This window comes from Procambarus clarkii, chromosome 94 (genome assembly GCF_040958095.1).
Source record: "Procambarus clarkii isolate CNS0578487 chromosome 94, FALCON_Pclarkii_2.0, whole genome shotgun sequence".
NCBI lineage: Eukaryota > Metazoa > Arthropoda > Malacostraca > Decapoda > Cambaridae > Procambarus > Procambarus clarkii.
The window spans coordinates 11,571,938-11,635,476 of NC_091243.1; the positions used below are offsets into that span (position 1 = coordinate 11,571,938).

Sequence of the window (63,539 nt, forward strand, 5' to 3'; positions counted from 1 at the left end):
CGCCGGCGAGAAACAATGGGCAGTGTTTCTTTCACCCTATGCCCCTGTTACCTAGCAGTAAAATAGGTACCTGGGTGTTAGTCAGCTGTCACGGGCTGCTTTCTGGGGGTGGAGGCCTGGTCGAGGGGACACTAAAGCCCCGAAATAATCTCAAGATAACCTAAAGAAGATCCCTCATCTGATACTTTTGATATCTTTTGCCTTGTGCATTCCTGTTCATATATTGAGCGATATGTTAGTGCCCTCTGATTATTCCGCACATTTGATGCCACAGCCTTCCTGGCTTGGTGCCTTCTTTGATAATTACTTACTTTACTCTATTTCCTCCAGATTAACAAGAGAACGTGATATTTACTATTCTTAAGATATCACTTTGGCTGGTAGGACCCTCTATCCTCCATAGTTCTTGCTGGTGCCAAATGCTCCTGTCAGGAATACATCCCCTCTGCAACAGGGGCTGGAAATATGAACTCAGTTCCTCAAAGTGCAGTAGTGAGGTGTTCCATTGTGCCTCCTCACATGTTGCCAACCTATCCCACAAACATTGTTAATCATGCATAATCTACATTATAACAGGTTAAAGCAACAAACTAGTCAGTCTCAATTTTATTGATACAAAGAAATATCTTGGTCATAAAAATTGGGGGTGGTGGGAGGGGAGAAAAAATTAATAAAAAAAACAAATCCCCAGGAAGGTAAGTAACCAATTTCGGCTGCCCGTCAATGTCTGAATCAAGTACTATACCTAAACTGCAGCATAACTACACCTTCACTTGTTCCTTTATAGTACTCTCTTTAAATCTGATACAAACCTCATTCACATAGTAAAAGTCCTTCAAAATTGTCTTCACAAAATTAGTTACCACTGCATTTGGCTTTAAATTATATTTAACTACTATAAAAATGTTTTGAAGGATAATGAGCATCTCTGCAAACATCATCCTCAAGCACTTAATCAAGGGGACAGTTAGTAAGGTCGAGACCTTCCTGGGCCACGGTCACTGCAAAGAAAACAAAATACCATAAATATACAATATAAAAGTTTTCATTAACTTGACAAATTTAAGTAATAATATAAACGGCTCACCATTCTTAATCCTTTTTTACAAAGTCAGACCTCCATTTGTCCTATTAGCAATGTTTTAGTGTGCAAATCCTTATACTTACAAACAAGACTTAGCTAATTTCATTACTTTGCTAAGCATCAATATTAAAAATAATCAAGAGCAGCAATTAATTTACTTGGAGGAAAATACTTTAACAGATGAAGTGGATTTCAGCAGAGGAAAGTAAGTATCCATGAATGGGAGAAAGCTTTATATACAAACATTATAATACTAACCCCTTCATAGGGCCACCAGAATCACGGTCTCCGTCACGATCACCATAGCCTCCACGACCTCTGAAACCACCTCGTCCTCCTCGGTCACCACCACGACCTCTAAATCCCCCACGGTCACCACGACCGCGGAATCCGCCTCTGAATCCACCTCCACCACCACTACCTCCATCTGAAATCATTAAAAAAAATTTCTCAGATTACTAAAATATTAATAAACCACACGTATAATTCTTCATATTTCATGTTTACCAAATATATGATCCAATTCATCCTTTTTTAGGTTAACATTTTGCTAGGCAGGGATGCAATAGATTATGAAGCAAGACTTAAGAGCAAGAACTTTCAGAAAATTTGTATAAGACTGACCATCATCACCACCTACTCCAGCAGGCTTTGGTTCATTACACCGATTACAGCTATTACGCCAGGCGAAGTTGTTATTGCCACAACTTGGTACTGGACATCTCCAATCACCTGCACGTCCTGCCATACCAATGGTTAAAATTAATAAAGGTATGATTAACTAATTAAAGAAAACTTTGAAAAAACTAGGTTTAATATATTAAATGTTTACGTAACACACCTCGACCACCGCTAGGAGGACCATCACGATCTCCGCCACGATCTCCACCGCCACGACCTGGGGGCCCACCTCTGCGATCAAAGCCTCTATCACTTCCACCGCCACGTCCCCTGCTACCTCCACCGCCACCACCACCGCGGTCTCCACTTTCACCACCAAAACCACCTCGTCCACGTTCATAACTGCTCTTTGGTCTCTCTGCCATTTGAACCTGTTAAAAATACAAGAACAATTGTTAGAAAAAACTCAGAATTTTCAGCAATATTTTCTGTCGTACTTTTATTGTAAACCAACAGATCACCACTTCAGGATAAAAAAAAAAAGTATTGAAAATCCACATTTACAGTATGGTTGTGGGTGACCTCACCCACCCACAATTTCATATCCAAACTACAGTATTTGTCAACTGGGGAATGGCCAGGGAATCAGTAGAATAAAAAAAAATAAAAACACCAAGGAGCTCCAGGAATTTCCAATGGCCTAACCACCGTAGAACAGATTGATTACTGCAAGTGGTGTCCCAGGAAATGAGGACAATGAATTTGAAAAATTCACTATGAATTTGAAGAAAAAATTTGGTAAAAACGGCAAACAAAGAAATCAAAGATTGCCACCAACATGAGAAAGGCCAAAACAAGAGTGATTTTAGTGTCTAGAGGAAAATATTTACACAAGGTTTGCACAACACGTAGGCAAAAATAGAGAACATTGTAAAATATGTGCACAGTCATTTGAAGAGCAGTAATGAAAATTTGAGTGGGAAGGTTAATAGCTCTTTAAGGTCAAATGAAGATATTATGCAAGAACAAGGAACACTGGAAAGTGAGTCCTGGAGGAGGAAGTATTAAAAATACATTTTGAAGAATTTAAATATAGATATTGGGGAATATAATAAGTTAGGCAAGGAAATTCAACAACAAAATTACAGAGCTTTTGTTACAGATGGTGGTGGTTACACAGGGAATAGAAAAGTGCAAGGAGGACAATGCACAAGTAGCCAGACAGAAAAGAACTAGAAGTGGTGGTCAAGGAAACCAGAAGAGCTCCCTAAAAAAAAAAACAAAAAAAAAACCGTTGTTCCTGTGAAAAGGAACTGGCCTCAAACCCAAAAACGAAGGTAAAAGGTTGATTGAACTCCCTAATAACTTACAGGAGAAATTGGTGGGTAAGAAAAAATGATTAATCCTTAGGGATTACACTAAATGGAACTAAATAGATGGAAGTATTCAGGAATGTTAGGAAATTACAAAGTGAAGAGGATGTGAAATTCTAGTCATAAAAAATCTTTCAAAGGAACAACCAGTTAAGGGAAAATACCTAAATGAGAGTAGGAATGAGAAGAGTGACTCCAACTGTAAATAAAATCTTGGCCTGGAGACTAGATAAGGGATAAAATTCAAGAGGTTGAAAATGAGGGAACAAAATTAAAAGGAAATGCGTGAAACACTAAAACTGTTCTAAAGTGTATTTGTGCAATATAAAGTTTTCAGAGAACCAGACAAATTTTGGAGAACAGCAGCACACTGTTTCCTGTTAAATGGAAAAAAAAAAACCACAGGGAAAAAATGTTCAAGGAGCCAAGTGGAAACAAAGCAGTTAAACCAAATGAATTTTCAAAGATTTTCAAAGTACCAACAGATCCCCTTTGACATGTATAATCAAATTCACATGGAAGGACATTTGCCCCCCCCCCTTTCACATAATTCCATCCAAATTTTTCTCAACAAAACAGCTTCATTTGTCAAACATTCTACAAACCCTTCTATCTTATCTTATTACCCTAGCCTGTAATTACCAACTCATAAATAAGATGACCAAACCACACATCAGAAAATTAAGAAATGACAACGTTTCAGTCCGTCCTGGACCATTTCTTCACTTTCTGATGTATATTTTGATCATATCTTTCAGCCACCTCATTGTGATTCATCAATAACTTGTGGATAAGACTTGTGGGATTATCTTTTTTTTAAGCAATGTAGGAAGACTTAATTCATCCACCTATCTTTCCAACTGTATCCTAACACACTAGTCAGCTGACCATCGAGTTGATACTATTCTATATGTGAGAGACCAACTTAGTGGTTTATTATAGTGCACAAAAATGTAGTTATATATAACGGTACTTTTGCTGTTAAGAAACTTTTGCGACTAAGGTGCGCATCATATTGAGTATAGCGATGTTCAACATTTAATTATGCAAGTTTATCAAATTACACTATTGTTATCAGGTTGCTGATAATAGCAACAATGCCTAGAATTAGTGACACGCTTAGTATATCCTGACTGATTTTACGTCGATTGCCTTAGTGCGCGCGCCCTTCATACCAACAAGAAATATGCGGTCTTCAATTTCATTCCCACGCCCACTCAAACAGCTTAGTGATTCACAATCATGCATGAAGATGTTATAAATAATAGAATGTTTTGACCTAAACAAACAAGACAGCATGCACTTCAGCTACATGAATATATTTGATCATTTTGATGTTCCACACATTTTATTATGTACACTTCTCAAAGGGCAGACAATGAATAATATTACCGAGAAAAACAAATATTGTGACATTGCAAGACTTCGCAGGCTTCACCATAGCCAGAGTTAGCCAGCATACAATTACTGTATTATTATTTTCTGTGATCAGGGAATGCATTTTATAATATTAGATGAGGGAAAAACATTCTTGTGCACCTGGGGGGGGGGGTTATTAGTTATAAACATGCATGCAACAGAGGGCAAGTCAAGATTTATGTAGTCAAATTTCTACCGCCTCTCTTCAATACTGTTTATTTTAAAACTTATGTAGTTAATTTCATTACATAGAAAAAGTCAACTATTTGAAGTCATGGCTGGAAAATTTAGACACCTTCCATATATATATTAAGAACTCCTATCCCCTGCAATTATGAAGTTTGCAACTAAAATTATTGGAGTTGCAACGATGAAAAATATAATACTACATGTACAGTACTTAGGTCCCTAGATAAAGTGATTTATTAAATAATGTTACATAATTGCAATTATGAAGCTTTCAGTGGTATAGTTTGCAACTAAGGCCACTGGAGATTATACACTGGCATCAGGGCATGGCATATTATTGTGACATTCTTTGTTACAGTAGCTATTCTTATTTGACTTATCACTCAGGAATATCGAACACCTTTTAAAATGTAATCTAAAATCTGCTACACATGAAGGGCTACATGGCCCAATAACAAATCTTTCTTGCACTACCACCATAAGATTGTATTTTCGCGCTAATACTCAAAAGGCATTCTCCAGACGCCAAAGATCTTGGAACAAGGAAAAAAAGCAATTGAGAAAAAATTTGCAAAGTATCTCTGAAGGGGGGGGGATATATATACCCAGCAAGGGTCATCTTTAATCTATTAAAACAAATTTACACTTGCTAATTGGAAATGAAGAGCATTATTTCATTACCTTGACAGTGCGTCCCATGAATAATTTTCCATCAAACCACTGTATGGCAGATTTAGCAGTAAAGGGATCATCAAATGTGACTGTGCACTCTCCCTTCATGCGTCCTGTAGCTTTGTCCTTGTACATCCAAATCTTAGGTCGCTGCGTTCTCTTGTCCATCTAAAAAAATAATCCTATACAATAACATATAAACATTCAATCAACTGACTTTCAAACATCATGGACACTGATATAAAACATTTCTTTCAAGCTGCTATTTTTCTAAACTGATAACCCAATTCTATTTCACTTAAGTCTTATTCAAATTTTTATACAAAACTTACTTTAATTATGCCAATAGATCCAAAATGGTCTTTAATTTCATCTTCTGTTGCAGTTGCAGGCATTCCAGAGACAAATATGGTATCCTCTTGCATAACCAAATCTGACTGAATCTCCACGGAAACGATCACCGCCGCCGCTGCCGCCACCACGGCTATCGCCATCAAACCGGCTCCCCCCGTAGCTCCCACTGCCATCTTCTGCACACCAATGGAGAGTTGAATTAACAGACTGTCAAACTTGAAATGGGGAAGGAATGTGTTCATGCTGGTCAATGGCAGTTAATGAGGGCACAATCTGAATGTTATACAATACTTTCAAGATGCTTCAAGTCTAGATTTAATTATTTTCCATTGCCCTATGTCCAGAACCTTTCATTGACAAACATGCACTATCAATTCTATTATGAAAAAATTAAATGCAGAGATTATGAAAACTTAACTGTCTGCAAGTGCAAATAAGTGACATTAATTCAACACTAGTATTAGTCTCGATATTTGTATACAAGTACTGTACTAAATTTGCACATTAATGTCAAGTTAAGTTTGCTTAACTACTAAAAAACCAAGTACCACTGCCCACCTATGAGGGTTTTCCTACTTTCAAAAGTATATCAAATTTGGATGGTATTCATGACCTAAACCCGTATACAAACACCGAATCACAACATATATGCGTACTGTATACCAAACTCTGAACGTATACCAGGTGAACAGTAGCACACAACTAAGGCTCGAGGCAGATCCCACATGTCAACTCTCATCACCCACCCACCTCAAGTCAACACCTACTATAGCACTGATTATTATTAATTCCTTTTTTGTTAGGCTTATGGCTAGTTACAGCTTTCACCCTTCCCAGCAAATTTAATCATTACACCATTTGTGATGAAGGTACCGAAGTCATACTGCAAAACTTACTCATACCCATTCCATGCATCACACAGGACACCCAATATTACCAATGAATGGCTTCATAATTGGGCAAAGGTAAGTGCTGTTCAAAGACCATATTAACTGCAATGGCACAAACTGACAAAAAAAATTTGATGGCTTCACACTTCAATGAGAGAACTTCAGCATACCGTTTTATGTTTAGCCGTCTTAAATGTACCCCAGTAATAAACCATTTACTGAATTTCTAATATACAGTATACCATTTTGTGTATACCAGAATTTATCGTAACACCGAAATGAGCTTTTGACATTTCATCCTGATGCACCTTTAAATGTACCATCATTAAAACAAAAAATTAACCCATCATTAAATAAACATTGTCTTGTTCTTGCCAACTTCACTAATACCAATTCCATTTAACTGTACCTCAGCCTTTATTACGCACACTATTACAATAGGCTCAAATGTACCACATGGTCTAAAGAGGGGTACACATTGATTACGTCCCAAATATAACAAAATGGATTGTGATAATCTAATTGTACACTTGAAGCCTAAAAACATAAATGCTTATCCTCAATCATGAGATTAATATTAATCAGTAAAATCAACATTTGATGATCAAAATATTCAGGATATACCTCTATACGATTGAGGATATGCAATTACAGACAGACCACACCATAGTCTCAACTGAACCAATATTTCATTGTTTATAGTGATCATGCAAAAAATTAAAAAATGTAACAAGGCCCACTTTGAGACCACAGTGCATTCTTTAGGCAAAGATAACACATCAACCAGCATCACAAATGATGCTAGAAAATGAGACATCTTGTGCCTAAGGTGGCCTGCATTTGCAAAACTGACGAAAAACCACAAGCACCTACAGGTGCCGTTACCTTTGTTATAACCTCTCCCTTGATCCCGCCTGTAAGAAGACACTTTTGAGATCAGCAGCTCTGTTGGCACGAAGTTGTCATTTTGTCGAGCAGTCAAACAGTTAGGCAGTCAGTGTCAGGTCAATGATATAAGAGTTGAAACCAGAATAACAAGCATTCCAATGCATACATGGTTAATGCATTCATGCAACTGTATGTCTTGTTAAACTGGAAAATGAAGAGGGCATGATCATTCATGTGTGATTTCACATGAAGACCAGACTGTCACCTGGCAGTACATTATCTTGAGCTGAAAGTCTAATAATGTCAGCTTGATTTACAGGCGAGCAGACATCAAGGGAAGGTTGTTGGGTGTCCTCAACAGGATTACGTGGGTTTCTTCCTTCTACCCTCTGCCTGGCCACACCACGGTGTTACTCATCAACTCAAAGACCACACATTTTTTCTTCTTCACCGACCTCTACTTAGTACACTCAATTTAAAATGGCGCGTTACACGAAATCAACTTCGAGTTTACACTTGCAATCGTTTTAAAATATATACCCTGCCTAAAATTTCCTTGAACATAGAAATGTTCCTCTATAGTTGTAATGACTCCATACCAAAGTCAAGTATTAACTCTGATGTATGATATTTATTACACCCATGACAAGCATCAACTTTGACATTTTTGTTTACACCAAAGCCAGAATTCAACTTTATCAAACATGTGGAGCAAATTATCAAGTTTTACAATATGTAATCTTTTATATCTTTACTATACACACTCCACAATACCATTTCTGGCCACTTTCTTCACATAATTAAAATATCTTCATTTGATATGTGTACCACTTGTGAAATAAAACATTTTATATATACCAACTCTTCATTTCTCGTCAGTTCCCATTGTTACATTGGGATACCAATAACCTGTCAGGAAAACTAAAAATATATTAAAATATCTGGAAATTGCACAAACTTCTAAAGAAAAAATGTATACCACATATGCAACCCTTTGACTTTTCTAAAGTTCCAACATCTCCTTTAGTGACCACTACAAAATTCATCTTGACCTTTATTTTAAATACACACCATACCAATTTCATATGCACTTAAGACAGTACTCCAGGTTTCATCCCCAACAAGATTTCACAGTGCAACCATCATTATGTTAACTCCTCAGTTGAACTCTGAATTCTAATAACAAAACTATTTAGACTATCAACACCCTCTAAGTGGCCTAGTGGTGGTTCAACTTACCTATGAGTGGGGGCCGACAGCTGGTTCTTGGGATGCCCGTGCATGCCACCAAAGCCTGGAGGGGCAGACTGGGGGGGAGGAGCCATGCCTAGACCACCTTGAAAAGTTCAGCAGTCTGCATTAGTACACACAGTAATGCTGGCCCACAACCACAGGGCTCAACCTTTTGAGTGACTAGCAACTTCGTCTTAACGGCCTCATTGACAGAATCCAAAACCAAACAATGAAACAGCTGCATGGATGGACAGATTGTACCATTTATATTAATATTTTTATTAGTTTTAATACAATCTTCCAAACAATGAACAAAGCAAGATTTAATGTATTGCCTGATAAGATACACATGCAACATGTGACTGGCAGCAGTTTTTTATTAAATTTAGGATACTTCATAACAAATCTCATTGCTAGCAGTACCTTTTCAAATGTTCCATGTGCCCATTTGTCTACTAATGATGATTTTTGTCAACTGAGAGGAATGAATATCATACATATACTAAGGTCCATAATGATGTCATGTCAGGTATCAGTCTAGTCAGTGCCAGATTCCTGAAAAGTATTAAAGAGGAAAAACAAGAAAAAATAAATATAAAAGACTTACTGTTAAATCCACCACCTTGGCCACCATAATTTCCATTTGATGGTGGTGGTGGTGCACCGTAGTTAGGACCCTGGGGTCCCCCATAATTTCCACCTGATGGAGGACCCCCATAGTTTCCCTGTGGTGGTGGGCCTCCATAGTTTCCTTGGGGCTGAAGGGCTGAGTAGCTAGCATTGGGCTGACTACCATAGGTACTGGCTTGTTGTCCACCATAGGTGCTGGCTGGTGGTTGACCATAGCTCCCAGATTGGTAGCTACTATTCTGTTCATACCCTTGTGACTGTCCACCATAACTGCTGTATCCTCCACTGCCTGCTGCAGGCTGAACTGGCGGCTGTGTCTGCTGCTGCATCCCATATCCACTGTATGAGCTCCCATGGCCACCTGGTAGTAGTATCTTAACCTCAGTCATTCTTTCCCCTCTTCTATGCAAATCTCATCACTTATTCACTCCTACTTCATGAGGACCACATATTTATACCTTATGCACAGTACTGAGGAATCTGAGAGACACTTGTCCCACAGCATTATTCTGATAATCATGATCTGAAACAGGAAAAGAAAATGCATGGGGTCTAAGACACATGCAAATTACTCACCCTGTGGTGGGGGAGCACCATAAGAAGGTGGTGCTGCATAAGGAGCCGGGCTCTGTGAGTAACCCTGAGGCGGTGGTGCAGAATATCCACCATACTGCGGTTGTGTGTATGAAGAAGCTGGAGGAGGAGCAGCTCCTGAAGCATTGCTATAACCTCCATAGCTGCTTGCACCACCACTACTACCGCCACCACCCCCACTCGCATATCCTCCACTATAACTATATTCTGGAAGATCAGTTGTTTCTGTCAGGGAGTTTCAGAAGGATAGTTAAAAATATCTGAAATCTACAATTGGGCTTATTAAAATCTATGGGTATAAAACTGACTAACTAGTAGAGATGTTACACAAAAATGGAATACAGTAATTTGAAAATTGTTTATTTAAATGTTAGTAAAGAATGTTTGAATGGATGAAATCTAGGTGTTGTGAAATTAAACAAGGATTGTGTGAAAAAGCCTTAAGACAGCATGAAAGTTTTTGTGAAGAATCTGGATGCGTGAAGAGGTTTTTGGGTGTAGAGATAGGGAAGAAATTATGTAAAAAGTTAGATAATATGGGAGAAGATGTAAAAGCAGTATAACAAAAATACAGGGAGTAATGCTTGTAGGGCTAGATTATATAGTGATGTGCAAATTAAAAAAAGTTGGTGGTCATTTCCAAATAATGAAGCAAGTACTTTAAGACCAAAGGTAAATTTATATATAAATTAGATAAAATATGTCTAAATCCCTTTGGGTGTAACACCTATTGTTTAGCTCAGAAAAGAAGGCAGCTAAACACAAATATTGAAAATTACATTACTTATTACAAATATTATTCCCAGCTGTAAAGTTAACATATGTAAAAGAATAAAATGTTAATGTCTAAGATAACATGGTTGAACATAAAACTACCTTGTGCAAGTTCACAAGACAAATACAACCTATAATCATAAGCAGGCTTTGTGTAAGGGAAAGTAGTGTATTTAATTTTTTGGTTTACTCTATTAAAATTTCTTATTAGATGTGCTATTTCCAAAGATACCATGGAACAATTACTAATTTTATGGTACAGCTTAAAATCAAAGAATAGTTTAAGTACCTTTGCTCTAGTAACAATCAAACCCAATTTTACTTAAAATAATTTGGTTAATATTTCCAAACACTGATTTTCGTTTTTTCCAATTTTATCTATTTACATTTTAACTTCATATTTACTATTATTATTACAGTATTGGGAAAAGTGAAATGATTCTTGATCAATATAAAAATGTAAATAGAAAAGTCAAGTCTTTCCCACTTTTAACCCTTAAACTACATAGCCTATAATATTTATGCACTCTTGTAAAAAAAAAAAAAAAAAAAGTTTGAAAAATGATCCCCTTTGACATTGTTAATTGTAATTCTGTGCTTTGTTCCACGAAACATAGAATTACACGTAAAAAGTCCATAACTATTGTTGTATCGCTGTAGTGGTCCGCAGAAGTTGCATTTTTCAGCAATAAGGCAACGTGCTGCACAGAAATAAAACTGCTCTATGAGAGTACACTAAAAAAAACAGTGAGACAGTCTCTCCTTTTTACATGATCACGTGTTGTATTGAGGTGTCAATAGCGGTACAGTACCTGCTTACAATTTGACCTTACTATTATTGATTCAAATCAACCACCTCTTATTTACATCTACCCAAACATTCAAATATATATCTAACTTGTTTTAATGACAAATCAATCCCACAACCCAGTGAACACAAGAATAAAGGTACCGGCAGAGCGCATATTGCCATGTAATGTTCTTTAGCTTTATCTTGCCCTACTTAAGCACCATTTAAATTATGCATTTTTTTCTATACTATAGGATGGACACCTTCACTAGTACATACATAGAATGATGACAACCCTAATCCTAAGATTTTGAACCCTACCATAAAAAGAAAAAAATTACTCCGGAAAGATCAATAGTATGGGGGATATAGATAAGTGGGATGATTTAGATAGTCTAAATAACTCAAAAGAAACTGGAAGATCGACTATGGTAACTACCACTTCGTAAACAGCTAATTTAGGGTGAAAATTACTGGGTAACAATACATGTGGGATAATTAAATCACTTCAAAATATAAATCGTCACCGACAAAAGTGGATCGCAACATCATTCACCGGGGCATTAGGAGGTTGTCTTGAGATGATCAGCAATTGCAATCAGGAGCCTCGAACCATCAACCCCAAGCACGGTAGGCATTCATGGCTGGCAACTCATAACTCGGGCATGGCTCACCTAGTTCCTCCATACTCCACTACAGAATGGACCATTCACTTTTTTGGCATTTGGGTAGCAGTTGGAGCCTTTGGCATCCTTCCTTACTGTGGCTAGCTCGGTGGCTCAGCTCATACGAGCGACTCCCAGTAAGGTAACAATACCCAAACAAGTTTTTAAGTGGCTTTAAATAGGTGTCGCTTAATATGGGCCAATATACCTTCTGCAGACACCTATATCCTTATAGTCTTATATCACCCCAGCCTTACAATACATACTATCTTATTCAATAAAAAAAAACACCGTTTATATTAATTCAACATCACACCACCACCACCAAGGGGAAGGTCAGACCACTCGCTAAGGGGGGGAGGGGAGGTTAACAAAGCTGGCTTTCCAATTTTTTAAAATTTAAAGTATTTAAAGCTCACATTAAGAATGTTAAGCGCAGGAGACCTCAGACACCAGCACCTCAATACTAATTCTCAGAACTTCACATATTAAGCAAAAAAATGGCAAAAGAAATTTAACATTTGGAATTAGAACTAAACATGTCAAGTTTTAAAAACAGTGTATATAGAGGACTAGCTACAGGGTGAAGCATATAGGAGCACGAGGAGCGGCTGAGGCCACAAAATGGCCACCACATCACCCCCGAGGCCGCCGCCAACCTTCTCACTCACACACAAAACATCAACCAACGCTTAACTACTTACGTGTATCGGCCATGATGGCGATCCCTGTGCGGTGGCTCACTAGATCAAATGATACTCGGGCGTGATAAAGATGCTGAGACGCCAAGAGGAGGACAAATGGCTTAAAATTCGCCTGGGAAGGTGTCCCAGGAGCGGCGCGGGGTTGTGAGGGGCGACGCCGACGCTGATTGGTGGAGCGGCGGCGGTGCTGCGCTCGACCCCCGCCCAGGGATACTCTCTATAACATTATCAATACTACTCGTCTAATCCCTTTTTATCCCTTTTTCATCCCATTTTTGGCCTACTCCAATACATATTACATCATGAATTAAAAAGAGTATATTTGTTAAGTTATTTCATAGCATAGGAAGTACAATAATATAATCAAATGATGTTCTTGACATATTGCATTGCTCCTTGTGTGAAGAATGCATATTTATACAGTATATATATGTGTGTACTTATTTTATATAAGCAAATTATATACAAACTAATTTCATTATATTCATAATTGTGGATTTACATATGCCATCTTAAAAATTCCTTTCCTTGCATGTTTTGTATATATAAATAAAAAAATAAAAATTAAGCATATGAAAGGAACTGAATTTTCAAGATACATTTTTAATTAGTATATATAAATAAAAAAATAAGAGTTCTTACATTCTTCTACAGCCACTAGTACCCATAGCGTTTCGGGCCTTAATCCTAATTTTCCCAGGATATGGCATACCAAATCGAAGCTTAGGTATACAGAGGAATGTGCTGCAACCCTATTCTATATGAAAGATCTACACTTCTATAAAGTGTAGATCAAAATCTAGCTACAAGTTCATCTAATATTCGCATCTCACAGGATGGTTGGAGCGAGACATGAACCCAGCGATAGGTGACTTAAATGGGGATTTCGATGTGGATTCAATATATAACTTATTTAAGAATATTCTAAACAAAGCACAGGAACGTAGTATACCATACAAATTGAATAGATCGTATACTAATGACCCAAAGTGGATAACAAAGAATTTGAAGAACCTTATAGGTAAAAAGAGAGCTTGGTACAAAAGGATTAAAAATGGGGAGGTCACTTTAGAACAGGAATTCGTACAACTGGTTAGAAATGTTAAAAAAGAGATAAGGAAAGCAAAAAGAAACTATGAAGTTCGCATAGCAGGGCAAGCAAAGACAAATCCTAAAGGGTTTTTTCAGTTATATCGTACTAAGACTAGGGAAAGGATAGGTCCATTAAAAACTGAGACAGGTCAAATAACAGATAGTGATGAAGAGATGAGTAGTATTTTTAATAAATTTTTTGTATCTGTATTTACTAAAGAGGAACTTAACAATATGCCTTCAGCCGAACAAGTCTATGTGGGTGGGGACGAGGACAGGTTGACGAGTTTAGCAGTTACCAGGGAGGATGTTCTTAAACAAATAGTAAAACTCAAACCAAACAAATCCCCAGGGCCGGATGAAGTGTTTGCTAGGGTGCTTAAAGAATGCAAAGAGGAGCTTTGTGACCCACTGTCAACCATATTTAATAAATCAATAGAGTCAGGCAGAGTGCCAGAGTTTTGGAAAGTTGCTAATGTGATACCAGTTTTTAAGAAAGGAGATAGATCACTTGCGTCTAACTATCGACCAATTAGCCTAACGTCTATTGTGGGAAAGTTACTCGAATCTATAATAGCAAATAAAATTCGTCTTCATCTTGAAAAACATAAATTAATAATTGAGTCGCAACATGGTTTTATAAATGGCCGTTCATGTTTAACAAATTTGTTATCTTTTTATTCTAGCATTGTTGAGGCAGTTGATAGTGGTAAGGATTGCGATGTTGTATACCTTGACTTTAGCAAAGCTTTTGATACAGTGCCACATGAAAGACTGATTAAAAAAATAGAGTCTCATGGTATTGGGGGTGCTATATTAAACTGGATTAGGGCATGGCTATACCAAAGGAAACAGAGAGTTAGTATAAATGGAATCAAGTCAGAGTGGGAAAATGTTGTAAGTGGAGTGCCTCAAGGCTCTGTCCTGGGACCTCTGTTGTTTATAATATATATAAATGATTTAGATTCAGGTTTGAGTAGCAACATTTGCAAATTTGCCGATGATACGAAAATCGGTAGGGAAATTAATTCGGAGGAGGACTCACTATCACTTCAAGTTGATCTAGATAGGGTTTTGAAATGGTCAAAGGATTGGCAGATGCAGTTTAATGCTGATAAATGTAAAGTTCTGAGGTTAGGTAATGATGATAGAGTTACAAGATACGAGCTAGATGGTGTTGTGATTGCGAAGTCGGATTGCGAAAGGGATCTGGGAGTTATGATTAGTAAGAATTTAAAACAAAAGGATCAATGCATAAATGTTCGTAATAAGGCAAATCGGACACTTGGATTTATTAATCGCAGCGTTAGTAACAAGACACCTGGTGTGGTTCTCAAGCTATATCTTGCTCTAGTTAGGCCCCATTTAGATTATGCAGTTCAGTTTTGGTCGCCATATTATAGAATGGATATAAATTCACTTGAACGTGTCCAGCGTAGGATGACTAAGTTAATTCCCCAAATTAGAAATCTTTCATATGAAGAAAGATTAACAAAGCTTAAGTTGCATTCACTGGAAAGGCGAAGAGTTAGGGGTGACATGATAGAGGTTTACAAGTGGATGAATGGACATAACCGGGGGGATATTAATAGGGTATTAAAAGTATCAACACAGGACAGAACACGAAACAATGGATATAAATTGAATAAGTTTAGATTTAGGAAAGTCTTGGGTAAATACTGGTTCAGTAACAGGGTTGTTGATTTGTGGAACCAATTGCCGCGTAACATTGTGGAGGTGGGGTCCCTCGATTGTTTCAAGCACGGGTTGGACAAGTATATGAGTGGGATTGGGTGGTTATAGAATAGGAGCTGCCTCGTATGGGCCAATAGGCCTTCTGCAGTTACCTTTGTTCTTATGTTCTTATGTTCTTATGGTTAGGCATTCATGGAATCAGGGGAGAAAATTCCTGCCTCAATACAAATAACATATTAACTCTGACTAAACCGCAACTTTCGATTTCCGCAAGTTCAAGTTTAAGTATATTTATTGAGAAAAGACAGAAATACATCTCAAAGGGATAGAGTAGCTTAGGCTATTTCTAACCCTCCTCTACTACAAGTCCCTCATGGGGCGCACAAATTCAATGGGTACAAATACACAAATTACAATACAAGAATCCCATTTAACATTCCAGGTTAATATAGTAAGCACAGCATATAAGTGTTACACTCTTGGGGCAAAATTCTTGTGGCTCCTAAGTATTCTGTCTATCATACCATTATCACTCATCTAAACAATTTGATGTGGTACACTACTTATTTCCTTATTTCTATAGTTATCAATAAGTTGACACTCTAATACATAAGTTCACTGACATCAACACCGTATTGCCAGATATATTTGTATCCTAATCTTAATTTCATGTAAATTGAATCTTTCCAAGTAGACTTTCCTCTACCATAAGTGGACCCACCACAGCCCGGACCAACCGGGCTGTGGTGGGTATGTAGCCTGCGGGCCGCTCCAAGCAACAGCCTGGTGGACCAAACTCTCACAAGTCGAGCCTGGCCTCGGGCCGGGCTTGGGGAGTAGAAGAACTCCCAGAACCCCATCAACCAGGTATCATCAACCAGGTAAGTGGAGGACGAATTTGTATTTATTATTGCATAATTCTTAAGAATTCACCTAGGTGTGCTTGCGGGGGTTGAGCTCTACTCTTTCGGCCCGCCTCTCAACTGTTACTACAATTTTTTCCAGTATCTCTTAGGCAGAGCAATACATTCTGGAAAACATACTTTATAACATTAGAACATAAGATACTCATATATGCCCTCTTCTTATACTTTATCATACATTGTTCATTACTTCCCACCTTTTGAACTGAGAGGATTAATTCATTAGCTCCCCCACCTCTCATTATTCTAATGGCAGAGGCTACATTTATCTCTGAAATTCTATCCCCAATACTCTGCAGATTCAACTCCATCCTCATTATCTCAATCACAGCATTTCTTGGGCATCCTAAGATAATTCTCATGGCTTCATTTTGTACCTTCTCCAACTTGCCCATCCTACCTTTACCAAAACAAGAAATGACAGGTGCACCATAATCAATAAGAGATCTGACAGTACTCAGTTGTATCATTCGTAGCACAGGGGGACTCCCACTCCTTTTCCACAGCATGCCAAGGCCTACAGAGGTTGTAATCTCTTCCGACATTGACCCAACAGTCTGTTCATCTCAGCTTCCAAACTTTAGGTACATTCAAACTTAGTTTTGTCTTCATTAACCACCAGTCCCATGTGGTGGCACAGATTTCCGAAATTATCCAACACCGTTTGAACCTTTGAAATATCTTTGCCCTGAAACAAGATATCATCGGCATATACGATCAAACTTGAACGACACAGACAAGTTAGCTAAAACTGTATGTGATGAGCCTGAAATTGAGTTGGATATGGGCATTCCAATCTCTGCTGTAAAAGCCGCAATATTTCAGGAAATTACGGAAGACAGAAGAGCAGTTACTGACACTCAAAGGCCAAAAAGCACGAGTATAAAGAGCTATGACATGTTTAGAACCGAGAATTATATGTACTGGCAGCATAAACCATCCACCAGTGTGACATTGTAATTTCCAGAATTAGGCTTGGATATTGATATCTATGGCAGGTGGCTGCAGATAATGAATTCCCCAATGGTGAACATTCACAACGTAAACTATGTGAACAAGAGCTGGGACATACTCTCCAAAACTATATCTGTGATTGCCCTGTTATAAGTGACTTCCGACCTAATGGTATGAGGTACTTTGAGCTCTGTAATTACTTCATACACTCAGGAATATTGGAATATATTCTTATACTGTACCCAGATTTTGCTAGTAGAGGTTAATAAATCAACCTTACATTTCATCTCTCGACTTTTAGTCAGAGGATTGATTTGTTTTTGTATTGAGGCTGCTATTTTCTCCCCTGATTCCATGTACGACTAACCATCCTGTGAGATGGGAATATTACATGAACTTACAGCTAGTTTTTTCATCTACAGTGTAATATTTCATATAGAATAGGGTAGCAACACATTGCTGTGTATACTGAAGCTTGTTAATTTAAAAAAATAAATTAAAAGAATTATTATTATTAAAAAGAATTTACACTTTTGGGGCAAAGTGTTTGAACCTCTTAAGAATTCTCTCCGTCATAACATTATCACACATTCCAAACAATTTGACGTGGTACACTATTTATTTCTTTATTTTTATTGGAATCAAGCAATTTACATATCATATGGTATAGGGTGCATAATAAATTAACTAAACTAACTCTTATACTGTACAGTGATTTAACATGCAAGCATACTGCATAATTTACATTCCTTATCTTTTTCATTGACATCAGCACTATATTGCTATCAATATTTATACCATAATCTTAAGATCATGTACAAAGTCCTTTCAAATAGACTTTCCCCTTCCATATACGTGAAGGACAAGGACGAGTTCGTGTTTATTATATATTGCATAATGCTAAAGTAGGTAATTATCAAAAGAAGGCACCATGCATAATGTTTAAGTAGGTTATTGGTGTCCACCATTAACATTCTCTTAGATTTTTTTATATACTCTTGGATCAGCTTAATTCTTGTCTTTATTTGTGTCTTATTTGACATTGTTTATACTACCATTGCCAAGAGCTTTGTCCGTAGCCCTCTTTGCTATCTCATCAGCTGCCGCATTAAACAATATTCCCACATGCGATGGGATTCACATAAATCTTACTTTACATAAATTGTTTTGTTTCTTAATGTTCTCTCTATACTTATCCACAATATGCTAATATATTGGTCTGCTGCTATTTAATGACCCCAATTCCTCTACTATCAATAAAGACACATGCATCTTTATCACTCTTTATTACTTCCTTTAAGCCCACTAATGTTCAGCCTGCATTGAAGACACATTGTGGTAAGACACTCGCCCGGCGTTTCGTGAGCATTTGGCCTGGGTTTGTATTGACCAGGCACCAATTCTTAACTGTAGCATCAATTCACCCAGCAGTGAATGGGGTACCCAGTTAAATGATTTGGCGGGTTGTATTCCGGGGAAAAATTAGGATCAAGGGCCTGCCCGAAATGCTATTCGTGCTAGTGACCTTACAAGAATGTAAGAACTGTTGTATATATAAATAAGTAAAATAAAATAAAATAAAAAAATTCATCAGCTTCCCCACCTCTCATTAATTTAATTGCTGAAGGTACATTTCTCTCAAATTCTATCCCTAATATTATAAGTTCAATTACATTCTCATTATCTTTGTTAAATCAACATTTGTTACATCAGTTTACATTTGTCTAAATGTAACAGTCTAAATTTTGAATGTACAGTACCTTAATTTCCCCATAAGATTAAAAGAACTAAATTCCCCATAAGATTAAAAGAATTAACAGATGATTGCTACTTGCATGAGATAACTTATGATATTAGGCCAATGAGAATGAGCTGCCTAAAGCTACATAGATACAGCATTTTCTACAAGCAATATAAAGTGAAACATTTGTATTTTATCAAGTTAATAATGCAGTGGAAAAAAGGGGATTCAAAAATATAAATGAAAATATGAAAGTAAAGATGCTCCCAAAGTTAGTTTTCTTTAATAATTTTAATGGTGTCAAAATTTATTACAGTATATAAACAATACATGTGAGATGATAAGACTAAGTCACTTGTTCTGTTAATTGTGTCCGTTTGTGCTTCATTTTTTTATTTTTCAACTTTCGTCTGTGATTATTCACTCTTGCCTGAGCCTTTTTCTGTTTTTTAGCATCTCTAGCTTGCTTTAACTTCATCAAGCTGCTTTTCTTCATCACTTGAAAGGTGCTCTTTTTGAGAGAGCGATACAGGTCTTTCTGACTGTGAATGCCAAGCTCATCTAATTTTTCTTTATCTATTTCATCGTCATCCTCATTCCCAGAATCTTCCTTAACTATACTTTTGGTAGATGCCATTTTTGGGTGTGCATTTCCAAGTCCCATCTGTAATCAAAAGAGTTTGTTGTTTTAGTTGTAAGATGAAGTAATTATCACAAGAAAGTGCTTAGCCATTACAGCGATATAACTCTTGGAAGAGATGAGGATAAGGATTTAGGATAGGACAGAGGGAAGGAATGGTGCCCAACCACTTGGACGGATGCAGATTGAATGCCAACCTGCAAGACAGTACAGTCGCTGTACTGTACAGTCCAAGTGGTTGGGTGAAGTGATTATGTATACAGTTTGGAGAATTGAAGAATGTTAAATGGCAACAATATCGAGATGAATAAATAGACAATACAGCACTTAAAATTCTCAACTCCTGAAATATTTTTCATATGAAGGAACCCTTATCCTGTGTAATAAATATATATTTTATATTTTTTTTAAATATATATATAGTACAGTATATAAACACAAATACCTGTACTTGCCTGATTGGTTCCAATGTGATGCTGAGAGGAGATCAAGTCAATTCCAGATATTTCAACTGTAGCAGACCCACAGTCGGTAACAGTTACATTAATATTTTCCACATTATCTTCCTCGTCATCATTGTCACTTTCTGGCATTTCTTGATTGTTGTATATCATTTTCTTGATCAATTGAACTCGCTGAAAAATAAGTGTACAGTGTGGTACTTAATTAATTTACCTTATTTACTACTTATACACTGTACAGTACTTTGGTTATCTTTCTGACTTGTTGCATACAGTATTTTTAAAGCAGTAATTTGCATGTCTATTATTAAAAGTGAATTATTCACACAGAATAGCAAGAGCAAATGTATTCTCAGGAATATTCTATAGAATTTTTTAAACTGTACACAACATAATATGTTTGATATTTGTTTATAATCTGACTAGCAAGTAGATTATACATTAGACTATTGCAATAATTCAGATAAAATTTGATAACAAATAATTAAGATTACTTTCAATGAGAGTGATGTGACCTAGAATTGCTATTCACTTGTCACACTAATCAGATGAGGGATATCGACTCCCAATTTCTGACTTGGTATTGGAAGCAATGTTTAACACTGCTACATTAACGAAATACTCTGTACAAAAGAACACAAGTGTTTACTCTAAACAAAATCAAGTTTCAAATGTAATGAGTAGCCTTTTCTGGTGGGCCCCCAGTAGCTCCCTGAGTTTAGCTCTGTTACCACGAAGGATCAGAACTATGGACCTCTCTATAAAGTGAGGGGAGCTTAGGGATTAGAGATTGACTCAAAACCAGCTAAAGCCCACCAGAAAGCATAGGCATTACAAAACAAGAATCTGTTTGAAGTAAATTCGTTGCCCTATGGTACACAAGACAAATGATTGTTGTCATAGAGTAAATATCTTAATAGTGATGCACCTAGGCCAGCCTGGTCTTTCACTTTGGAGCTGGCTGTGTAAAACCCCACAGGGAAGAAGGGAACAGGATGCAAAGGAACCTCTCAGTAGCTCCCTGAACTTTCTCAAAACAGTACCTTGACAGAGAAAGCCACCTATTCTGGAAAACACAAAATGTGGACGGGGCTTAACCATGGAAGAACAGGAGAGGGCCAAGTGCAAAGAATGGCAGCTACAAGCCAAACATCCAGAGCAACATAAATGAAGTGAGGCTAACGGATATCAGCAAGGAATGAGAAACAAAAGCAGAAAGACTGTAAGAACCCCGAGCCCAAATAATAGCCACAGGAAGACTGGCAAAGAAAGCCTTCAAAGCCGCAAACAGTTGTACAGTACATCCATAGAGTAGGAATAAACAGCTGACTGAACCAAACCAAAATTTTTCAAAACCTGGGAAAGACAGGGCTTTAGATCAAGGTATATTAGAAACAGGGACAATAAACAGAGCCATGACCCCAACAGCACAATGTTCTCACAAAAAACATATTGCAGCCACATATGTTGAGGTACTGTATTGGCACTAGGTGGACAAGTGAGCATTAAGTCTGGCTAAGACCCTCAGGTGACCTGACCTGTGCTGCCATCTGGTGTCAGTCGAGGACATCATGATTAGAGTACTACAAAGTTACATGAATAGCAAATTAGGAAAACTGACTTACATCTTTTCTTATATTCTTCATTTCATTTTTAAGATCTTCTTCAATCTGTTTGTGGGCCTTTTCACGTCTCTCTCGCTTCCTTTTCTGAAATCCTGTGAGATATTCCCTGAAATAAATAAAAATGCTTTAGTAGAATAATTAAGGAATATGGTAAAGTTATGAAATATTCTCCAAAACAAAGTACTGTATTGTGAAAGTGAGGAAAATGAATTAAATATAGTACGCTTGAGCTGTAAGATAACAAATGACAAACATACAGTATTCCCAGACTGGCATTTTTTAGAATATGTAGAGAGAGGTGCAAGGCATTCAGGGTAAAAATGATATCAGTGTGTTTAAAACAGGTAGCATACTGAGTAGTGTTTCACTGAGTAGATTTTACTAATCTATTTCTGTAGAATCAGTATCAGCAAGATTTCAGCTGATACCATTAGATGATGTCTGACACTCTCCCACCCTTTTCACTGGAACTCAATCTTTCATCTGATTTATAACCAGGTCCCCATTACTGCTGAGTGTACATGGGTGAACAGTTACGGACTGGTGACCAATCATCTATCCCTTCCCAGACAGATGCATTATGAAGCAAGACTAGGGGAATTAAATCTCATCTAACTGAAAGACAAAGTTAGGAAAGACATGATTACAGGGGTAGAGGACATTATTTGGAATGTGTGATACATGAACAAGGGAAAACAAAGGTACAGAGCTACAGACACATGGAAATACTGCTGTGAGGCATCCCCAGATACTACCTTCTACAGAAGACACACTGCAATATTATTTATCAGCATCAGGTGATCCCATATGATATACTGTATATATATATAAATTATAGTAGTTACAGTACTGAATTGCCAGGGGGGAGGGGGGGGGGGTGAATGGTAACCTGGCAGACCAGGTTTGAATCCTTGAGGGGTCATTGAGTTGACAGTTGGACATGAGCAAACAAAAAGCAATCCAGAAACCTGCAAAAACCCAGCCCCTCTCTAACAGGCCAAAAACAACCCTTTCTATGCCAGACAAACCAGGGAAAAATAAAAAATCTATCAACTTCTCTGTGACCCAGAAAATATATCAGCATCGTTTGAATTCAGATAATTAAAGAGTGCCTTATATCAATATCAGTAACCAACAGCCAACAATTTTAACACATTGCTGAGGACCTCCAAGTAGAGCAGGAAGCAGAGGTCAACGCCCAGATTGGTACAACGCCTGGAGCACATTGTCTTGGGTCATAAGGAAAGCTACTGATTTTCTGGCATTTGCTGGCTTAATCTTCGAGTGTTGAACAGCGGTTCAGAGATGGTTTAGCTGAGAGGTGCCAGGATTTGACAAGTTTTACAAGTTCCTGTGTGTTTACCAGACCACACACTAGAAGGTGAAGGGACGACGACGTTTCGGTCCGTCCTGGACCATTCTCAAGTCGATTGTTCACATTCTCACAATTGACTTGAGAATGGTCCAGGACGGACAGAAACGTCATCGTCCCTTCACCTTCTAGTGTGTGGTCTGGTTAACATACTTTAGCCACGTTATTGTGACTTATTGCCTGCAAGCTCCTGTGTACCTTCTGGAAGTAAAAGGCAATTGGCTTTTGCTGTGCTATGGTAGCTATCCTGTGGGTTGTGTGGGTGACTGACACATGCCATACTGTGGATGGTCCGGTGGTGCCAGGTGTGCCACACAGCTTGGCAGTCTAGTTTTGCCGAATGGCAGTATTGTTATTTTGGGGGGACACTGACTCCAGTTTGCTCTCCTTACTGAAGACCAGTTCAGCAAGATGCACATGGCTAATTCTGTCGCTGCCCTAATCTGTAAGTTATTTCTATGGCTGTACACCTGTTTACTCCAGCCGTAACTAATGATTTCTATAAATCACTGATAAATAAAGTCTAAATCTAAATATAAATGCAGATTATACAATATATAATTATAATGATGTACAAACGTACAAACTGAGCTATTTGCCATACAACAGGCATTCGCATATGTGATTGCGCAAAACACTCAAAATGCAATCATACACACAGAATCAAAAGCTGCACTTCAAATACTAGGACAAAAACAGTGGAAAGATAATGTGGAAATAATTACCACCATTTTGTATCTTGGAGCAGTCGCTAAAGGCAAAGGACTCCACATAACTTTAAACTGGATCCCATCCCATATTGGAATCCCATTAAATGAAAAAGCTGATGAAATTGCTAAATTGGCAACTCGTTATCCAGTGATACATAAAACAATTCAACCCAGCCTAGAGAACATAAAAAACATCATCACCAAAATACTCTCACATCTCAACAAAGCCTACCTGCACCAGAGAATAGCTGAAGGTTCGCCATCTGCAACATGGTATCTTCTGGCAACCAAATTAGAAAGGTTAAATATCCCAAAAGGAATCCACAGGGAAATAGCAGTTAGGTTATATAGACTACGTCTAGGTTACAGATGCAACTGGGAGATTGGTGAACCCCGACAGAGAGTGCATCTTCTGCCAAACTGTCACAGAAAAGCCATTACTTCACTATCTTCTGGAATGTGAAGCAACCAGTGACCTTAGAAGAGCTTTAAGAGTTCCTGAATCATGCAGTGGCCACCCTGAAGCCATCAACACAGCCACTCTCCTGGTCAACAAAGGTGTCCAGCAGCTGGACACCCTCATAAAGACTGTGAAGCAGTATCCTCCCCCGCGATAACAGCTTGATGGTTAAATGCAAACTCAGAATACTGAGAAAAAAAAAATTGTACCACTTACGGGCTATTCATGCCCGTGCCACCTCTTGAGTGGCTTAATCTTCATCAATCAATCAATCTCCTCATAACTCTTATGGGCTATTCATACCCGTGCCACCTTTTGGGTGGCTTAATCTTCATCAATCAATCAATCTCCTCATCCGGACTAGAGGAAGAAAGGTGGCACAAAATCCTTACAGCATGTGAAGAAGTCTCTGACACTAATGCCCCCTTCACACTGGATGAGCTCAATCGGGCTAAGAAAAACTCCAAAGATACATCCCCTGGAGCCGACAAAATAACCTATAAAATGATTAGAAACCTCGGCCCAGAGGGAGACGCTGCATACCTAAGGTTAATTAATTTAGCCTGGACTTCTCAAACTAGACCTTCTGCTTGGAATAGAGCAGACATAGTGCCGATCCCAAAACCCAAAGATCCAGCTAATCCCAGGCCCATCTCTCTCCAAAGCTGTGCAGCCAAGACGGCTGACAGAATGGCACTCAACAGACTGGAGTGGAAAATGCCTAAACTGCACCATGATATGTATGCCTATAGAAGAGGGGTTGGCACAGTGGAATGTATTATAACTCTGTTAGCCCACTTGAATGACAGACCAGGAATGCTGATATTCCTGGACCTCGAAAAAGCCTTTGAACTGGCTAGCGCCCCAGCTATTCTCTGCTGCCTCATTGACAAAGAGGTCAAAGGCAACCTGCTCTCCTGGACCAAAAACTGTCTCATAAACAGAGAAGCAAGAGTAAAACTTCATGGCACAGTCTCTGAGTACAAAAGACATGAAAATGGTACACCGCAAGGAGGTATTCTTAGCCCTCTTCTCTTCAACTGTTTAATGGAAAGAATAATGAGGTTGAAACTCCCACATCACTGCAGGCTGCTAAACTACGCGGACGACTTTGTCATCATCATAAAAGGAAGGGATGCGGCGCGCCTTGCACCCAAATGCTTAGACTGCATCAGTAAAGAGGCAAAACAGATTGGGATCAAACTCAACCCCTCAAAGTCAAAGGCCATGCCCATAAAAATAGCGAAGCCCAACATCCAACTCACAGTACAGGGTCAACCAATAGAATGGGTCGACACCTATCAGTATCTAGGAATCATCCTGGACACACACATGAATTTTAATGCTGAGGTCACATACTTGAGAGAGCGAACTGCGGCCCGGACGGCAATCCTCAGGTCGCTAACCTCCCTTTCTGGAGGAGCCAATCTGCAAGTCCTTCGCACATACTATGTACAGGCAGTCAGATCAGTGATCGATTATGCCGCACCTGCACTCACAAATCTATCACACCAACAGTGGAAAAAGCTTGAAGTTGCCCAAAACAATGCTATGAGAGCTGCACTGGGAGCCCCCATGTGGACGAGGCTTGAAACTCTTAGACTGGAGACGGGTTTGCCCTCTCTACAAGAAAGAATATCACAAAGGACAGCTACAATTATCAGTAAGATAATTATTTCTTCTGATCCAATCCCAGTACGGCAGGCCTTGGTGGTTGGACTAGGCCAAAACAATGGAAACTCTTGGGTTGCAAGAGCAGGAAAAGTCATAAACAGACTACATTTAAAAAACATGATTCTTGATAGAGAGGGTGATCATCCACACCCAAATTACACTCCTTCCGCCCCGTGGGAAGAGCCTACTTTCAAAATAGTAATAGAAAGTCTCCCAATGAAAAAGGCTGCCTATGATCCGACAATCCTAAGGCGCATAATAGAAGAGCAAATGTATAGCATAGCAGTAGCAGGAGCCACCCACATCTTCACAGACGGATCGGTGGACACAGAAAATGAGAGTGCTGGCGCTGCTCTTTGCACGACCAGCGTTCAGGCATATTGGAGACTGGGAGGACTAGTATCATCAACCCAAACTGAGCTGTTCGCCATACAACAGGCATTCGCATATGTGATTGCACAAAACACTCAAAATGCAATCATACACACAGACTCAAAAGCTGCACTTCAAATACTAGGACAAAAACAGTGGAAAGATAATGTGGAAATAATTACCACCATTTTGTATCAAGGAGCAGTCGCTAAAGGCAAAGGCCTCAACATAACTTTAAACTGGATCCCATCCCATATTGGAATCCCATTAAATGAAAAAGCTGATGAAATTGCTAAATTGGCAACTCGTCATCCAGTGATACATAAAACAATTCAACCCAGCCTAGAGAACATAAAAAACATCATCACCAAAAAACTCTCACATCTCAACAAAGCCTACCTACACCAGAGAATAGCTGAAGGTTCGCCATCTGCAACATGGTATCTTCAGGCAACCAAATTAGAAAGGTTAAATATCCCAAAAGGAATCCACAGGGAAATAGCAGTTAGGCTATATAGACTACGTCTAGGTTACAGATGCAACTGGGAGATTGGTGAAACCCGACAGAGAGAGTGCATCTTCTGCCAAACTGTCACAGAAAAGCCATTACTTCACTATCTTCTGGAATGTGAAGCAACCAATGACCTTAGAAGAGCTTTAAGAGTTCCTGAATCATGCAGTGGCCACCCTGAAGCCATCAACACAGCCACTCTCCTGGTCAACAAAGGTGTCCAGCAGCTGGACACCCTCATAAAGACTGTGAAGCAGTATCCTCCCCCACGATAACAGCTTGATGGTTAAATGCAACCTCAGAACACTGGGAAAAAAAAAAATTAATTAATAATTACGGGAGACATCTCCCGTCACGCAGGGTGCAGTCGCACCTCCACAAATCTCCAGTATCAGCTCTTGATACTGGTAATGGCTCAAAAGGGCCACCACTTACGGGCTATTCATGCCCGTGCCACCTTTTGAGTGGCTTAATCTTTATCATCAATCTCCTCATCACAATCGACTTGAGAATGGTCCAGGACGGACCGAAACGTCGTCGTCGTCCCTTCAACTTTTAGTGTGTGGTCTGGTCAACAAAGTTCCAAGTAGCACGGGCTATGGTGAGCCCGTAGTGGACTTACCTGGCACAGGAGCGGTGCTGTGTGGCGTTTAACTAGCTTTGTGGCTGAACCAGAAATCCCCACAGCAATTTGACCACAACAAAACAAATAAGACAGTAACTTTTTGTAAGTACATAAGTGGAGGGTGCAGGAAGCCTCGAGTGTGTCAGCCTGGCTCTACCAACCTCCTGTCTTCTATATCAAACTTGATGTGTAACTTGTTTTTCCTGTTCTGAGGTTGCAGTTGCTTTGTTTTATTGGATTTAGGCTTCCACTTCTTTTTATTGGGAAATGTTTTGGTGTTGACGTGGGTCTTCATGATGGCTGGCTGGCTCACACACACACCCTCATGGTCCCTCTACCCTACTCTCATCTCCATCACTTGCTGCGATATTTTAATCTTATAAACTCAACAAAACTAATTTAATAAATATAATTAAACTCGGGGTTAGTATTAAGGGCAGTATATTTCATGTATTATATATATATAATCCCTACTTGAGCTAAGTCACACTTCAAAATATATACATGATTTGATTATTTTATTGGCAGTATGGATTTTAATTTGACTTAAGTGGAATTGTTGATTGAATTACAAGAGAGAGAAGTGTGTGGTAGAGGTGTGACTGAGGAGGGAGAGTAAGGAGAGGAGGCGACCAGTGTTGTGGGAGAGGGCCACCACCGACGCCGACTCCTCCACAGTGCATTCACTCGGCGGGTTTTATGTCACATTCTCCGCCACGGACGCACTAGGTACGACTTGATGCCCCAAACTCTACCACGGAAAGGTTGTGGGCGTGGGCGTGGGTAGAGGGATGTGTTGTGTGTGTAGGGGCGTGGGCGTGGGCGTAGAGGACAAGCCAGGCCGTCGGGGGGGCCATAGGACACGAGTCTTGGGGCAAGGAAGGAAGGATCTTGCCCCCTTCCTTCCCTGGGGCAAGATCTTTCCCCTTCTACCTTGGGCTGGATGGTAGAGTGACGGTCTCGCTTCATGCAGGTCGGCGTTCAATCCCAGACCGTCCAAGTGGTTGGTCACCATTCCTTTTCTTATCCTGACCCCTTCCCATATAGTCGTAATGGCTTGGCACTTTCCCCCAGAAAATTACCTTACCTCCCCTTCTACCTATTTCTGGGTCTTAATTCCTGGCTCCAGGGGACGATTGGCCCACCAAGACGTGCCAAGGTGCCCCTTGGGTACGACTCGCGTCACCTGGTAGACTGGTATATGAGCATCTACCTCTGGTAGATATGGTGACGGTGACAGGTAGATTGTTAGTCTACGTCAAGAGTCTGTCCAGGCTAAGTTAGGATAATTTAGCTAAAAGTGTTTCTGTCGAAACGTCAGGTAAGTGAACTTATTGTAGGCTGTTGGTGTATGGTTTTGATTAGTCTTTCAACGTAAAATACAAATTGATATCCAAATTAAAATAAAAAAAAAATTCAAATGTTTATTCAGGTAAAGTACATACATACAAGAGGTGATACAAAAATTGATAGATTTATACATAGAGGTAGTACATACAATGCCTAAAGCCACTATTATGCAGAGCGTTTCGGGCAGAGTACACTAAATACTAGTGTACAAATAGTACACTAGTAAACCAAGAGACTTATTTACATGTACCCAAGAGGGTATTTACATGTACCTAATATGTGCGTTCCCATGGCAGTACATAGGGAGCCCTTCCTGGAGTTAGGCAACTGTTATGAGGTTTTATTCTGGGGAGGAAGGTTTTACAAGGGTTCATCCCTACCTCACCAAGTTAATATCTTTTTATTCAAACACATTTGAGGCAGTTAACAATAGGAAATTGGAGTATGAATGAACCTCAACTAGGCCTTCAATAGGCCTTTAATACAATTCTGTATGAGGCTGCATAGTAAGGTAGAAGTGAATGGCATCGGACGAAACTCGCTGAACTGGATCAAATCATAATAACTTTAAGACAGGAAACAAGGTTGACTCCAGACTATGTACCTCCTTAAAAGTTCCTCTGTAACAAGGGGCAAATACGTACACATGTATATACAAATAAACATACATAAACTGTATACATACATATACTGTATACATATATACATACATGCACAATTAGGTGAGTATACATATATATATACATACCCACTACTGCATATTAGTTTTATATATATGTATTTTTTTGTTTACAGTGACCAGGCAAGATGTCTATGTCAGGTGCAGAGTACCTGGCTTCCATCTATGGCACAGAAAAGGATAAAGTAAACTGCTCCTTCTATATCAAAACTGGGGCTTGCCGGCACAGTGAAAGATGCTCTAGGAAGCATAACAAACCACAGTATAGGTAAAGGACCTCATTACGAATTTCTTTTTTAAGTTTTTATTTAAATGCATTATAATTACCATACATTTATTACAGAATTCACCCCTGCAACCCTATTTAGCTGCTGTAATAATCATTACTATAATTCAGAGACTGGGCCTTATTGTGGCATATATCATGCCATATGCAGGCATGGGCTTCAGTGTAATTGTTGAGCAATTAAATGCAAAGGTTTCCTAATTATGCATGTGGAAAATTTGATTAATGTTGTGTTTACAGTTGCTAGCCCCAAGAAATACTGGGTAGGCTGGTCGGCAATTATTTTTCTTGCAGGTTATTTTTTGTCTATTTTACAGTATTAGGTATGATACAATATTATTTTTCTCGAAAAAGAAAACTCTACAAATGAAAATGAAACAATTTGTTTGGCTTCCTTTAAATGGAGTTGGGAATACTGTACAGTACAGTACTGTAATTTAAGTAACGAGTTGCTGCTGACATAATAATACAGTATTGTATTCAGTCTATGTCTATTTGAGAATTTTTGTCTGTTCAAGGGTGGTGGCCAGATAGATGTTTGTAGCTAGTCTCAAATTTCACATATGAAGCATGTGGGGTAGGGGATTGTAATAGGCCAGTCAGGGTCAGCTGCAGTGCCACACTAAGAAATGTCAGCATCTAACACCCCTCCCCCCCTCCCCCACCAACCCCCCTTTGCTGCATTTTTCATGAAGTCAAATCTAATACATTAGTTCCCTGTAGACTTGTTTAACCTCTAGATGTGCAGGCTATTTTGATGCATTGTCTGTCGTGCACGGAACAAAATTGTTAAAAAAAATATAATTTTTTTTATTAATTAGCATCCAGGAAGTGCCAGAACTACAAAAATCTGTGAAAAATCTCCACCTTTCATGGTTTAGTTATATTGTTTACCTGTCGGAGAAGGTGCTGCACGGGAATAACTTGGTCCATTTATTTTTGTTTCTCGCCTTATTTAATTTTTTCATGCTCATATGTTGTGTGTCAATAGTGGTATTCAATATGTATAACTGGAAATAGGTAATGTACAGAAATGTGTATAATTATATATACTGTATAATATATATATATATATATATAATATGCTTAAATCTTGTAATTGCACATAGCACACATTTTGCATGCAAATATACACATGAATATCATTAGTTTGCTATTGTTAAGTTCAGTGGTTCATAGCATGGCTGCCCTGCATGTTCAGTCACTGGATGGTGATACACCAGACATGGTCCCAATCGTTTTACTAAGGCCCTAGAAAGAAATTAAAGGATTTAGGATATTTGCCCAAATATGGCAAATTATTGACGTGAAGTCTCATGTCAAATGATTTCCCACTAGAATAGGTGTGGAGTTTGAATAAAATGGGGCACCTTTAATCCTCTTCGGGTGATTGGAGCACATGGGCCACTCTCAAGAGGTTGGAGCAGGGTGAGGGTTAAGTGCTTTGTGATTTTTCTGAGAGGGGGAGAGGGTACAAGTGGAGAGAAAGAAGGGGAGGGGGAGAGGTGGGCCACTCTCCAGGGTGGGACGGCCTTGGTATTGAGAGGGCGATCGTGAGCAGTGCATGCAACAGCACCTCACAGCACTGCCATGCAGCTTGTACTCACACCATCACTTCAAACTAATGAGATAACTGCTATTATTTAATGATAATGTCATGGAAGATTCTGACTGCGATAAGAACTATATACAAGGTTCAGATGTCAGTGAACCCAGAGCTGGTTATGATGATCACAGCACAAGGCAGACATTCACAGTACACAGTTTGGTGCATTTACACATCATGAAATTGGACCTAGTGTTCCTTTAGAAAATAACTGGAAAATTATTCATATTCAGGATTTAGTGACCAGGATTCTGATCCTAGTAGCAGTGTTGTGGCTAGAGTTAACAATGAATAGTAGTATATTGGGAGGCATTTTGCTGTGTCGAGTATTGTCAACAGCTGACTAGCATTTGGTGTGCTATGCTGTGCTTGTTTTACAAAATTACCAGACCCACTAGAACTGTTTAGTATGGTTCATAAAAATGTATATAATTATAATGTATATATGGTGTAATATCAGCAAAACAAGTACTGTATGTTCTTTGTTCTATGAATATAAAATGGTGCACATATTAGTGACACAAATATATTTGAGCCTTCTGATGTTCTGCAGATTTTATTATATAAATTTCTCAAATGTCACTATTAAATATTATTACCGGGGAAAAAAAAAAAGACAGAAAACAAATCGGACATTGAGATAAGTAAAAATATCTTTGCAGCAACTCCTGCCCTATGTCTGGCCTATTGCGATTGAATCGTGACATCATGAAATATCCTTGCTTGACTACTGCCAAAGCAAGTAAAAATAATTAAATATTTCCCAGGATCAGGAAATGTATTTTAACAATATTAGAAGGAAAACGTATTTACTTCCTTCCACCCCGCACACCAGAGCATTGTCTTCTATAAATGGGGGGTGCAGCCCAAGAATTAAAATTGGAACAGGGAAGGGAATTATCAGGGGAAAACACCAAGTCATTACAACTATATAGCACTTGGAACAGGTCAGGATAAGGATTTGGGTTGGGACGGAGGGAAGGAATGGTGCCCAACCACTTAGACAGTCAGGGATTGAATGCCGACCTGCATGAAGTGAGACCATCACTCTACAATTGTACAAGTGTGGTCAATATGTAGTGCTTCGGCTATGTCTAATCTCCTATTATCGTTCTATGTCATTTCGGTATTGTTGTTTAGGATGTATTTGATAATGCTCTGGTGTGTAGAAATAATGTTTTTTGATTGTCTTGTTATTTTTGCATTGCTGGGCACCTTGAAAGAGATGTTTGTGTGTGTAATTATCTAAGAGTAGTAAAAGTATTAGAGCTGTGCTCCCACCTTTCCAGTACTCTGTCATATAACTCTTTGAAACTATTGATGGTGTGTGTGTGGCAGGGGGGGGGGGGGACTAGATTATATATAAATAATATAGATCATTGTTTTGGTTATGTCGTGCTGCATCTTGTGTTAGTAGGAGTCACACTTCTGTTGTCTATTAGGACTTTCCTGTTTTGTGGTCCATTGAAAAGAAGTTCCTGTAGAAGAACAACTTATGGGACAAATTCTAAAAGACAGATTAACGACTTATTGCAATCTCTTCAGCTTTTTTTAATGACCTTTGGACATTTTCATCATATCTGTTGTTGACAAGGATCTGCCTTACTTTGCCGAGTTCTTGTCAACCTGCTTCGAACTAGTGCCGTATAAAAGAACAACTGTTGTCATAGCCAACAACAGCACTTCTCTTGTACTGGTCAGGGTTTTCATTGGTATCACTTTTCCATATTAGTTCCCTTGGTATAGACTAAAGTATGGAAGCTGCCTTTTTTTTTTTTTTTTTTTTTAACATACACTTGTGGCAGGTAGCTTGCCTTCACTCTCCACATTGTAAGTAAAATCTAATTGCATGGAATTTTGTTCAGAAGCTTCCTTAACTACTGGGATGTGCTACGTTTGTGAAATTCTTCCTGTGTGCCAAAAATAAAGTGTTTACAAAAAAAAAAATGTCTGTAAAATGATGAATATTTTTGCTGAATATATGTAAAAAAAAAATCAAATTCCACTTACTTTGACTGTGGGAACGTGGACTAAGTGGTGCGTGACGTCATAACAGGCTATTCAGTGATGACGCTAACACTGTTCATCTATGCTACTTGTATCAGATGCATCATCACTGAACCCAGAAAATTATTCATATATAAAAATTGGAGATAACACGGGTGATCATGGGTGGTGCTCGGCTGCTACTGGATTCGCTCGTTGTATCGTCCTCGTCGGTGCTGTATCACTTGTATCCGACCCTTGTGTTTGGTCCTTAGTGTGCCTATCTACATCAATATCATGACCTTTATGTTCTTCAAACAACAAGATTTTAATGTCACCGACAGAGCAATCTTTCAAAATCGTGTCGGACAGGTGTTTAGGAGCCAGAGGCGCATGCACCACCCATGGTTGCTCACGCAGAACTGAGCCATCCAGCAGCCCTAGGACATTCTGGGAATTTTTTCCAAGATGGCTGCCTCTCGCTGGAGGTCCCAAGAGTCCACTTTGTACCCAACCAACCACGTGCGCGATTTGAATGGTGCGAAATCTTAAATTGGTGTTTCCTCAGCCTGCGCAGTTTTGAGCCGATGAGTTTTCTTGGCCAGCGCAGTACTGTACAGTGGTTAAGCAGTAGTAGGTACTTGAGAGGTAACAGTTGCCAGAAATCGTCAATACTGTACTGTACAGGCTGTGTGTACAGTAGATGTCAGATTTAATGTCCATTATTTTTTTTATAATATAAGTGCTTAAATCTGCTGTAATGCATAGGTTGTACAAGGTTTTTTATTACCTTGCTAAGAGTATTGAAGTGAAATATTTCTATTGATATTTCAGTGTCAAAATTAGTGCTATACAGCATTGCAGTTATTCCCCATGTGCACATAAGGCATGTTTTGCACACCAAAAGTCAGCCAGCCTTACTATATAAAAAAAAATCAACAAATTAATTTATTTTCCATTCTTTATTTTGATTTCAATACGATAAAACGATTGATGGCAATAATTTGATGCCTAAATTATATACAGTATTTATGATCATTATTTGTCCCCCTCCCTCCCCCTCAAAAAAAAAAAAAATGCAGAATTTTTGTTCCCACCAAGCAGGGTGAGGTGGTGGGAGGCAAGCTTGCCTGCATGAGCTGCTTACCACTCATCACCAGTGTAGAGAGAGAGGAGGGCAATGATGTGGGTGCACTTACGCCTACTCTTCTTTCGTACTGTATCTATTTTTGCTCTTTAGAAATATATATTTTTCCTTAATGCCCTCAACACTATATTTGCTGCTGTAAGACATCTTATTAACAAAAAAGGCAAATATAGTGCACTGTGATAATTAATAATACCAGCTCTGTAACTTCATGTCATCCATCCAAGAGACTGGTGTTGGAAGGCATAAAATAACTGTTGTTTGGACCACATATCCACATCTGTTTTGGTAATTTTGTGGGTTTTTTTAGTTTTTTAATTTAACATTTTTATTAATTTGGATTTAGCACTAATATTCTATTGGGCATGGATGAACTGCAATACAGGGAATACAAAGAACATTTACAGCATGCATAGACATGATGAAACGCCTAAATAATTGGAATTGTCTCAAAGCTCTGAAAATGTATTCTCTAGAAAGGAGACGAGAGAGGTATCAGTAATATATACTGTACACGTGGAAAATACTGGAGGGCCAGGTCCCAAATTTACACGGTAAAATAACAACATACTGGAGTGAGCGATATGGAAGCAAATGCAGAATAGGCCCAGTAAAGAATAGAGTGCGCCATAGGCACAGTTCATGTGCGGCATAGGCACATGAACATTAGAATTCCACGGTTGTTCAATATCCTCCCAGCAAGTATTAAGCAATATTGCTGGAACAAAAGTGGAAGTCTTCAAGAAAAAACTGGACCCTTCTTTTTCGGCAAGAAGTGTTGGACCAACCCAGCTGTAGTGGATGTGTTTCAAGCTTCGAGCCTGTTGGACCCAGCTCTCACAAATCAAGCTTAGCCCTTGTTTGAGCTTGGGGAGTAGAACACTCGGAACATCATCCAGGTACAGTAACATGTGGTATAATATGTTTATTTTTGGCCATTTTGTGTGTTCTTTAAATATTATTGTTTGATAATATTTGTTAAATGTTGTATTTGAGTTTTAAAGATTTTTATGTACTGTACAGTAGTTTACAATAATATAAGAAAGGTGGGGCTTACTGACATTACAAATTGCAAATGACAATGCTGAGGGAGTTACGTTCATCACTTATTTAATCATTTAAATGTTATAAGTCAGTATAATAAGTTTGCTAGAATTTTGTTATGTAAATGGCTGTTTCTCATGGAAAGAAATATGGGGACTGAGGGCAGGAGGGTTGGCTTGGGGTAACATGACTTCAGCAGGATGGAGATTGCAATTGCCACCCACCTCCAGGGCTTGCTTTGTCTGCCTAGCTTTGCCTCCAACATGCCAGGTTCCTCTGGAGCTCACTTGGTCCTTAGATCAGATCTTTTTGGTTTTGTCCTCTCCCTAATTTTCTTGCCTCCTTTTGATTCCTTTTTCTGAGCTACTTGTTGACTCTGGCTTTTTGTTTTATAGCATTTATAGCATGAGCACTCGGTGAGATTAGGAGAAGCTTATATACAGTACAGTACTGGTGAGATTTCAGAGCACTTAAATTGGTGGACATAACTACACAAAACAAGTGGCAAAAAAGCTACAGAACTACAGTATCACTAACGTCACTCCTTACTTCATAAAAGGTCTTTGAGAGAGTGATTAAAAAGTAAAATTGTTAGTTTTATGGAGAAAAATGCAACACTGATTTATAGTTGGAAGAACCTTCCTTTTGCAATTACAGTACTCATCAACTTTGATAAAATCATGGAAGCATTGAGTTAATAGAAAATTGCCATAGAAAATTTTCACCAAAAAAATTTGTTGTTGTAAGTCAAAGGGCCTGCTTTGGGAAATAATTGTATTGGTTAAAACTATACGGCCAAAAAAAATAGGCTTATGAATGGTATCTCCTTAATATTGCACAGAGATCACTTTAAATTATTTTCCTAAATGAGTATATACAGTACTGTAATTGAAAAATAAAGTTTGTGGGAACCCATTGAGCAAATGTAGTCGAAAATAAAAAATGGGCTGATTTATATTTTGAATTTGGTAAGGCTTTTGCTAAAAAATCATAAAGCTACATTTGAAAAGAGATTAGGTTTAATGATTGTATACTGTATTGTTGTAATTTTTGTATACAGCTGTATTATATGGTTTTATGTAGGTTGTATGCTAGAATATTAAAGAGGTACAGTATTAGTTTTGGCAAGAAAAAGGTCACTAATCTCAAATTTGAGGCGAGTCCAGCTGCAACTGAATTTGGGATGGAATGTGTGGGGGGGGGGTTGGTTTCTATTACTTATTTTGAGGAAGAATACATTGCCACTAAACTCTTGACAAACATCAAGTGCTATGGCATTATTTTTTATATGTACTTTTAGTTTTATAGCGTGACCCCCTTTTTGTTGCAAAGCTAGGATTTCGGTAACACCAGATCCATAACAATTGGTTTGATGTTTTGATGCATTGAATTAAGTTCTGGAGAGTGAACGTTCTCAATCTGAGTCAACTCTGTGGCCGTATATTGGGGGCATTATTTAACTTGTTATAAAAAGATGTCACGTTTCATTATACTGTCCAATCTAGGTGGTTGGGCAGTGTTTTTTTTTTTTTTTATTAACAGGAAGCAGAGATGTCTTGTGTGCTTACAGGCTATGTACCATATCTTGTATTTCTCTCCTTTTCTATTTTTATATTTATCTGCTTTTATACATTTCTACTGATTTAAGTTGAATTTAACCACTATACACATTTAATAGCAGACAGGCAGTTTTATTAGTTAAGGGAAAGGAGTTTCTTAAACAGTATAATATGACTAATAATAAAATACATATAATAATTCTATAATCTTATAATTAATAATGTAATATGTAAGACCTGTAAACTTTGTATGAAGCGTTCTTCTGAGTAACAATTTTTAGGATGTTTGACCCCATATTTCTAGGAGCTATTTTGTGATCCTGTTGAAGTTGAACCAAGATCTGTATTCTTGACACAGAATTCAGATCAGTTTTGTTTACATTGCTCTAATGCATTCATGCCAGAGAAAATGTTAATAAATATAATTCTTCAGATGAGTATTGTAGTGTTTAATTTTTTGGTTCCAGTGCCTAGTTCTTTGCTGATTTTCCCATGCATTATGCCAATGTTGTTAGACTTGAAAACAGGTGCAGTAACTGCCTGTTTTTTCATTAATGGGTAAAACCATGTTTTGTTTTGTTGTGGGGGGGGGGGGGAATTGAAAACACCAATGTACTGCGACTTGAAATTTTTACATATTATGGTGCAAAGAGGGTACTTATCATTGGACAATGTAGACCCCTCCTTGGTAGCAGTTTGGATAAATTTCAACACATTGTTGGTAGGGGGAGCAAACTTGATTGATGCCTTAAAAAAAAATCTGTAAATGTTGCTGTAATGACGCTTCTGTACACATGCCCTGGTTTTATGTAGATACATTAAGTAGACTTTGTTTGCAAATGATACTCTCGAAAGTTTTGCCCTGTGGCCACTTAAATGGCTTTCTTGTTATATCACAAAAATGGGTAGATATATTTGCTAAAAGCTTGGACATTGCATAACTTAAAACATTGATCAATACTACATAATATGTAAGGTTTTACAATTGTAAGTCTTCATAGGTTATAGTTTGATTAGCCACATTTATGTTTGGCCTGATCAGATTGTGACAAGTTTTTAAACTGTGTAGACAGCAAGACCTAGTAACCCCACCACTTGTACAACATAATCTTATCTTTTCTGTTTTTTTCCATCTCCCTTTCACTAATCCCACAATACAGCCATCACAGCTGCCACTACTAACATAACCACTTGTGCAGACACCAAATGCACTACAAAAGCCATAACTATCACCACAATCACAATAACCACAACAAATATTAAAATTACAACTACCACCAATACGACTACTTAAGCCCCATTATGCAGCATTTCAGTCTGCCATCAAACTCTTGCTTGGTGAAATGGGTGAGAAAATCTGACCTTCAGAGTGCTCATTGCAACTGGATATTCATTGAAGTTGTGTACCATACTCTTATGGTCTATATTTCCCTTGTTTTATGGAGTGGTCTAGCAGTCGGGGTCATTTTAGGGCTCGTGGTCTCTGGAGGTTTGCCACACTAAAGGTATTCTTGTCTGTATCCTGGGCTTACATCAGGGCAGATAGATTTTTACAAGTTTACCTTCAGATACTTCGACCAGTGTGTAACTTTGGGCAGACTTTCCTCTAGGTGACACTCATCTTCAGGTGAGGTTGGGTGCTAGAAGGACTGTGCGACTTCTGTTAATTTGGCAATTTCTTCCTCCAAAACTTCTTTTAATGCTACAGCAGTTCAAGTGAGTCTTACTCTTATTTTAAGTATTGTGGGTTCTCTGGTACTTCAGTTAGTGGACAACTATATCTACTGTTAAGTTATCATCCGCACTTCCGTTGAAATAAACATTTCAGTCACCTGGGTTCTAGGCTTGAATCATAGACCCCACGTGTGAGCTAGTGGATAGAGTTTCTATTCACTTCTATCTCCCACACGTGAGTGGATAGAGCTTCTGCCTCACATGTAGGGTCCATGGTTCAAGTCTCCTAGAGCCCAGGTGAATGAAATATATCACTGTTATGACAAGTGTTAATACAATCTTAAATAATTGTCTGATCGTTGTGTGTACTTTGTGTAATTTTTTACCCTATACATACATATCTTCATGAAAGAGGCTTGGTGGTGGGGTAACTTGAGAATGGCAGGGCATGAGTGGTGATGGCTGTTTCTGCTAACCAACATTCCCTCCCTCAGCTGTGTGTATATGTGAGAGGGTGAGTGAGTAATGTAAATTACTAACTACCATATCATGGATAATAACATTCACCTGTATTCTCTGAGTCTCGAACCGCCGACCACCACATACAGTATTCAGCCGCTCTACTTGACTGAAATGTTATCCAGGATATGGTGGTTAGAAATTTGACTAGGACATGGCTCACTTAACACAAGACATGCCAAAGTGGTACCCCACGGGAAGGCCTAAAGTTCCAGTTGGGCAGCAGACTGGTGCTTCTGGAATCCTTCTTGTTTAAGGGGTGTTGGTGGCTCAGTTGGTAGTGGCTGCCAATTGTCTGGTTTGTGGTTTGAGTGTCCAGGTGAATGAAATATGTAATGAGTGTTTATATTCGTACCTGTAATTTATCTTTCCACACAGTTTTGTCATAAAATAAAATGTATAAACTAACTTTTTATGTCAGCAACAAACGGCAAATTTGCATTGTATGGCAAAGGTAGTTGTGTTGAGAGCGGGAAATTTCTCTGCATCATCTGCTGGCAATTTCTTATCAGTATTTACATCTTTATTTAGTCAATGGAAAGGCACAGTTACTATTTTATGAGGCCCTATCTAAATTAATAAAATTATTAACCGAGTGGAGTTTAAATAAGAAATCGTGCAATTTGATTTTGTCAGTTTTCTCTCCTTCAGGGATTTTGTTCTCATTTAAATTACAGGTTCCAATTTGTTGTCAACCTATGGTGCTCAGATACTACTACCAGCATTTATCTTTTTACCCAGTGAAAATTTCAGCAGTGTTAGCCAAACTGAAAGGGAGGTTTATTTTATCTTTGTTGGCCAGCACAGTGTTACCAAAGTTGCTCAGTAAGTGCCAAGTCCTGTCAAGATTTCCCCAATCTAGCATTGTAGATGCTACATTCCTCAATGTAGATGACAGATGCAACTGATACTTCGGTGCTATAATGCACCGAAGTGCATTATAGCACTTGCTGGAAATTGCTGGAAATTTTCAAAGTACTGTACAGTATACCTGTACCATCACTTAGACCTCTTGCAGAAACGGCTTGGGAAGCTTGAAAAACCATTGTTTCATTACAAGACTTTTATTTGGTTTACAGTGCCCTTTTTTTTCATGGAATCATGAGCTTGTTTGATGTAATGAAATTTGCCTAATGTGATTTCTTTATACCGTACTGTAATGACACTTACCTTGTATGGTTTGTTCATACTGTGTTGTGTAGCATTAATTTAATGATAGGATGTTAGTGCTCACTAGTCTGAATAATTTTGTCTATACTTAGGAAGAACACTTCAGAGTTGTCTACACAGGTAAATCACACTATATTGAATAATAAAGGTTTGGTTATTATATTGAAGAACATAGTGAAAAGTTCAGCAAATTCCAAACTTTGACTTTATGTTTAAACTAGCAATTTTGGAATAAGTCTTTGGATATAGCATGAATTTCTGCCTTTGGCTTTCTTCACTAATGTCCTATAGGAGCTTTAGATAGTAACAATTTTTAATGAAAATTTCTAGTAACCTATATGCTTGTCTCATATACTAAAGCTAGAATTTCTTGGTTAATCAGCTCAGTCAGCAAAAAAGTTCATGGCCACAAATTTTGCAAATTGAAACTTATTTTTCTTCCTAAACATGTTCTGTAAGGAAATTAGGAAGAGTATCTGTAAGGTTCAAACTACTGTGTGTTTTTGCATCCCCATTATTTTTCTAAATTAAGCTCTTGTGTTGCCCTGGGCATACAATGTTGTTCGTGCAGTTTGTATGTTAATATTCAAAAGGAAACCCTTTTATTGGTAAAAGAAATTGTATTTAGCTGTGGAAGGTTGGCTGCAAGCATATAATCAACCAGAGATTGTGCAGCCCCATATATGGACTTGGTATCTTCGAGTCGGACCAGTACTTGATCAGGCATTGGTAAGTCCCACCTCCTGATTTGTTTTTCCTGTGATAGTCTGCATAAGAGAGAGCAGCAGAACAGATTACATGTACTCACAAAATATACTTTGCACTGAAAAGTTAATTTCTGAGTATGTAATTCTGTTTCTCCCTCTGGTCTCATCCCCTCTTATTCTTACCATGTCTTCTTTCCTCTATTTTCCTGGGTAGGGATACTTTTTTGTCGTGCTGTGATATATTTATTCTTCTTTCTACAGGTTTAATATTTTGAAATAACTTACTTTAAATACTTAATTTTAGCAAAAAGTATGGTTGCTGTTGAAATTAAGCGATATCTGCAGTCCCATAGCAATTAGAGTAGGTGTGTGTATATAAGTACCATGTGTATGTTTGTGTATATATAAAATACTGTTTGTGTGTGTATGTGTATTTTGTTTTCCTGCAATATTTTGAGTCATATTTAACACATGTATTTTTAAACTTGTCTTACATTAGTTATAGGGCAGTGAAGCTCTGACAACCAGATAGGACTGAAAATATAAATTTTCCTACTAAGGTTTATCCCCAACGTATTGCGTCTCTCCACATCCCAGCCATTTCCTTCCTTACATACCCAGTGTATGTCCACCTTCCACCTGCTTTTGTTACCTGCTAATAAAGATTTTCAACAAAACACTCAAAACTAGATATTGCTGTGAAATACAGTATATAAAAATAGTACTTATAATCCCAGTATTAAACATGGAGGCACTAAACTAGACTAGTGATTCCTTGGAAATTAGTGGAAAGAAATCATGGAGAATAATGGAGGGAGCCTCTGGAGAAGATAAACATTGTAGCAGTGAGACCATGGATTTACAGGGGGGGGAAAAGTCATGCCAACATAAGTCTGGATAGACTGCATCTTCATAGAATGCTAGAAAACATTTGAGACCGTTCTCATGAAAAGCTGGTGTACAAGATGGTAGATAACTTGGAATACACTGAACTGGATAAGAGTGTCCCTGATGGACATAAAATAAATGGTCACGGTAAGATAGGTGTCATTCAGTTCAAGAGACTTAATAAGTAGTGTACGCCACTTATCGACCCTAAGTACCATTGCTCTTTCTTATTATTGTAAGTGACCTACTTCTATCTGAGGGAGTGAGCTTATCAATGTCGGTGTTTGCAGCTGGCATAAGGCTTAGGAGACCAGTAAAAACCAGCAATATCTGCAGAAAATTTCTAATACATGGAAAACCTCGACAAATGGTTGGAGTGATTGGACAAATGACCATTAGTTCAACAAATGTAAGGTAATGAAGAATCGACTTGAGAATGGTCCAGGACAGACCGAAACATCGTCGTCCCTTCACCTTTTAGTGTGTGGTCTGGTCAACATACTTTAGCCATGTTATTGTGACTCATCGCCTGCATAAGGTAATAAAGATGAAAAACGGAGATTGGAGACCAGGACTCTATACCATAAGGGGAACGCAACTACAGGAAGGAAAAAAAAAGAGGAAAAACTTGGGTGAATATAACTAGCACTAGATCAGAGGCTCTTATTAATTGAATAACATCAGCATATGAGAAGCTGGCAAACATTAGAATGGGAAATAAAACCCTAAATATTGACAATCTATACAGCCTGTGGAATGCCAATACAGTACAGTACTAGAATACACAGGACCAGTGTGAACTCTACATCTCATGAGGCTCTTAAACTTGAAAAAAATTAAATTTTTGCAACCGTAGTGCCAAATTTAGAGCTAAACTACGGGAATAGATTAAGGGAACTTGCTCTTAAGTCTAGTGTAGAGAAGGGACCGAGGGAATATAATTACAGTACTATGTAAAAGATAAAGATAATTAGGGAGAATAAAAGTGGGCAAAGACAAACTTTGTTTTTTAAATTAAGTTTGTAGGACAAGAGTGCACAAGTGAAAACTTGAAATTTAAACGAGTTGAAGAAATGTAAGGAATTGTGTGTACCTTGTATGAGTTGTCGGCAAGTAGTATGCATTGAAATTTTTGACACTATCTGGATCCGTAACTTTCCGGCAGTCATACAAACAACTTGTAAGTTATGTGGTGATTTTTTTGGTTAGTAGGTTTGGGTTGGACTTACAATGTTTGCAGATGATGCAACAAGGAGTGTAAGAATGGAGGATGACTGTAGAATGCTTGAAAAACTTCCAAAGAGTAATCGACAAATGGATGTTAGATTTTAACTCGAATAAGTGTAAGATAATGACAGTGGAAATCGGAGATAGGAGACCAGAATTAGAATTTAGAAAATTAACAAACATAACAGCATTTAAAACTCTAAACATGGAAGCTTTAAAGACCATGTTCACAGTTTGACTATTACTGGAGTATACAGGAAGCACTGGGATAGAATCAACAACTCGCAAAACACACAAAGAAACTTAGAGTACAGTAATTTGGTGATTCTAGATCCTTGTTGGACCCCTCAAAATCTATTGAATGTGAAATCTAGGGGAGCATCCTGAAAGTGACGGCATTGTTAGTGAGGAATCTCGCCCAGGATTGTGTAGTGATTATTGTGATTGTGCACGATCCTTACCCAGGGTTTGTCCCAGTGAAGTGATGCTCTTCACCTGGACGTAAACTGGGTGAAGATTATGTGTAACGAGAACCCTCGCTGTAGACTATCTTCATATAGTTGTAGCTCAGATGAAAATTATTCGCAGTGTTGAACTTTAACTGGGCATGTATAGTGGCAAAGTGTAGTGAAGTTCATGTTTAGTATGGAACATGTGATGGTGATTGTGTATTGAAGAAAGTATGCAGTGAACACAATGCAAACATAATTACAATCGTGTTGTAAAGTATGTGTTAAGTAAAAGTTGTATTATGATGGGTTATGTTCATTGATGGTTGCATTAGTGAGCTCGTAAAGATCTTGTATAGAAAGGATTGTTTTGTGAGATGTGGGCAACCAATAGCATACATCGTGACTTGATGTAACCAATGAAATTTTGGTTCTATGGGGATGCTGGGTTCCTGTTTTGTTTTTTCCCCCATCTTTGCACCTGGGCAGTGCTTGGCACCACTGTTAGTCATCTGGGTCATTTAATAAATACAAATATTTTGTGTATCCGGTATGCCATTGAATGTTATTTGACTTGATTTGGATTGATGGTAGAAGGCTTTGAGAAAAAGTATGTTAACAGCTTTAAGCTGTTTTACTGCGGGTCCTAGGAACAAACAAACAATTCAAGGGCTGGTAGAACCCCAGGAGCTCAGGACCTAGAATGGCACTCAAAGTTCTGGAATATGGGTGAACATTAAAGACTGAATGAGGAACTGATGGGAATTAGCAATCACTGTTATAGCATAATGTTTATGTAATTGAGATGGAGGAGAAAAACATGCATAACAGTTTCAGAGGAGGATGAGGGTACAGGAAAGATTGCAGGAGGGTGTGAAACTTTTTCTAGTGAGTACAGAGACAATGGAAGCACTAAACAGGGTCAGACACGAATGCACTAGGTTGGAGGAAAGCAAAGTAGCAATTTGAAAGATGCATAGCAACTGAAGCAGAAAGGTCTGCATAAAAAAAATTACAGGCAAATTGATTCCATTTCTTAAAAACTGAGCCATGTTGGATGACTGGTGCAAGTATGTTAGAAGGGTATAAACCTTTTCCTTCATTGCCCTAATTTTTGTTGTACCCATGGTAGGTAAATAGGAAACAAACAATGTTTGACAAACATCTGTTTTAAATATCTCTAAATATTTTAGCACCTATAATTTTTTTTAATTAGTGAATATTTCATCACCCAGGTCCCAGCTAATGAGAAAAATATCACTTCTCCATCTTACTAGTTCTGCAAAATTGGGATACAGTAAATAAATAATTCGGGGTTTGGAAAACAGTTTTGTTTTGTGGTCATTATGAAAGCAAGAGTGGAAGTTCTACTTACCTTGTGTAGGCACTTTAAAAAAAAGCATTGTGGCCTCCCCAGCTACCACAGGATGTTTGATGCGAGTTCTTAACTAGAAAGACTCCAAATGGTCCGTCTTTTCTTCAAATAACACTTTGCATTGACTGCTTGACCGAAGCTCGATCATTTGCTCTGTAACACCATTAACACTTATCTGGGGATTTCAGTCAAACAGCACAGAAATGGGTTGACAGTCCACTGGTATACAGTATAGGCCTTTTTAATTTAGGAAAGTATTCCTTAAATCGCAAAGAAAGTTTTCTTAGATGGGTGATCACGTCATCCTTGAGTTCGCTGAAATCGGTCCCATCAGCATTCCTCCATAGCAAAGAAAGGGTGGGGAAGGATGCAATTTTAGGTTCTGCCATTTTTAGCCAATACTTGAGCTTTTCTTGAAATTTTTTTGCTTGCAGATATTCTATTTTAGTTTTGTTTCCTTGAAGTTGCAGATTAAGTGCATGCCTGTGGGAGAAAATGTCAATTAAATTACTAAGCTGAGGTAACCACTTATTGGAAATAATTTAAATGAGAAGAGTGCTTCTTTTCAACCAAAAACATCAAAATTTCAGTCCTCGGCTCCCCCAAAAATAGTTCAAAACATTCCTCCTGAGAGCCAATGATCTGCGCATAGAAAACTAGGTTCTTATTTAATGGATTGATTTCGGAACAAGGATCGGAGGAGCCTTGTCTTTAAAGCGCCTGCCTTGATGTACTGTTCTTCACTACTGTAATGAATTTTTCATGACTTATTTTAGTCCAGGAACATTACTTTTGATGGTCAGAGCTTGGCAGTGAATCATACATTGTGTTTCAGAATTTAGTCATTATATTGCTCTGCATGAGCCATAAAGCCAGAATTCACACAATACCGAGCTATGAAGGAGCACGTTTACTGTTAATTCCCACAGGATTCCAAAGTTAAACCTTTTTTGCTAAAAAAATGCATGAATATTGTTGAATGTCAATTCCTTTACAAGTATTATTCAAAGGCTTGTAGACCAGAAAATCTTGTTCAATAGTGGTTTCAGACTTACAACGGATGTAGACCATTAACTGCGAGTCATTGGAGATATCCGTGACTTTGTCCAGTCGAATAGCACACTTATCATTCCAATGAATATGGTGAATAAGTTCTGCCTTTGTCTCCAGCAATGATTTCAATTTGGAGACTATGATATTATTTGCCAATGGCACTTCCGGTACTTTTGGTGCTTGGTCAGAGCCACACTTGATTTAATTGATGTGAATAGCAGCTGTCTAGATTAGCATTTCCCCTATTTTGTGTGGTATTTGATTTTGCACCGAAGTAAGCTACTTCAAAGCTTACTTTTGCCACATCCTTCTGATTAAATGTTGCTTTGGAATCCTTGTTGTCAAGTTGCTGTTTCTTTATAATCACTTTTACATGTTTAAAATGTGATGGAGGCATGAAGAACCATGCTGGATGTTTCTGCTTCAGATGGTCTTCGAACCTTACTCTTTCAATTTATCATTTGCATAGAAGAGCATAACACACTCCCTTGTCTTCAATATTGGTGAAACAAAGCTTAGTAGCATCTGACACATAAGGATGATTGTTAGCGCTCATTCTGGGTAAGAAAAAATGAAATTTTGAATTTGAATTAGTTCTGTTTTGACTGAGGGAACAATGTCATCTGCTACGATATGAGTTTACCACAATGTATAACTGGTGCAGGGGCAGTCACATGACACAAAAATTACAAAACAGCGAGTTAAAATATAATGAGGTGTAGGTATAAATACCAATCAGTTTTCATTAAATGGGAGCAGCACACAGCCAGTGCAATACTTACCTCACACTGCCACAGCTAGCAACACACTGCACCAAGTCTAAACTTTATACTCGATATTGGTGCAAACTGATCACTTTTTTAAACTTCTACACACGTACCATAAATTTTAATGTGTATTCTGAGGTATGTCACTACCCAAAGAAATGCCATTTTATCCATTCATAGGTAGATTTTCCTAGGTTTGGGAAGTGCTGGTGAATGCATAAAATATTGACTGATGTGTGTAAAAACGTTTTTGGGTACATCAGTGGCACTACCTAAATCTCTCTTAACAAGTCCCTCTAAACAACAAATCAAATTTAATCACCAGATCTTCCCTTCAAATTTAGAATTTTTCAGAAAAAAAGTTCGGATTCTGGAGAGGCCCATGTGCTATCAGAATCCTCATTAGATAATAATTTTTGATAATTTAACGTTTTTGATAATTTTTGAGCATGAGAAATATGTGGGTATGAATGTTAACCCCTTGAACCCATTTACTGTGTGGCTATATTTTATACCTAGTCCCTCATGCGCACCAAAAAATAATTATTCAAAAATGTTTCTATCATAAAATTGTTATGGAGTGAAGGTGTAAGGTTGGTTAATTTCAGTAGCAGAAGGACCGGGTTGCCAGCTGTGGCTCATGGCGACAGTTGACAGGGTTAGGTTCTGCTTCTAGTTCCATTTTATTGTCTTATTTCATTTACTTACTTTTTGTGGGTAAAGGATGTATTAGGATGTCACTAGTGGTTTTAATGTTTTCATATGCAGTAATGTGAAATATGCATACATATGTACACATGCATATCACTATAAAATACACACACCCTATATTAATTCATATCTATATATTTGAGCCAAAGTAACAGTTGTTCATAACACATTTATTTGCGAATATATTCACTAGTGAAGGTGCAGTGATAATATTATGTCACTCATATTGCACCTTATGTCATCAACAATATGCTTCTCTTATCCTAACTTGTTTTATCTAGCATTAATGAATTAATTGTTTTATCAAAGCATTGTATTAGTGGTGTGGTTTGCAACGCAACATTTAGCAAGTATTCAATTGTCATAGAGAATAGACAATGCTCCTTTCCATAGATTGCTAGGAAGATTTGGTGTCATTCATGGAATTTAGCTGACATACTTTCATCACAATCACCTATACTCACCGTGCTCTAAATCTCAAACACCTTCCCTCCCACCCCCCTTTCCCCCCCCCCTCCCCCACCACCACTAATATCAAGATCACACTCACATTTTCATAGGAATCTGATTTTGTAGAACCGTGTACATATGCTCCAACTGGCAACTCTGACAGTGAGTGTCTGCAGTATGCCACGACTTCATGTCGGTCGTAATCACATCCTCAATCTGACTCACTTTATAGGAAAAGATGATTGATTCATCTTTTAATGGATATTATGTAGGATTTCTTGACTGATTAAACCCACACTAATATTACTTTAGTAAAATTTTGCATATTTTAGTGCAAAATTTGTTGCACATTACAAAATATGTATATGTAGGTTGCACGGTGATCATCAGTAGTACAGATGATAATACAGTACTGTATTGCTATTTTCATTACATTTAGAAGCATGTGGAAACAAAGCTAATGCTGTCTAGCACCTTGAACACTAATACTGTGTGTGGTCACCACTACAATGATCAAACTAGAAACAAGATAACTCGCCACATTTCCAACAGAATCAGATATGCTCAAATTCAGCTTAGTGAATGTATCGTCAGCACAGCAATGTGCAATTCCCCACCCACACGCCTATACTCCACAATCTCACTTCTCTTGTTATTAGAGAAGCTTATTTCATAGTTTAATGGATAATATTAAAGTTACCTTTAATATTTTCCTCATCACCAAGATCTTCAGATCCTTGTAGTTTTGCATGGCATCAATTGTCCCCTATTGTGGTCACACTGTCTTTAGAGGCAGCATGGTGATGCACCCGTCATGGTGTGATCTTTTTACTTAGGGCCCCAAGAAGGAAACTTAAGGCTCGTAATTTTTTCCCATTATGGCAACTAATTGCTTGAGGTCTCTAGTGTCAAATGACCTTCCTACAGTCAGTGGGTCTTTTAAATATTTCAGGCAGTACAAGTTGCCTCCAGGCATTTAGAGCATAGCAGCAAATGCTTGACATACGTGAGCAGTGTAAAGGCTTAATTGAACTCTAGTTATGTTTTAACAATTCTCATTGGAGACGACATTCAGAGAAACGGTGCCTTGGAAAGCTATTGATCATATATATATTAAGCATACTACAGTTGAATGACAGTACCACCAACCACCTCCCCACTTGCACGAAACTAAACCTTTTATACTGCCTGTTTCCTGCAATCATTATACCTCCAGAACATATTGAATGCTATTTTGAATCTTTAGTTACATTGACCTGAAGATACCTGTTGGATCAGCTTTAATCAAAACATTCCTATAGGTTTTTTATATTGAAAATCATCTTTTTACAATTATTTGGCACCTTTAACACTGCTCCGTGGAAACTCGCGGTTGACAAGGGGATCGTGGCCCCTCCATGCGGGTAAGCGCGCGGTGACACCCAAATGTGTATACTCGTTCCAGCTTTCTCACCTTAATTCTCGTGCTTCGTCGCTCGTTTTGGTATCGTTGTGTTCGCAATTAAATTCTCTACAGGTGTGTATAAATATAATGTCCAAACGCCTAGCGTGACTCCCAACAGCAAAGCGTAAAGTCGGCAAAAACGCACAAAATCAGTAACATGTGCATTCTCGTTCCATTTTTTTACCTTAATTCTCGTGCTACGTCGCTCGTTTTGGTATCATTGTGTTCGCAATTAAATTCCCTACAGATGTGTATGAATAAAATGTACAAAAGGCTGGAGTGCCTCCCCGCAGAAAAGCCTAAAGTTACCCATGAACGAGCACCATTTTGTACATTGCAACCTAATGTTCAACTCGTTCAATTTTATAACATCAAATTTCGTGCTACGTCGCTCGTTTTGGTATCAAATTATTCGCAATAAAAAGGCGAGTATTTTAAAACTAGTCCCAGAATAATAGAGCAATAACTGGATTTTTAACAAATATTTTAATTCTGGACGCTCATCATCACAAATTTATTTATATCTTTCCAGTGTTCTGACATAAATATTTGTGTTACATCTTTCATTTTGGTATCAAATTGTTCGCAATAAAACGGCGCGCATTTTAAAACTAGTCCCAAGATAATAGGACAATAAATAGAATTTTAACAAATATTTTAATATTCGGACCACAGGCCTATTTATAATATTTCAAGTGTTTGGACATCAAGTTTCATGTTATATCTTTGATTTTGGTATCAAATTGTGTGCAATCTAAAGGCACTTATTTTAAAACCACTACCAGATTGATCTGATAAAATTTAAATTTTTAAAAAATATTTTAATGAGTGACTCAGTACTGCGTCGTTGGAACACATTCAGTAGAAAAATGAGTGACGAGATAATCAGTCTGTGGAACCTCAAAGTGTTAAATTTGTCATTGTTTAGTTAAGTTCTCCACACCTATTTCATTCCTGATGGTTCACTTCAATTAATATTTTTCTGCATACTGTACTATATCTTTAACACATCCGTGAAGAGGTAATTCTGTACTGTGTGTCAGTCTTTCAATACTCCCAAGGAATTGGTGATTTTATGCTTTTTGTAGCAAATGTCCTAAAAATTATTCGGTTCCACATCATCCAGTCCATTCTCTTGATTTGCCACAACATACAAAATAAGTGGTACTAAAATGCATGATCCTAAGCCACTTGCCTAACCAAACCAACCTATGCAAAGAAAATGGATAGTTTTGATGTACTCTTTTTTTTTTTTTTTTTTCTTTCTTTCTTTCTTTCATAATACTTTTTTTTATTTTATACGTTGGGGGACCATAACATACAAAACGAGTCACATGAGTCGAGAGGAAGGGTTGCACCATCAGTCTTCTCGTGTCCTCCTTATGCAATGAAACGTTAACAGAAACACTAAAGATTCCCTTTGCAACAACTGTCATGCTTGACTAATTAGCTACATTGGTAGCTTTAACATGCTAGGGAAAGGCATTTAATATCTGTATGACGTCACATTCAAATACATCTTCTAACTCCTAGGACTTGAATAAATGTCTTTGTGGAAGCCAAACCTAGGTCTCCTCTTATATCAGCCATTTCCATCTCATTGGCTTAGGCACCCCTTTCCTGCATAATTTCCTGAATAGAAGTTTATTACAACCATTTGCTCTAAATTGGCTAAGATATTGGTAATGAATACCAATACCTGTATGTATATGTGGTATGTCATTCTTTTGTGACTCATAGCAAAGTGACAGTACATTAAGTGGAAGCAACAGTCTATAACACCCTTCAATTTTTATAGAAGAAACCCTTTTGTTTCTGTCGTGCTTTTTGTCACTTCCTCTTACTCTTGAAGCAGTAAGTGCAACACTGCACACCTGCTCAAATATTATCCGAAGTATTCCTTATATTAAATATCTCGGTTTCAACTGTTCAGTCTCTCATGTTCCAAGATCACTGTTGAATCTGTTTCCTCATTGACCAAAAGACCAAATTTTTCTGTGTGCTTCAACCCAAATACCCGTGAACATGGTGTATGTTACTTGGATGGAACTATTAGTTTTCTCAATTTAGTAGAGATTTGTAATGTTTTGAATTTTGGAGTATGTACTTAAATTTTATTTGTTTTGGAAAAAAAAAAACTAATTTTCCCCCCCTTCCCCCCTTTCCCTTGAATCCTCAGTTGAGATACCTTATGGTGCTCTTGGCATTATCTTTTTATTGTTCATTTGTTTTTCTTTGTACCTATTGAAGTTCAATGTCTTGAGAATGCTTCGTCATACCGAATTGAAACTTGAAATATGTGGAACATGCTCATGTTTTTTTGCTAAATATGTGGTTTGTATTGAAATTGAACACTGTAGCTCAGAAATATAATTTTGATGGTTTCTTGAGAAAGTTGCATCATATTGATAGAAGCTGGACAGTATGATTATGAAGCTAGGATTCTTTTCATTATTAGGCCGTGTAGTCTAGTTGCAACTTTAAAATTATAGTTTATAATTTTTAGGTATGGATAATTATATTTTGGTTTGGTTGCGGTTTGGCCAGAGTTTAATCACTAGTGTAGATGTCGACTGCAACTGCACCTGCACCCTTTTTCCCTCAATGTTTACTCACTCACGTACACTTAATCCCACTGATCTCCTGTCATCACCATCAATGCCCACTCACTTTCCTTACCTTGGTGCCCTTCTACTTCCACAACCTCAATTCAGTTTCAAAATTAATCTCCTCCCTACTTAATCTTGCACCTGCACCCCACCCAACCTCTACACTAACCATATTCATATTCCACTTAAAAGCACCCCAATTCAAATCTGAACTATCACACCCAACATTTTCCTACCCACCATATCCACACTCGCCAATGTCTCGCAATGCTAACTATACCCATCACCCCAGTCATACATGCATACAACTACCCACTTATATCCTGTCCACAACCCCCATTATTAAAATTCATATTCCTATACACCCATCCTACAACCCCCCCCCCCCCACTATCATTTCTAACCCGTGTTGATGAAACATTCAGTTCATTATTTACACACCTACCACATTGAGTGAAAATGGGACAGATGAACAGAATGCACAATACAGTAAAGGGGAAAGTACTCTAACAATACCAAAGTCAGCTGATAATGCAAAGTTTCACCTTTGTAATAAATATGAATAAAATTATTTTTTTATCATACAAATAAATCTTTTGCTGCTCTCCTACTGGAATTGCTGGATAAAATTTGGGACGAGCATTATTTACATCGCACACTCGCAGTATCTGGCTAGATCAGACCTCACGATAAATTTTTAAATATGCCTGCGTTTCTGACAACCTTTTCACATTTACATTTTGTAATTATTGTTAACGCTTAACACTGGCAGTTGATCTGTTTGGTAAATCAGACACACACAGTCCAGCTCCAGAACCCCACAGATGTCCTTAGTGTAGAGCAATCTCTCAATCATAAAATTAGTATTTACATGTTTTCTGTTTCTATCAACTACACAAAGCAAAGATAGTTCTGAATATGAAATCATGTTAGGGGGTTAAATTTTCTTGCATATTAGTACAAAGAAAACATGTATATGCGATAATTACCATCTGGGAACATTGTGTAAACCAAAGAATAGAAATACTGGCCCGGCAAGTGACAGTAAACCTGTTTATATTTGGAGGGGGGGGAGGGTTATATCGCTGTGGAAAAAAAAAGAGAGAAAAAGTTGGATATTAAAGTTCTGGTTTCAAGAGACTCGTCTGTATCACTAGGATGTCACCGGAGGTCATTAAAAAGTGTAAACTTTGTAACTTTTAATAATATATTTTGACTTGCAATTTTTTCACCAATGCATGTAATATTTTGCTTGTTTCACTCTTGTTGTCTTATCTGCATTCAGCTATAGCTCCAACTTAATGCACATTTTATTACAGTCAGACTGTGGTGATGCAGAACATGTATGTGAGTCAGCAGAACTCAGCCAAGTCTGCAGATGGTTCTCACCTGGCAAATATGAGTGACCATGAGATTCAAGAGCAATTCGAGTATTTCTTTGAAGATGTATTTTTTGAATGTGAAGAAAAATATGGTGAAATTGAAGAGATGTGTGTCTGCGATAATCAGTGTGACCACCTACGAGGGAATGTTTATATTAAATTCAGGCGAGAAGAGGATGCTGTAAAGGCTGCAGAAGATTTGAACAACCGCTGGTACATGTTCCGTCCAATCTACTGTGACCTGTGCCCTGTTGCTGACTTCCGTGAAGCATGTTGTAGGCAATTTGAAATGGGCCAGTGTGGTAAAGGAGGATTCTGTAACTTTTGGCATGTTAAACCAATTTCACATCACCTCAAGAATCTACTTGCCCGTTCCTCCCGTTCTCGATACAAATATCGTTCTCGCTCACGCTCTAGGTCACGTGATAAGCATGTTGAGAAACATGTAGATGTCAAACATAGGCGAAGGTCTCGATCACGCTCCCGTGATCGTGATCGTCGGGAGCGTAGAGGGCGTTACTGAGAAGACAACAAGATTGCTTTAGTTTTTTAATTGTCTTTTACATAGTGTAAGAGTTTGGAAATGTACAACAAATGCATAAAAATTGTAATTAATCGGAGATTTACAATATTTAGAACATAGTGGTGATAAAAAGCTGTAACTGTGAACTGGAGAATCTTTGTAGAAATTGCCCACATTTTTCAAGGAAATTTGACATTGGGTTTAATTTTTATCCTCGAATCCCAAATATATATATCGCTGTATCTGAATGGCCATTAGAATTAAATAATGCTGCAAACAGTATTTTCATAATTTTATAAATGCTCAAATTGCAACAAGGAAGTTTAGCAATCATTATAAATGCACAGACTTGAAGGTGGTTATGCATAGTAAATGCCCAAACATTTCACACATTTTATACACTTCAAGTATGCCATTTATGAAGGCGTTATTTCATTTCATATTTATGCTCTTTAACATGTGTTACCTCTCACTTGTTTCATACAAGCCTTAACACTCGTTGTTGTATGAAGGAAACTTCATAGTAATCCTTAGTGGACCATTCAGATACTGAACTGTAGGCTTAGTGAATGTGACATGGTTAGTCATTGTCTCGTACAGGAATTTGTCTCTTCTCATTTGTTTTGAGAATAGGTCGATTGTCCTCATACACGTTGTTTGTGGTGTCTAAACCGGTAGGATTAGAGGTAGACAATAGGAAATAGCTTTGACAGCATAGTTCATCATTACCAAAAATTAGGTTAGGTCTTATTACCTCTGAATTGGCATATTTCTGGTTGCTGAATATTGAGTACGGTATTGAGTTTAATCAAATTGTTTACGACTTACTAACCATGTCACATACTGTCATAGAAATGGGCCATGCAAAGTGGTGGTATGTTACTTGGGAAATGTGTTGTATTTTTGTTTTCCATAAAGTATTACTTAGGATTGTGCCTGTAACATTTCATTTGAAATATCAGTGAATACAGGTCTCAGCTAATAGCTTCTTTTTATTACCCAGTTTTCGTGCCTTAAATATTTATCTTAAAATGTACCTCTTTTATAGAACCCTTCTTTGTGAAGTGTATTTTCATGTGGATCTTATGAGAAATATTATTCAATGGAGTTTAATTCAAAACAAAATGGAGGAAACAATTCTTGAGGGAAGGCACCAGACAGCTGGAATTGTGTGGGTTGGGGTGGGCAGACTCGTAACAAGGCTGGGAAAATCAGACAATCGTAGGAAATATTCTGATTAAATGAATAAAATAATACCAGTGAAGAAAGCTGTACGTGACATAACAATAAAATGCTGTATCTGCTAGAAAGTTCAGTAATGCAGAAGGGAACTGGCAGCGTTTCTGAAATATTCTAATTAGTACTCTGTAGTATTTGTTTATCAAACGTCGTAATACCATAGGGTTACACCTTACCCTATCCTTCCGAGAAATAAATTGGGAAATTTTACTCTACTGTATCGTAAATCTGTGTACACAGTACATTCAAATATAATTTCCTGTTACAGAAAACGTACCGTATTACTTACTGTTTCGGGTTCTGGTAGTTTGAATAAGTGGAAAATTTAATTATGTCGTTCTTGTTGTCATTAATTTACTAATATATTTATTTTATTTTTAAAGTATTTTCTGACCTAACCCCAAAGACATGATTTTTTTCTTCTTCCCTTTACTTGATTCTTCGCAAATCTTAGTGCTGAGCACTTTTATGTTTTGAACACTTGTCATTTACTGTTAATTGTGCTCACTTTGATCATGTAACCTTACATAGAACTTTACACTGCTGTTCTCTCTTGATTTTAAGGATTGGGAATGTGTTGAAAGTCCTGCTTTGCAGAAGTCCTTTGGTTTTGTTTAATGGCTGCTTCCTCTTTTTCTTCTATGAGCTCCCGAGAATTTCTAGTACTTAAGGTTATGAACGCAAATGGCTTGAAAATTAATAGATGGATCGTTAATTTATGAAATTTGGCCAACGTTGATAGTTTCATAATTACTGATCTGTATATATATTTATTTTTATAATTATAATTGATGCTGCTGATTTAAACATGCATTTCTTGAGAGATGTAAGAAACATTTTATGAAATTTTTGGAAAGTAAAAATATAAGTAAATTTAAATTGAAAGTAAAGTGTGCAGTTCAAGAATTTTTTAAGCAGCTGCTTGGCATTCTCATTTGTTCTGATTGTGCCCACAAAAATCAAGTTATGGTCCCTTATGTTTTGTTCAAGTCCATAACTTATGAACTTTTGTCCATATAACAATTCTCTGCCCGTGAAATGAGAAAGATCAGCCTGGAGGCTACAGCTTCAGATGGATTGCTTGTCTTATCTTGTCTAATTCGCACACAGTGTGTGCGAATGCAAGACAGACTTAACAGGTTTAATTATTATATTGCCTGAATGGGCACCATTTACATAAATCCTACTAGCATTTTTATCAAATGTAACATTAGCTAAAGAAAAATAATTACAATAATTTCCAACAAAAATTTAAAGGAATTTCCATGGTGTTACTTTGTTCTTGATAGACAGGCTCTTACTCATCACATTAAAGTAATTACAGTATCACGAGTAAAAAGTAAATCGAGGTTTGTGCGTTTTGAGTCTGGATTTGTTGGCTCGTTTCCTTATGTATATATTATGTACTCACCTAGTTGTGTTTGCGGGGGTTGAGCTCTGGCTCTTTGGTCCCGCCTCTCAACCGTCAATCAACAGGTTATGTGCGCAGGTGTGTTCGCACAGTGCATGGGGCGATCTGCTTTCTCTCACTTGCCTACGTTGGCCTTGTTTGACCATATTGCCTTTGTTGCAGTCATTATTATTATTATTATTTTTTTTTTTTTTTTTTTTTTTTTGGTATTTACCAGTTTGTTTGCTCCCTAATCTGAGGTTCAAATTTACAAGCTTTTTGATGCATCATACTCCCACTGATATTGGAAAGTTAATTTTCAATGTTGCTGTCCATTCCCGGTCTAAAAATAAAATCCATTTAGTTTAATTCTCAAAATATAATTTCCAAAGCAAAAATTTTTATAGTTGATTGCACTGCAAGTTAAAAAAAAAATAGTGGTATTGGTGGTAAACTGTTCAAATTGAATGGTGAACATTCACTACATTTGGTGAACGGAGGCTTTAGAATGTCGGTATAGTGCACTATATAAGGGTCATAGATTGCAATGTGTAAGGGGAAAAATTTAGTATGAGTGACATTTTTATAATTTCAGCATCACTTCATTTCCAGTTTTCATAGAATGGGGAAGCAGATTCTTAAAAATAAAAATATTACTGTAGATTTAGTACAGCATTTAGCAGCACTGCACACAGTCTTCTCCCTACACGTAACATTGCATGAAACTAATATTATTTCACAGGAGTATCGTGGACATTTCATTGATTAGGGGAACAAATGATCTCATTGTGGTACAGTATGTATATATATATATATATATATATATATATATATATATATACCACAAAAATAACATATTCCTTCCAGGCACGCTGTTTTCACTCAATCCTGTATATTGCTTATGTGATTCACCTTCATACTGCATTTTTCACTTGTATCTTCCAGGTTGTATTTAGGATTTACACTGGGAGAACCCTGTTTTCTGTTATGCATTTAAATTATTTTGATAGAGGGATTCAAAATACAGTGGAGTCTCTCTTGACTGGACCAAGTTGCGTCAGATGCCTTTTGCCTCGAGAGCTTGTGTTGCATCTGACCTTTACTATTATTTTACTATTTTATGACCATAATTATAGTTTTTAATAATGCAAATACTAAAACATGCTTTTTTCTTGTCCATTATGATACAAAAATCAATTGGGAAAAATGTTTGAAATTGTTATTGAATTAATTTTTAAATTTTTCAGCGTCAAATTCTGATCCAGCAAATACAGTACATGGTCGTACTCCACTGGAAGTCTTCCATTATTTTCCATTGCTATTAGATCACAGTGATCTTATGGCATGAACCATTGCTTCCAGAGTTTCTACAGACCAGGTTTAGTTCAAGTGTGGCTCCACTAAAATAGGTTTAAATGGTGAAAGCCGTATAGTATTTAGAATAAGGATTGAACAAATTTTCTACATGTGGTGAACCTATGGCATGCATGCCCAAAACATTAATGAATTGATAGTATGAACCAAAGCTTATAATTTCACATACACATTTCTTCCTTGTAAAGCAAAATACTATTTTTTCTTATTAAAAATATTATTATTATTAATTTTTTGACAAGCTTTCTCAAATGCTTTCCTTCATTGCAATCTCCTGTGAATAAGTAACAGGACTCTTCCTTTAAAGTTCATTATTAATGTTACTAATTCATTCATTTTACCTCTTCGAAAATTATTAGGTATTAATTACAAAAATCCTAAAGTTGTGTCTTTTAAACAATTTAGAAGTTATTGGTAGTCTTTGTAAGTGCTTTCAAGTATTTTATACTCTACTTTAAAAAAAAATACAAATAAAATAATAATAATAATAATAATAATAAATTATAATCTGCAGTTCTAATTTCCCAAGGGCATTTGAGATCATATTTTAGAAGAATATTTATTGCCAGTATAGGTGCACGCTGTCAAAACGGTATGCCACCCCCCCCCCCCCTCCTTTTCTAGAACATGGTTCAGTTTTTTAAATTAAGACTGCAACTAGGGTGTTATGTATAGTATTACCTTAAAAATTGGAAACATGCTTTTGAATTACTGGTCAATTATACTACTGTGTAACATAGTTAAAATATATATCGACTTAATGTTCATAATTATAATAATTTGCAGTATGTAAATTGTTCATGGCTGCAACTTACTTGTAGCGTGTACACTGTACTCTAGTTTCTGGCTAGTATACCACTTTCAAAGCTATGTGTGCTTCAGCTTCTTACTTATCTTCCCTGGATCACTATGCATTATTTGAAACGTTTCTTTATTATATTTATCAATCATAATCTTGAGAGATTGAATTCAGTCTTAAAAGTGTGTGCCATATACAGTATGGCATGTACAGTACAGTACAGTACTATTTAAATTTTCATAATTGTAACCCTAAGGGTTTCAAAGTTGCAATTTCCTCGTTTCTTAACAAATATGAGATTAATATGCCAGCCTCGGGAACACACTTCAGAAAATGACTTGCAAGATACTGTAGTGAAAGTATTGTTAAGTGTTTACTTAGTATTGTATAATTAATCATATTTAGGTCCCTTTGTCAGGGATTGGATACTTCATTGTTTTGTTGTGATGGAAATTTTCTCCCTTCATCCTTCTTCTGTTTGGTTTCATTTCGGTATGTTGAGTATACATCATCATATTAATTGAAATACTGTACTTGCATTTTAGAAAATGTGTATTGTTGCTATTGAAATAAGCAATGTAGCCTAATAGTAAATATGTATAGTTAACATTATCATGTGATATTTTGAGGAGAACCTTTTATCAATTTGAAACTAACAACACTTTCATCAATCACTTTGCTATCGAGCAGGATAGCTCAGTGGCAACTTTTTTGTTTGTGTAGAATGCGTAAGATTGTGTAAGATCATAAAACTGAACAAGTGGACAGTGCAAGACAGCTGTGTGTGACCTCGCTGGTCACTCAGATGCCACTAAGTCACCCAGATGTTTACCCACAGCTATGGTACCTCTAGACATTTTTGAAAAGGTGAAAGTTCTTTAAAAATTTGAACTACATGACAGCAATATGAAAAATGTTGGTATTATCCACCCATTCTTTTACCTTGGCTGCTTCATTCTTTGCAAAGGGGTATAAATATGCAGTAATTTGCTGTTGAGGACAGGAAGACTGCTTAGGCTTGTCAGGGTCCCACTAGGCAAACTACACTGTACTGATTTTTTCCAAGATGCAATTCGCAACAAATACCTATATCCCAGGTACTTATTTACTGCTAGTGAACAAAGGCATCAGGTGAAAGGAAAGGTGTCCAACCATTTCACGCCCTGGGATTGAACTCTGGTACGTCAGTTGAGCCGAGTATGTAGGCCACAGTGCTATAGGACATTTGCGTGAACAGTTACTGATAAATACTAATTTAAAGAACACTTATTATATGTATGTCAGTTATTATATTGACATGTTATTTAGTAATTTGCTCCACAGTTCTGCAACCCCATTTCCAAACCAATACTATAGCATACTTCTTCTTGAAATATAAACTTATTCAATTTGAACTCGTTATTTCATGTTTCATTTTGGATTAGTATTTTTAGCTTCCTATTTATATTCTCCTTGTTAAACGTTTCATCCATTTCTGCACTTGGGTAACGTTTCCCTCTTGCATACCTTTCTTGATAATGTCAATTGACGTATGTTATTTTGCTGCAAGGGAAGTTTCTAATGCCTGGGATTAACTTTTGATTTTGCCATTTTATCATCGTTTAGCTAATAGGTAGTACAATATCTCTCTTGGTTTTAAACCTTACAACTGTTATTCATCTGAATTTATTAACCTTCATATTTTATCACAAATTTTAACGTGTCTTGTTGTGAATAATAGAGATCTTATGAGAGCTTTGTGACTGTAGCTGTTCTTTTTTACTCTGACTGTATTCCATTTATGGTGGCCTGTTTTCTCTGCAGTACCCAATGTCATGGACAGCTATTTCTTTATTAATCTCTTGTGTGGTATAGTATCACAAGCCTTACAAATATATGTAACTATCATGATCTTTTCTGTCCACTGCTTCAAACTAAGTGGAATATCTGATGTACTTCATCTCCCTTTACCAGCCCCTCACAATTTTGGTGTACTGCTCAATTCTTATGATGTATTGGATAAATTGTACCGTATTAACATGGATTAACTAAGCACCTTACATTCATTTTAAGATCCTGGCAATATTTTCTTTGGGTCTGGCAAATTTCATTTTACTTTCACATACTTTTTGGAATGATTTTATACCTGCTCCCAGCATAGGAACAGATTTACAGACCATTCAGAAACAGGGAAAACAGAACAGAAAAGTATCGATTTTTGTACTTGATGCAGAATATAATAGGAAGGGTACAGTACACAAGGGTTATGAAAGGGTTGAATGAAGTTTGTCAATGCTAACTTAAAAGGTCGTCTAGTTGGCCCAAAATTTTTGCTTAAATGAAAATACATGAACTGTGTCTATATGAATGGCATTATGGGCCAAGGGAAATGTGAGTTGCTAAATATCGCAATACATCAGTACTGTATTGTGGTATTTATAAATCGGGATGATTGTTACTGAAGTTATTTAATATTATGAATGATGGGTAGTAGAAGTATTGCATTAGAGTGGATGTCATATTTGTGGTACGTACTGGTATAATATTTACTTGACCAGTCACTTGGAAAAACTGAGTAATGATCATTCCAACTGTGCTTACCTATCAGTGAGTGTGAGGAGCTAGATCTGGCTCTGCTTTTTCTCCTAGACATTTATAACCAGCACCATAATTACATCTCTTGACATTAGATTATAATTAATAATAATTATTTTGTCATGGTACAGGCAGCCAGTGTATATATACATGTTAGGCTTGTATCGCAGTCCTCTCCCAAAGTTGAAATGTGCAAACCTCAACAAGTGACTTGACTCCTGGGTATCTATTTACTGCTAGGTGACTAGGAGCATTAGGTGATAGGAGACTCGCCCAATAATTTGTCCTGCCTAGGATTCAAACTCAAAATTCCTGATTGTGGCAAACCTGACTGTAGTACTGGGACCCCTTATGTCATGTTTGTTCTTAACACTAACAAAAATTTCACTTCATTGTGGAAAAAATAAATTATAAAAAAAATTACCTGTAGAAAGTAAAGATGAGAGAGAAAACAAAACCACCACCACCTCTCTCACATTCAAATGGCCTTGGTGAAAGAGGGCTGTGGTAATGTCTGGAACCTGTAGGTGCGGAGGCTCGGACGTCCACCTCCTGGGGTTCGTGTGGCCCAAGCTCTGCTTCAGGAGGCTGGGGGCGGTTCTTCTCTGGCCCCGATTACGGCGGCCTCCGGGTTTGGAGTTCCTGTGCCTTCTTTTACCAACTTCAAAGTAAACTCCAGAGCTGAAGCCCCTATGGCAGTTTGTTGTTGCCTTCAACCTCGTTCTGACAGTTCCTGCGACGGTGTTGTAACCAATCGTATTGGCTTTGCCTTTCCATTGGAGACTTTCGGTGCTGGGGAGAGGGGGGGACCTGCTGCATGGGTAAAAACTTCTCCATATCAACCTACCCCTGGCTTTGCACCCTGAGAGGCCACACCACACCGACAACCAGAACACAACTCCATAGTCTCCCGAGACTGATAGATGCCTACTATTTACTACTACAGTCATGCATTCCTCTCACACCAGCAAAAAAATTTGCTCACATTTTAATTTTTTCATTTATTCCACAAAAAGACTTTAGAAGTGCTTGTTTCACTTGCTTCTATATCTTTTAACAGGTGAAAGTCCTCCATGGTTCTCATAATACTTGGCTTTCCCTATGTAGTTGCTCTTCTTTACTTTTCTGTATAATTGATTTATTTAGGAAATGAAAATCCCAGCTCCTTTGTTGCATAATTTTTTCTTCTCATTTTACTTTGAATAGTAGAAACTACATAGTTTTCTAATTAAGTGCTTTTTGTAACTTCCTTTTACTTTTCAACCAGTTTGTGCAACACTGCACACCTGCCCAAAATCTTAACCAAGCATTCCGTGTATTAAACATGTCACAGTTGATCAATCATTCATGCTCAAAGATCACTGCCGACTCTTTACTCATTGACCAACTGAATCTCATCTCGACTTGTATTCCTTCACCTCTTGGATATTTTAGGCATCATTCATGTATTATAGTCTTAATGTACACAACACAAATTTTTTATAGTAAATTCAGGCGAGAAGAGGATGCTGTAAAGGCTGCAGAAGATTTGAAAAACTGCTGGTACGTACATGTTCCGTCCAGGGGCCTGACAGCTGAGTGGACAGCACTTTGGATTCATAGTCCTGAGGTTCTGGGTTCGATCCCCAGTGGAGGCAGAAACAAGTGGGCAGAGTTTCTTTCACCCTGGTGCACCTGTTCACCTAGCAGTAAATAGGTATCTAGGAGTTACAGCTACTACTGGCTGCTTTCTGGGGGTCTGATGGGTGAAAGAGGCCAAAAAAAAAAGAGAGCCTTATTGAAGGACTGGGCCGTGGGTATGCCAAACCCCGAAATCATCTCAA

The 63,539-nt window shown here is 37.6% G+C and overlaps 3 protein-coding genes across 4 annotated transcripts; 1 reads left to right on the top strand and 2 right to left on the bottom strand.

The window, feature by feature from the left end:
• Positions 1 to 594: 594 nt before the first annotated feature.
• On the bottom strand, positions 595 to 13,076 carry LOC123747376 (RNA-binding protein cabeza). The gene is given in 10 exon segments (XM_045729545.2): positions 595 to 1,001; positions 1,343 to 1,511; positions 1,709 to 1,825; positions 1,926 to 2,136; positions 5,368 to 5,526; positions 5,691 to 5,798; positions 5,800 to 5,888; positions 9,331 to 9,714; positions 9,930 to 10,172; positions 12,881 to 13,076. Coding segments are annotated over 10 exon segments (1,527 nt in total). The 5' UTR covers positions 12,894 to 13,076; the 3' UTR covers positions 595 to 967.
• A 6,476-nt stretch (positions 13,077 to 19,552) lies between these two features.
• Positions 19,553 to 28,077, bottom strand: LOC123747379 (nucleolar protein 12). Its single transcript, XM_045729550.2, has 4 exons — positions 27,897 to 28,077; positions 22,012 to 22,117; positions 20,381 to 20,560; positions 19,553 to 19,949 (listed from the first exon to the last, which is right to left on the bottom strand). Exons 1-4 carry the CDS (start codon positions 28,028 to 28,030, stop codon positions 19,632 to 19,634), a joined length of 738 nt encoding a protein of 245 aa, XP_045585506.2. The 5' UTR covers positions 28,031 to 28,077; the 3' UTR covers positions 19,553 to 19,631.
• LOC123747380 (splicing factor U2af 38 kDa subunit) lies at positions 27,688 to 55,322 on the top strand. 2 transcript variants are annotated; one of them, XM_045729553.2, is made up of 3 exons: positions 27,688 to 27,837; positions 29,881 to 30,032; positions 53,755 to 55,322. In XM_045729553.2, exons 2-3 carry the CDS (start codon positions 29,893 to 29,895, stop codon positions 54,338 to 54,340), a joined length of 726 nt encoding a protein of 241 aa, XP_045585509.1. In that variant the 5' UTR covers positions 27,688 to 27,837; positions 29,881 to 29,892; the 3' UTR covers positions 54,341 to 55,322. The 2 variants fall into 2 exon arrangements, with proteins under 2 accessions (XP_045585509.1, XP_045585507.1); XM_045729551.2 differs by lacking the exon at positions 27,688 to 27,837 and adding an exon at positions 28,306 to 28,464.
• The last annotated feature ends 8,217 nt before the right edge of the window (positions 55,323 to 63,539 follow it).

Coding starts and splice junctions, on each gene's coding strand:
- LOC123747379 (XM_045729550.2), bottom strand. CDS start 28,030: ATGAAGACCCACGTCAACACCAAAACATTTCCCAATAAAAAGAAGTGG. Junction 22,118..27,896: donor TTTGATATAGAAGACAGGAG/GTTGGTAGAGCC, acceptor TATTTATTTCAG/GGAATATCTCACAGGATTTC. Junction 19,950..20,380: donor ATCACATTGGAACCAATCAG/GCAAGTACAGGT, acceptor TTTTGATTACAG/ATGGGACTTGGAAATGCACA.
- LOC123747380 (XM_045729553.2), top strand. CDS start 29,893: ATGTCTATGTCAGGTGCAGAGTACCTGGCTTCCATCTATGGCACAGAA. Junction 30,033..53,754: donor CATAACAAACCACAGTATAG/GTAAAGGACCTC, acceptor ATTTTATTACAG/TCAGACTGTGGTGATGCAGA.